The sequence below is a fragment of the Grampus griseus genome (assembly GCF_964374135.1).
Source record: "Grampus griseus genome assembly, chromosome: 20".
Taxonomy (NCBI): Eukaryota; Metazoa; Chordata; class Mammalia; order Artiodactyla; family Delphinidae; genus Grampus; species Grampus griseus.
The window spans coordinates 48,021,538-48,092,773 of NC_139014.1; the positions used below are offsets into that span (position 1 = coordinate 48,021,538).

General features: G+C 52.1%; 1 protein-coding gene across 1 annotated transcript; it reads left to right on the forward strand.

The window, feature by feature from the left end:
- Positions 1-5,991: 5,991 nt before the first annotated feature.
- Positions 5,992-37,155, forward strand: WSCD1 (WSC domain containing 1; the record flags this gene model as incomplete). Its single annotated transcript, XM_082680016.1, has 8 exons — positions 5,992-6,418; positions 12,824-12,938; positions 13,280-13,464; positions 17,641-17,762; positions 30,678-30,837; positions 31,546-31,710; positions 34,313-34,513; positions 35,925-37,155. The coding sequence occupies 8 exons, from the start codon at positions 5,992-5,994 to the stop codon at positions 36,275-36,277; spliced, it is 1,728 nt and encodes a 575-aa protein (XP_082536142.1). The 3' UTR covers positions 36,278-37,155.
- Positions 37,156-71,236: the final 34,081 nt, after the last annotated feature.

A 71,236-nucleotide genomic window follows, 5' to 3' on the forward strand; every position in this document is an offset into this window, starting at 1 on the left:
TGTGTCTAGGAGGGGCTCATAGGCTGGGAGGAGAAGTGGGCAGCGTAGCCGGGACTCAAGGCAGGACACGTCGCCCAGAGCATCCAGCCTCGCCGTCGAGTGCTGGGGAGTGGCTCTGCTCTGGGGATCAGGAAACCTTCTTGGAGGGGGTGGCATTAGAGCTGAGCCTTGGTAGCCACAAAGCCTTTCAGAGCCACAAGGTGGGGCCCACGTTGGCATCCCTGGCCGGCGGAAGAGTATGTGTAAGGGGGCATGAAGGATTGCACGCTGGCCAGTGGGGCGTCGAGTTCTGGAAGGAATACTGAAGGGAAGTTGCTGGGAGACTGAACCAGGAAGGGCCACTGAATGCCAGGCTGAGGCGCTTGAACTTGGCCGTCTGAGTCCTGGGGAGCCACTGCAGGCTATAGCATTGCTCGTTCTTGGTGTTAGAAAGATCTCTTTGTTAGGATGCTGGGAGGGGACAGCGTCTCGGAGAGGGGGCGGGGTCCAGAGGACAGGCACTGAGCCTGAGCAGGGCAGAGGCAGGGGTTGACGGTGGGAAGAGACAGGGGAGGGCTAATTCAGAGCGCTGAGCCCAGCTGGAAGCTCGCCGGTGTGGCTTTGCCGAGGTCCTGAGGCTGAGACAGCCGCCTGCCCCGACCCCAGCCGCCGGTCACGCAGGCTGGGGCTCCGAACTGCTAGAGCACAAATGCCCATCTCCTTGTCTGGGGAGCAACACGGCGGTCCCTGTCCCTTGAGCTTAGGGCAATCACCCTGCTAAGAGCGCACCGCTCTGGATCCCCAGAGGGTTGCAGCCCTCACCGCAGTGGCTGCAGTGGCCGAAATGCTTCTGGGGCAGCTGGAGTTGTTCTCCCCTCGCCTGCCTGTCCTCTCTGGCAGGGGGCGGTGAAGGGTGATGGAGTCACATGACTGAACCCCAGTGGCCACTGGTGAGGCCCAGGCCGTCTCTGACCTCTTTCTCTAGCCCCCAGGCCCGAGGGTCTGCCTCCTCTCCTCTCCCGGCTGTCGCCACCCCTCTCCTGTTCAGTCCCTTGGAAACCCCAGCCTGGAGTCATCTGCCCAACCCTCGTCCCTTCGGGCTGAGCCGCAGCTGCCACCTGGGGCCCAGATAACAACAGAGTAACAGCCAAGGGCTCAGTTGTCTAAGTCCCCAGCTGAGACCCCCAGAAGCCCCTCTGTCCCAATACTCTCCTCTCATTCCTGGGAAGAAGCTGAGGGGCTCCCTCCCCTGGGCCCTGGGCTCCTCTGGGGTGACACCTGGGCCTCTGGCAGGCCGCCAGGCAGGACAGCTGGCGTCCACCTGTCCAGCCTGAGGCTCGTGCCTCCCTGGTGCCTCCCCCCTCCCGACACGGCCGGAGCCTCGGGTAGGGGTGGGCCCCCTGCCCCCCATCGTCCCCCTGAAGCACTTTGCATGATTCCCAGGCAGGCGGTGTCACATGGGAAGCATGCCTGGGGGAAGAATGGTCCAGACCTGCAGCAGAGGGGAGGGGCCCAGGAGGCTGGGACGCTGACCACATGGCAGCATCTGGGAGGTCTGACAGGGGTGGGGCGAGGGGGGGGTGACACCGTGTGAGGCACCATGTCTGGGGGCTTCATCCTGGCATGTTTTCAAAAAGGTGGTGATGGAGACACGCTAACCCCCTTTCAGGATTCAATCTTGCCTCGTGTGAAGCTGGTGTGGGGAGAGAGGCGGGAAGCTTAGTGGGCGTGGGGTGGGCTCTGGGAGCAGGGAGCCGGGTCTGAATTCCGGTCCTGGTTTGTCTGGCCTCGGCCAAGGGGCTTCACCCAGCTGAGCTTTAGAGACCGGGGCTCTCAGATGGGGGTGATCAGGGCATCTGCCTCGGAGGGAGATGGGAGTAAACGACATGGTGCAGGTGAAATACACAACCCAGTCTAGTTGGATTATTCAACGCTGCCAAGTGCTTCATAAATGGTGGCATTGAAAAAGCAAGCAATCGCTAACAGCTGTCTTAGCATGGGGGCAGCTTCAAGTAAGCCTGGGCTAGTGCGCCCACCCCAGGGAGTTGGAGGCTGAGAGGAGGTGTGGGTGGCTGATTCCCCCCACAGCTCAGCTGCTGCAGGCCCCTCCTCCAGCGTCTCCATGTTTGCCTCTTTTGCGCTGGTAAGCTGAAGGCTGTAGGTAACGGAAGGCTTACTCCCTGATTCGATCCCAGGACAACGCGTACTTACCCCCATTTAACATGAGGAGCCTGAGGCTCTGCCCTGTGCGGTGACTTGATCAAGGTGGATTTGCTCTAATGGAGGGCCTCCCGGCCTTGGGGTACAGCAGGCACAGCTGACGGGCAGCGGCTACATACGCGCCCCAGGCGCTGGCCGCTCCCGCTGTGCAGCTGCCCTGTGGCTTGGCTGTGAGCCCTTGTGCAGATGCTGCAGTAGCCCAACCCCCCACCCCCACCCCAGGCCTCTTTCAGGTTCAGTCACTCAACAAACACTTTTACGGGCACTGCCCTGCCGGATGTGTGCTAGGATCTGGGGATGTGGCGAGAATGTGAGATCGGGTGTCATCTGTGCCCTGGGGGAGAGGTGAGCGTGGCAGAGAGTGGGGGACGACTGACAAACGTAGTATCAGTGGGAAGTGGGCTGGAAGTCTGGGCAGGGGGACGGGTTCCTGTTGTGGCAGGTGTTCTGGGCTGGGAATCGGCCTCGCGACGTTGCAAGTTCAGAGCGGCAGCCTGCCTTATAGGAGGCCAGGGTCGTAGAGCGCTGGCGTGAAAGTAGCTGCCCCCGGCCCCCACGTCCAGTGCCCACCTCCCCAGACCAGGGGAGGCCCCTCTGGGAAGGGGTGGCTCTAGAGAGGACTTGGTTGGGGGGGGGCTTGGGGAACCCGGGTGTGATCGCCCTGACAGTGCCGCATCCCACTGTGCCCTTTGCAGGGTGCTCCCAGAGCCTGTATACAAATGTGTATGGAGTTCTGGCCGGGTCTTGGCTTCAAAATTCTGAACTGCTGATCCATTGCCCACCTTGTGGCTCCAACTCATCAGAACCTTTCTCCCCACAGCAGGCGTCCTCTCTCCCCTTATATTTTAGTTCTATAGGATTTTTCACTGATGGAATCCCAATCTTGTAACCAGAAGCCTTTTGCAAGCAGATCCGGAAACCTCTCTTCGTAGAATGACGCAGGAAGGATAACATAAAGCTCAGGCACCCTTATTAATTTCCATGTATCTGTAAGACCTGAACTGGTGAAGCGGCGTCCTCTGCGCTTCCGTATTACTCCATCTCCCGTGTTTACAGTGAGGCTCCCGCAGCTCTGAATAACCGGAATTTGAGATTTCATTGCCCTGACACCCACAGGAGGAGGTTTCTGATATCATGATTCGCCTATTAACGTAGCTTCTCATTCATTTTTAAAAAATGTATTCAGAAACAGAGATGGCTGAGCATCTATGCTGCTGGGGCTCATGCTGGGGGCCAGGGTTACTAAAATGCATAGGGCAGGACCTCTAGGCTTGAGTCAGTCAGAGTCCTGCAGGGATGATTGACAAGTACGGGGACAATTAAAATTATCTCGGGGTGGTGAATGCTGGGATGGGGGTCAGCACGGGCTGTGGGAAGACAGAGAAATCTACACCAGTGGGTAGGTGGTAGTCAGGGAGAGCTTCTTGGAGGAAGTGGCACCTGGGCTGATTCTCGGAAGATACACAAGGATTCACCAGGCAAAGAGGGAGAAAAAGACATCAAATGCATTGTGTATAAAGGCACCAGGGCAGATGTGCTGTGTGGTCACTCTGCTGGACTCTGTGTGTGTGTGTGGGGTGTGTGTGTGTGTGTGTGTACACGCACATGTGCACACGTCATGGGGAAGCAGAAGGAAAGGGCCTGGCGAGAGGTGAGCTGGTTGGGCTGGATCAGGAAGGGGGCCTCGTGTGTCACGCTAAGGAGCTTGGAGTTCAGCCCAAGGCCATGGGGAGCTACTGAAAAGGGTTTTAAGCAGGGGAGTGCCATGATCAGATTTGTGTGTTAGTGGCATCACCCTGGCGGCCTTGCAGAGGATGGATTGGAGGGGCCAAAGCTAGAGGCAGGGAGATCAGTCAGGACTTCTTGGCATTTTCTCTGCAGTTCTACAAATCTGACGAGGCTGGCTGGGGTGGGCCTGGCACACACCAGCTTAGAGAGAAAATAAAAGCTCTGGAGACCCGTCTGGAAGGGCTCCCAGACTCAGGGTTTAATTCCACCTTCATTTGCTGATTCCCTAGCCTGCCACCCCTGCCCCAGCCTGAAGGACCCACCGGACCCCCATATTCCCAGATCCTGCCCTCCCCAGAAGCCTTAGAACCTGGCAGCTCTCAGCATTGAATCAAAAAGGGTCATGCTGGTCTGGGCCCCTCCCGGGACCCTGGAGTGCCAGGCCGCAAGAGCCCAAACATTGTCTTTCCTCTCACACCCAGCCGCCGTCCGTAGGGCACAGAGCAGCCATTGAGGGGCCGTGGGGCCCTGGCGGAGGTACCGGGCCCTGTTACAGGCAGCGGCTTAGTCACGCTCCTAGGAGTCTTTCTCCCCGGGACAAGCCTGTCCTTGTGTTAAGGGCCATCCTCACCCAGCAGCCCGGCTCACAGCAGCTGCGGGACCCTCTGCGAACCCGTGACAGTGCACTTCAGAGGCGCCGCCAAAGGAAACCAAAGCCCAGCGTGAGAGCTGAGTCCTGGGGAGCAGAGGGGCACCCCGGACGGCTGCTCTGAGAGCCCTCCCCCCTTCACCTCATCAGGTGTCCAGCCCCGTTGGCAGGTGCATGGCCTGGGGCACTCTCCTGCTCTGGCCTCCTGCCTTTAGGAGACTATGCAAGCCCACTCTCTCCCCGTGTGCCCTCTCCTGTGTTAAAACCGACCCACGTCTGCAGAAGCATTTCCAAAAGACAGTTTGCAGCCCCAAGGCACCCGGGGAGTCAGCACGCATGTATTGAGCTCCTGCTGTATACTCATGCCTTGGGCTGGGTGCACACGTAGGTGGTGGGGTCTCATTATAGGCTGGGCCACGTGTCAGTTCAGAGTCCAGGCTCTGAATACAGGCTGTTCCAAACCTCGGCCCCTCTGCTTACCAGCTGTGTGACTTTGGGAACGTTACGTTGCCTCCTTTTGCCCCAGTTTCCTCATCTGTAAAATGCGGATAGTACTGTACAGTATCTACCTCGCTGGGTTGGTGTGAGGATTAAATGAGATGATACATAAAGCGTTTAGCTCAGGGCCTGGCATGAAGTAACGATTCAGTACAAAGACACTGCTGTGGGGTTTTTGGGTTTTTTTTTTTTTTTTTTTTTTTGATGGGAGTGGAAGGTGTTTATTTCTTTCTTTTTTTCTCCCCCGACTCCCCTCCCATCCAGGCTGCCACATAACATTGAACAGAGTTCCCTGTGCTGTTCAGTAGACCCTTGTTGGTTATCCTTTTTAAACGTACTCTGCTACTGTTTTTCCTCCTTACCGCTATCGTTATTGGATCTTCCTGCCGCTCCGGGATAGAGTGTTAGCCCCCTTTTACAGGTGAGGAAGCTGAGGCCCAGTGAGGTGAAGTAACCCACCTGATGTCACACAGTCATGCAGTGGCAGAGCTGGGACTGGAATCCAGCTCTCTGTCATGTGCTCTTGCAACACGGCAGTTCCCTTTGGTAAACAGAGCCCCGGAGTGCAGGGTGCCTGACCCTGGGGCAGTGGGAGAAGTGGACCCTCCTATTGCATCTAAGTGCCCTTTCTCTTCTTTTCCAGATTTATAAGCTGGAGATGAGGGTCGCTAGAGCCCAGGGATGGCAGAGTTTGTGACACTTGGGCAGAAGCTGCAGCTGCAGGGTCCGGGCCGGAGTTAAGTGATGGTGTCACGTGAGCACCTGCTGAAAACCAGGCGGGAGGAACAGTAACCCCAGGAGAGCACAGGCTGCTGCCGGGATGCAGGGATGACGCCTCCGCAGGCCCCAGCCTCCCTCCCGCCTGGGTGCTAGGAGCCGTCCCTGGGCTCCAGCCGGGAGCCCTGCCGCCCAGGGGCATGGCCAAACCTTTCTTCCGACTCCAGAAGTTTCTCCGCCGGACGCAGTTCCTGCTCTTCTTCCTCACAGCCGCCTACCTGATGACCGGCAGCCTGCTGCTGCTGCAGCGGGCCCGCGTGGGCCTCCCGCCGGGCCCCCGGGCCCCCGGCCCCCTGCAGGCCCTGCCAGTGGCCGCCGTGGCGCTGGGCGTGGGCCTGCTGGACAGCCGAGCCCTGCACGACCCCCGGGTCAGCCCAGAGCTGCTGCTCGGCGTGGACGTGCTGCGGGGCCCCCTGGCCCGGCCCCGGCCCGGCCCCCGCTGGCTCCGCAGCCGCAACTCCGAGCTGCGCCAGCTGCGGCGCCGCTGGTTCCACCACTTCAAGGGGGACCCCCAGGGGCCGCCCGCCCTGGGCCCCGAGGCCCCCAGGCCAGCCGCCAGCAGCCAAGGTAGGTCCTCAGCCCCGGGTCTCCTTGCCTGTATGGGAGCTACTCCCAGGGGCCCCATTCGGGGGCACAGGACTGGGGTCCCCTCTCCCTGGCCCTGGCGGCAGCCCGAGAAGTAGGTGCCGAGAGCCCAGGGCCTTCCCACACCGCCCCTCCCCCGGCTCCGAGGCAGACAGGAGGGGCCTGGGAGGGGAAGCCCTCTGGAGTTTTGCTCGCTCCCCAGCTGGGCTCGCACGTGGCTGGAGGTTGAGATGTGTGAGCATCTTGGAGCTGAGACAGACCTCGACTTGAATCCTGGCTCAGCTCCAAGTTTATTGGGTGACCACGTCTCTTAATTTCTATGGGCTCCTCGGAAATGGAGGTTGAGATACCTGCCCCAGGGTTATGGTGAGGATTAAATGTGATCATATAGAGCAGCGGTGTGCAAAGCAGGGTCCCAGACCAGCAGCCTCAGCATCACCTGGGAGCTTGTTGCAAGTGCAGATTCTCAGACCTACCAAGTCCCAGACTCTGGGGCGGGGGCCGGCAGTCTGGAGCAGCAGGGTCTCCAGGTGGCCCTCGTGCACGCAAAAGCTGAGGGCCGCTGGGCTAGGCGTCCTGACGTATTCGCTGGCACTCAGGAACTGGCAGCTCTTATTATTTAAACTCCCCCAAGGTCATTCTCTTAGTCTGGGTTCCCCGGAAGCAAACCCTGAAATCGGGATTTAAATGGACTTGGTTAATTTGGGATGTGATCCAAGGAACACTGGTAGGGGAGTGGGAAGTGAGGCAGGGAAGAGAAGGTGGTCAGTAAAGGGTACGTTATGGAGCAAGTGGGGGCTTGGAGCGAGGCTAGAACATGCATCTTAGGGTGCAGCCTGGAGGCAGCAAGGCCGCGGGGACACGGGCGGGACGCTGATCAGACCGCCAGAGTCATGCAGCTGGGACTCCATCATGGGATCAGCCTGGTTCCAGGTCGGGACTCTTTACACCAAGTTATCCAGACTGTGCAGGGCCCAGTTAACTGAGCCTGTGTGACGTGAGCACCCACGGAGTGTCACAGCTATTGTTGGGTGGGGACTGATCTCAGTCAGTGTCCCAGCATCCCTGTCACCACCCCATTTGGTCCTGTACCACAAATCACAGGAGAACTGCTATCCTGAGTATAAGAAGTGGAGTTGGAGCTTAGAGTCCTCAGTGGCAGGATATAGAAGAAGATGAGGCAAGAGCCTTAGAGGATGAGTCTGGTGGCCCAGTACAGTGAAGACTGGAGGACTCTGCCTTCTACAAGAAAGAAACTTCCATGGAATGAAGTTTCATCTGAAATCCTCTAGGTCATAGCCCTTGCGTGGAATTCCTCAGCAAGGCTTCCATGTAAGAATGAGGGAGAATTGAGGAACTGGTTCTGTAGCTCATTTCATATAGATACAATTTCTGTAAACTCTGCCCAACACATCTAGAAGCTGGGTCTCTATGCAGGCTATACCAGTGTAACTCCTTTAGACTAAAGTGTAAGTGACTAAACAAAGTTGCCATGGATTTCTTGGAAAGAAGGCATGGAAAGAGCACAAGTTTTGAAAACAGACCTGGGTTTCTCTCTTGGTATTGCCAGTTATTGGCTCTATGACCTGGGGCAAATTAGCCATGATTCCTCTTTTTATTTCTCTCAGTCCACACTTACTGAGGACCTACGTATGAGTCTCCACGTGTGCTATTCACTGTGCACTTGAGAAGCTCAGTCTGGTGGTGGAATCAGATGTGCACCCAAATGATTACCCCACAGTGTGACTGAGGCATCATAGAGGCACGTGCCAAGGGCTTGGGGCTCATTAGACAGAAGTGACAAGTTCTTTGTAACCTGGCTTCAGGGTGACTGGGCAGCAGAGGAGAGGACTCAGGGTGACCTGGTTATAGCCCTGTGTATAGAATACGTATATCCAGGAGAACCAGTGGGTACCCCTTAAGTCATCATTTAGAGAGGCGATGGAAGAGGCTGCCGTGAACGCTGAGGAGATCGTGGTGAGATGCAAACAGGACCGATCGTCACCCGTTATACACCACCAGTTTCTGCCCTGAGCCCCTGAGTGCCCTCCACACTCTGATGCTCTGGCTGACCCTCCCTGGTGACCCCCAAACCTAGCAAGTGAAGGGTTAGTGCCTGGTACAGCGGGAACTGTCAGGTTCTGGTGTTGAATGGTGATAATTCTGACAGGTTGGTGCCCCGCCCCAATAGGTTATTCAGTATTTTGAATATCCCCCAGGATTGGAGGAAGAATTCGCCCTCTGGGAAAGGCTGTGGTATCCTGGCTGGAGATCTTCAGAGAAAGTGGGGAGAGGCAGGCACTGGCCTGAGGATCCTCTGGGAGCCCCCTTCCCTTCTTGGGGCTCTGTGGGCCCCGCACAGCCAGGGGGGCCTCCCTGGTGGAGGCTAGCTTGCAGGCCAGCCCTCGGGACAGCTGCTGGGGTTGCAGACAAAGAGAGCGTCTCTTTGCGGCCCAGGCAGCCTGCCATCCCCCTGTAAGGGGATCCGGCAGGCAAGCCTTGGAAGCTGCAGGAGGTCCCATCAATCACTGAGCATTTCATTATACCTTGGACAACATCCATAATGGAATAAAATGTCAGTAAGTTTACTAGGGGAAAAATAGTAACTTCTCCATAGCCAGTTTGTTTTTTATTGATAGTAATTTGCAAAGACATTGCAATATCTCCAAAGCCATCGTTAATAGCCTCACGGCATGTCCATTTTGATGTGCAAATGAGCAGATGCGGAGTCACAGACAATAATATATCGCCTCCGTTTCAGCCGAAAGTAATAAATCCGTCTCAGAATGTGTCCCAGTGCATCCCTGGGAAGTCCTTTCTTTTTGCACATTCTCTCTTTCTAACTCTGTCAGGGAGTTAGAAAAGCCATTCATTATTTTTCCAAGAGAAGGGGCTCCTCTCCTCCTCACAAGCAGAGGGGGAGGCGCCTGCGTCTCAGGCCTTTGCTACAAACTGAGATGGGACCAGCGGGGCATGGGCGTCCCCTCCAGACCGGTCAGTTCCACCCGATGGCCAGCTGGTAGCTGGTTAGCCTCTTCTTGTTTTTGAAGAACCCAAGCCTGACTGCTCAAAACCATTTCTTTCTCTCTTATTAATGTGTTCCGCTAATATTTACGGAGCCGGGACTTCCCTGGTGGCGCAGTGGTTAAGAATCCGCCTGCTAATGCAGGGGACACGGGTTCGAGCCCTGGTCCGGGAAGATCCCACATGCCGCGGAGCAACTATGTCCGTGAGCCACAACTACTGAGCCTGTGCTCTAGAGCCCGGGAGCCACAGCTACTGAAGCCCACATGCCTAGAGCCTGTGCTCTGCAGCAAGAGAAGCCACCGCAATAAGAAGCCCGTGCACCGCAATGAAGAGTAGCCCCCGCTCACCTCAACTAGAGAAAGCCCGCGTGCAGCAACAAAGACCCAACACAGCCAAAAATAAATAAATTAAAAAAAAAATTTACGGAGCCATTGTCACACTCGGCCCCCAGGTTAGAGTGTAGGATCAGAATAGTTATAGCTGTTACTTATCTGAGCATCTGTGACGTGCCTAGATGTACATCTGTTATTTCATTTAATGTAATCTTTGTACAGCCTTATGATGTCAGCGGTGCTGTCACCGTTTTAATGACGAAGGATTTTGCATTTCAGGGAAGTATAGTCATGTAAAAATATTTATTGTTAATAATGACATATAAACAATAAAAGCAGTCACCGCTGAGCCCGTACTACATGCCACGCCTGCGTTAGATACCTTCTGTGTTATCTCGTGGAATTCTCACAACCACCCCATGAATTCCATGAGACCATATCCCCATTTTACAGATGGGAAAGTGGAGGCTCAGGAAGGGGAAGCTGCACATGCCAGATCACGCAGTCAGATAGTAGTGGAACCTGGATTTGAATCTAAGGCAGCCCATTCCCTAGGGCTGTTTCCCCACTCTCCCCGCAAAATGTGTATGCGCCGGTTTCAGCCTTCAGGGGTCTTGAGCCCAGACACCTTTAGAACCTTCTGGTTAATTTCCCATCAACGGTGATAAATGTTTAGCAACCCCTGAGCTTGTTTTGGATGTTTACTTGAAAGCTATAATAGAATTTCTTCTTTGCTGAGCAACACACGTCAGAAATTTCTTAAATGCTAGTTTTTTTTTTTTTTTTTTTAACTAAGTAGGCAGGCTAAGGAGAGCGATTGATTCTCACTGACCTGGGTGAGAGCTTTCTGGTCTTGGTAGTCCTGAGATTTATATAAAGAGAGAGAAGCTTGTGGGGACTGGGTGTCTGGGGTCCCGAGTAGAGGAGTGGAGCCTGTGTCCATGGACAGACACTGGGTGTGGCCACGTGTGTGCCGCTGGGCATCCGCAATGAAGGTGACCTCAAGAGGTTCATAGCCTGGAAGCGGGGGGAGACCCTTTGGCAGACACTGAGAAGGTGACTGTTGCTGTCTCCTCAGCCCCAGGTCCTCTAACCTGAGGTCTCGGGGTCTTCAACCATTCCTGGCATGGCGGAGAGTCCCATCTTCCCCCATCTTGGTCATCTTCCTCTTGCCTTACCTTTCTTAACCTGGGGCCCTGGGAATCGCACATTGGTGCAGCCAATGGGACCAGCCCCTCCTTGCATCTGGGCTCTCTGCTCCCCCTCTCGCACCCTCGCAGGATGTCAGTGTGGGTTTTAGGAGCTCTGACCCACTGTTGGCATCGTGCCTGACCCTGTGTGGTGAGTCACCAGCTAAGGGGAAGGTGTGGTCCCTGCCCTCAATGAGCCTTAAGTCATGGTACAGAGACAGGATACACAGGTGTACACGATTTTTAACAACAACAGTTAACGATAAGGATTTGGGTGACAGCAAGGTTTTCAGACACTCAATTCAGAGAAAGGAGAGGCCGTAGTGGGCTGGAGTGGTCAGGGCTGTAAGTTGTCAAGGACAGGTAGGAAGTAAAGTGTGGACATGCGGGAGGGAGCAGGGACATGTCCAAATGTGGCAAGAGGGATGAGCTTGGGTGGGGTGGTGGGTTGCATTTATGCATTTGAAATTTGAGGAAACTGAGGCACAGAATGTTGAAGTGATTTAGTCAAGGTCAGAGATGGATTTAAGTGTGCTGTTCACACCCGGGAAAATCACTCCCTGATTTGGGCCCCAGGAATGAAGGCTGGCAGACCCACTCCTCCAAACTACTCAGCAGGCGGCCCTGAGCTGCTGCTCTGGGCCAGGTTCTTGGCAGCAGCAAAAGCCAGTCTGGCCTGAACAGGGAGCTCCTGGACTGGTGGATGAGATCGCTACTCCTCCCCGCAAAGCCGTCTGGGAGCTGGCAGGCTGTTGGGAGGCCTTGGGTGTGCGGCTTCCCAGAGACAGCCTAATTTCCGGAGGCTGCAGCGTACCGCTCAGGCGCCACCCGAGACATCCTGGAACTGAGTGTAGGCGTTGCCCTGGAGACGAGAAGCATCTTTATCACGGGTGCCTGGTCCAGATCTGGGCTCAGCTATTGAGGGTGTGCATTCACAGCTCGGACTACGTGATGGCGTGTTTGCAAACTCCCAATGCACAGTTCCTTCAGTGCGCTGCGATGCACATGACATTTACACACCTGACACACCTGCTTAGTGCTCGAGTTCTCCAGGCTTTGCTGTGCATTTCTGGGAGGCAGCTCCCTCTCTTGAGGTGACAGGTCAGGGCTGTTTCCCATTGACATGTGCACGGTTGGGTCAACACTGTCGCTGCTTTGTGGAGTCTTGTCCCCTAGTGTCCCTTTGCAGGAATGTGCCACAGATGCCCTCACTGGGGAGGGCTCAGCTGTCCCTTGGTCCTAATGATTCCCACACAGGGCAGCTCTCTTACATGTTAACAGGTGTGTAAGCAGCATCTGCTTACACACCTGCAGGGATGGGGGCTTACTTCCTCCTGGGGTGGCAGATTTTCTTCTTGATATAACTCTCCCTGTTTGCAAGATCTTTATGTTAGCTAAGATCAGACTTTCCATAACTCATTTCTTCCCTCTGGATCACGAGGAGGTGACAGGACCTGCCTATCGAGACATTTTTGGAGGCAGAGAGGCCTTTTGCAGCCTAGGAAGGGTAGGGATGGAGAGGAGAGGGGTCCAGGGGAAGAAATTAAACGAGCCAGACTCAGTGGGTGAGGGTCAGTGGAAGAAAGTTGTATTCTGTCTGATGCCAGGCTCCTGGCAGGGTGTCTGGAGGGACAGTGGGCCATTAACTAGGAAAAGGGGGAGGACGAGAACAATGTGGAAGTGTCCAGAGGCGCTTCAGGGAGGGTTGGACCACAGCCGCATCCCCTGGGCTTCTCTGAGAAGAGCCTTAGCCAGGAAGGGCAATGCCAAGGGTGGAGCCAGGTAATCTCCCCTCTATCCGGGGCCTCTGAGTCTCTGCTGTTCTTTCCCGCCTGCAGGCACATACATGGGATGCTTCAGTGATGACGGCCAGGAGAGAACTCTGAAGGGGGCTGTGTTTTTTGACTTGAGAAAGATGACCGTCTCCCACTGCCAGAATGCGTGCGCTGAGCGGTAAGTGTGGGACCCTGACCATCAGCTCCACTGGAAATAAGGTCCAGAAAGTGGAAGTGGTGTCCCTGAGGATATGCGTCGGCTTCCAGTCGGCTGTCATAGTGTAAGCAGAGCTCGACTGATCAGATCCCAGTTGTCCGGAACAAAGAAAGTTTACTGATGGGATGGCAGGGGGTTATGGAAAGAGCTCTGGGCTCAGTGTCAGGAGACCCGGGGTTCACTTCCTGCAATGCCAGGACTCACCCTTAGCCTGGCCCCAGACCCAGCTGCCATTCCTGGAACCAGACCTCAGTGCCCTGGGCCAAGGTCAGGACTCACCCCAGGCCCCGCTCTGCCTGCAGGTCCTACGTCTATGCCGGTTTGGAGGCCGGGGCCGAATGCTACTGTGGAAACCGGCTCCCAGCAATGAGCATGGGGCCAGAGGAGTGTAACCATGAATGCAAAGGGGAGAAGAGCTCCGTGTGCGGGGGTGTGGGCCGTCTCTCCGTGTACCGCGTGGAGCAGCTGCAGCCCGGCTCCAGGAAGCGTGAGTGTGCCAGTCTGTCCCTGAGTTCCGTCCGTCCCCTGCTCTGCCACCACCCCCGCATCTGCAGCCCCTCATCCAAACCACATGGGACCGAACCTGTGCTCCGCCTTCCTCACCACCTTCCCCAGCCAGGCTCGCGGCAGGGGTGTGGGGTTAGCCTAAGTTCGCTCGAGTTCATGACCGAGGCACATCTTTCCTTATCCTCTACAGGAGAGAGAAACTGATCAGGAGGCCCAGGGCCTAGGTCTAGGTGTGTCTCAGACATGCTGTGTGGCCTCAGGCAGTTTGCTTCCCCTCTCTGGTTTCCAGTCTAGTTTGTGAAGTGCAGAGGCAGACTTTGATTTCTAGCAATGGGGCAGACCAGGTAGTCTGAATGTTTCCTAGCTATGAAACACCTAGAAATGCTGGGTAAAATTGTCTTAAATGCACAGCTGAACTAACAAGAAAGTAAGGAAGTCCCTGGCTCCAGGAAAGAAGTGGGAAGTAGAAGTCACAGTGGTGAGATGAAGGTAATCAAGGACGCTGTGCAGCTCTGGGTCTCCGCCAGCGGAAGTTGCTCATCTTGGTGATCACACGGCTTAGGTTTTCATGTCCACAGAGGACAGAAAAGGAGGCTTTCTTTGAGCCTGTCAGGGTAGGGAGTTGGATTGAAACTTCTGTATAAAGTTGGATCCAATTTCACTGAAGTATGAATCAGTGAAATTTTACATTAAAAAAAAACAACCTGCCAGAAATAGAAAAACTTGTCTGTTTTGACCTGAGCTTTGGGTGAAAAACAATTTTCCTAAGAATTTATAACCTAAGAGTTTATAATTGCAGGCCTGCGTTTGTCTGCGTTTTAAGGTTCAGATTTGTGCCATCTGCCTGGTCCTGAAAGCTCCAACATGAAGTTTGGCTCTGGGCCATCTGGAGGTACCAACAGAGGCACGTGCAAAATTCTCTCTTGGGAGCTCTGCCACCAACCCAGGTGTAAAGGGTTCCCGTCGCTGAATTCCCACTGAAGATGAGTTTACAATTCAAAATTATAGAACTCAGGGGAAATAATCGACCACGAGGGAGAGTAAACTGGTGCATCAAACAGCAAGACTGAACCTCCCGGAATTTCACCTGAAAGTGCAGAGATGTCATCTCAACAGAGATGACCACTGAGGGGGCCCAGCTAGGCGTTGGTGAAACTCGGATCTGTCCTCATTGCAAGATGAGCTGCAGATCCACTTGCTGTAATTATAAAAGGCCCTTCTATAAATTAATATGGCTGTGTACATTTGCACATTTGGGGGGCCGTCCTCTTCCTGACGGGGAGGGGCCAGGCTGGGAAACAGTCAGAGCGTGGGAGACCTCCCCCCACCGCTGGCGAGTGTGAGACTGCAGGTGATGGAAGCACAGCCCAGCATCCAGGAGCATCAACTCATGAACTCAGCCACCTCTGGCCATGGACCAGGGCTCCGGGAGAGCTGATGGATTAGTTCGAGAACTGGACAGAGCTCAGAGAAAGGGGTCAGGTCAGACGCGAAGACTGCAGAGGGGTTTCTGGGAGAGCTTTCTGAGTGACGAAGGAGTTTGCTAAGCAGTCCAGAAGCCCAGCTCAGAGGAGCATGGGTGAGCTGCAAAGCCAACACTGGCTACCATCTATGGGGTCAGAGTGATGGGGAGAGTGGCTCAGTGCTCAGACCCGGCCAGCTAGGCTATTCCAGTGCTTTCTATATTCAGACAGGATTGTCGGGGAACCAGGGCTCCGGATGGGGGAATGGGGACAGGGGTGGAGACCCTGACAGTGCACTCTACGGATTCACCAATGAGCCATTAACTTAACAGATACTCATTGACACCTACTCTGTGGCAGGCCCTGTCCTGGCTCAGCAGTTTGCCATGGTACATGGATGTATCAAGTCCCGCCCTGTCATCTGGGCATCCACATGGGCTTCCTGAGGACCAAACTGCTCCAGGAGGGCTTCTTGGACCTTTGATTTTCCTGGGTTCAAACAACATTAGCCCCCCTGACTCCTCAGCCCTGCCCGCCAGGAGGATCAGGTCTGTACGTGGGCTCTGGGCTGCCCTGGCAGCTTGTCCTGCCTGCTCAGTCACTGACCCTCAGAGATCAGTACTTGGCTCTAGGTTGCCCACTGGTTAAGGGTCAGATGGTCCAGTCATTCGAGCCAGCCTCAGATCTCAAGCTGGCTAGACTTGTTGTCACAGTTAATGTTGAAACGGTGGGACAGCCACCCCTTCCGGCAGGCTGGGGAGCCTGCACGGCTGGCCTTTGCCGGCCTGCTCCCCTCTCAAGGGCATGAACCGACAGGATCTCTGTCAAGAGGTGACCAGGTGACCAGCCATCTGAAATTTCAGTTCTCACTGGCAAGGAGCTCTCACAGGAGTAAGAGCCGTGAAGGTGCCCCCCGGGTTGGGATCAGGGGGAGGTGCAGAGCAGGTCATCAGTGGCTCCATCTTGGAGGCGTCCTTCTGCCCCAGGCGCCCCTGGAACTGTCACCTGGGGAGCGGGAGGGAAGGGTGTGGAATGGACTGCCCTGGGTCACAGCCTCTTCCCCGACAGCCACAGCGGCGAAGTCTAGAGGCAGCTGATACTGCACTTGTAGCAGCATCCTGTATCACTGACCTGTTCCAGCTTGTGCCGCGCCCTCACCTGCCCTGTCGTGTCCAATTCCTTATTCTGTCGGCACATATTGGTCACCTGCTGTGTGTCAGGCCCTGGGCCGGGTGTGGGGAGCATTGGGGTGACCCAGATGCAGCCTCCTCCCAGGCAGCAGGGAGGTACTCACCGGAACACTGCTCACCCTCCCTTGCCATGTGGCCCGAAGCCTGTCTCCCTGGAGCCTGTCCCACCCCAGTGCAGCTGACCGAGGACCACAGCCCAGTCCGTCTAGATATTTTGTCCTTTGGGGGCCCAGTCACGCCACAGGGCAGGATGGAGTTCTGTGGGTCCTGCACAAGTCATCACCCCAGGCCCTTGCACCAAAATCCAGGGCAGGAAAGTGGCTCTGGGAGATGCAGCCCCATGGGGGCTGGCATGTGGGTGCGTGTCATCCCTCAGAACAACTCTAGCCGCCAGGCGTTCCTTAGGTGAGAAAATGGAGAGTCTCTGAGTCCATGACACGCCCAGATTGCTGACTGAGTCCCTGGCGGTCCCGGGGCTTGATCCCAGGCCGTCGTTAGGATGCTCTGCGTGGACTCTTTTCCCAGCACCAGGCTGCTTTCCTTCCTCTGTGCCCTGATAGGTCCGTGCCCTGACGCCCAGACCACTGGTGCCATGGTCGATAGGATGGGCTTCCAGACCCAGAGTTGGTCCTGCTTTGTCGTTTTGCATGGAGAGAGCCTCCCGCCATGGTGCCGGCGGGCTAGAGGGTTCCTGCTCTCTCCAAGAGGTGTGGCAGGCGGAGAGAACCGGGAGAGGTGCTGAGCCCCGGGAGATGTTGTGTTAAAAGGAGCATGGGATGAGAATCAGGACGCCATCCAGAGAAACTCTGAGGAGTCTGGAGGAAATAGGAACAGTTGGTGCCGGAACATTCCAGAAGGTTTGTCCCCACACCAAGGAAGCCAACTAGGGAGCTGAACTTCCCCACCAGAAGGTCTGTAGAACAACTTGGCAGCCTGTGTACCACGGGCTTGAGGAGTATTCCTAGAATTTGGCGGGAGTTCAAGACCAGAGAAAGCAAAGTAGTGGTGTGACTCGACGGCACAGCAAGAAGGAGTGTGGCAGGATTTCAGGTTTCCAAATCGACTTTTCTTTTCGCGCGTGCGTGGGTAGGACAGAGTTTTCCAGAGTGTCAATCTCTTGGGTCACCCAGTGCAGAATCTAGTACAGAATGGACGCACAGTCCCGATTTGTGGAAGGAAGGAAGGGAAGGAGGAGGAGAGGACGCACACTGTCCCCCGAGGGCTGGCAGGAGAAGCAAGACATGAGTTCAGAAGCTTCAGCAAATGGTCCCTTGTCGGTGACCCTGGCGACCAAGGCTAACGAAGGTTCTGGTGCCTGGTTTCTCTCAGGAGCTTGGCTTGACCACAGCCTCTACGGGCAGTTTGCCCTCTCTGATTGGAAATCTGCCTTTCCTGAGTGTGTTTCCACCTGTTTTGGCCTCTGAAGCCACTGTTTTCCTCTGTGACAGGCCCCAAGAATGGTGGGCACCATTTCTCACCGGAACCCCATTTCCTTCCCCGCAGGAAGGACCGTCACGTACCGGGGCTGCTTCCGACTGCTGGAGAACATCACCCACGCCTTCCCCGACTCCCTGGTACAGGCCAACGTGACCGTGGAGACGTGTTCAGGATTTTGCTCCCAGAAAGTAAGAGCAATTATGATCTCACAGCCCTGTCCTTTAACCGTCCAGCTTGAGTGGTGGTCTCAGGGAGGGGCAGGTGCCCGTGCGGGGCTGCGGCTGTCCGTCCTCGGAGCCTGGGTGGGAGCTGAGGAGGGAGGTCCGGGAGGGCGGGCGATGATGCAGCAGAGTCGCCGAGGATGCCGGCAGGAAGCCCGCTAACGAGGTGATCCGGGGCTGGGTGGGGAATTGTCACAGAAGGTTGTAAAGCTGAAAGAATCGTGCCTTTCCCGACGTGAGCTCTTGGCACAAGTGTCAGATGTTAAGTTGACTTGGTTTGGAAACAGGAAGATGCTGGCTTGGGACCTGGGGAGTGCAGATTTTCTGTTATTTGCGCTGACGGCGTTGGGCCATGAATCTGACTTCCGGGGGCTGTAGTCACTCATGTACCTTTGGTTCAGCCTGGGCTGAGGACTGGAGTGTGGCTCTGTGCAGGGGCTGGCTGGGCACCAGAGCCCACTGTCCCTGCATTGCATGCCAGCTCCAGGGTGGGAAACGTTGATCAAGGCCACGTGGGGCTTGCACAAAGCAGGACCGGGGACGGGGTGTGAAGCGAGGCTGGCGGGACCGGCGGGCCGCCCAAAGGGCTTTGAGAGCTGGGGCTGGAGACCCGTGGTCTCCAGATTGGGCTGGAGGCCGTGGCCCTGGAAATAGCCCCAGGTGGCAGGAGGCTGGGATTTGGGGCTGCTCCGATGTGCTGGGGTTCAGTAGCCTTGACGGGACTGTGATACGTGGCAGTGTAACAGAGTAGGGCTAGGAGAGAGGAGGGCCTTGGCAACGATGATGGTCTTTACCAACAGAAGCTAACAGGTATTGATCGTTTATTCCAGGTTCTGTTCCAACTTTGCACGTGTTAACCCATTGAATCCTCCTGACAACCGTAGGTGCTCTGATTAACTGCATTTTGCAGGTGAGGAAACAGAGAGCTCGGGCATCCTGCCCGAGGTCACACGGCCAGGAAGGGGGAGATCCAGGATTTGAACTCCGCCTAGCTCCGTAGCCTGCTGGTTGTTAGAAGGGTATAGGGCGTGGGCCTCAGCCAAAGCACATGTAGTTGGACACAAAGAAGCACTCCCTGCAGGGGGCCCCGACCCACAGGGAGCTGCCGCGCTCTCAGCCCTATTGAGATGCTTCCCTTGGAGGTGGGGGGAGACAAAGCCTTTTTCCTACTCGCTTCCCTCTTGCACAGTCGCGGCCTTTGAAGTGGCTCTCTGACATCTCCGGCATTTCCAAAGCCACTGCCAAAGATGTCTTAGGCATCAGGGCTCATGAGACACAATTCTGGGAGCCGAAAAGACTGTTTTTTGATTCACAGACATCTGGCCTGGGGACCCCTTCCGCCCCTCTCCCCCTGGTGGGATCAGAGCCAGTAGAGATGGCAGGGACACCTGCTCGCCCAGCAGGGGAGCACGCCGCCCTCTCTGGGCTTCCTTCACACCTGCAGTTCAGAGCGGCTCCCTGGAGAGCCGCGCACTGGAATCAGAGGAACTCAGCTGATCTGGGCCTGCTGAAGGCCAGCCTCCCGGTCAGCAGACATAGAGGCGTCTTCCTGTGTGCCGGGCGCTGGGTTGCAGCCTTCCCACTGGTGGTCGGCTCACGGCTCTCAGTGCTCCGTGAGCCGGGATAGTCTGACCCCTGCTTGCTGCGGAGCTAGTGCAGGTTTTCAGGAGTGAGAGCTCTCACACGCAGGCACAGAGCGACGGGGCTTTACATCCCACTCTCGACACCATGCCCCGTGCTTTTCACGCTGCTGCCGCCTCTCGGTGTGATATCGGCGGGGGAAGGGGACAGGCGAGTTAGCCGGAGGAGACAGGAGACAGGAAAAGAAACAAGAGGAAAGGGAGCGGGCAGCATCATGGCTCTGCCTCTTTGATGTTTTAAATTATTTTCAATAGATAACATGCTCACGTGGAACACAGTAAAAAGACACCAAAGGGGGTCGAGGGGAAAGTCTTCCTCTCACCCCTGTGTGTCGTCCACTCAGTGTCCTTCCTTGGACGCAGCTGACGGACCTGACCTCGGCCAGCCACTCTCGGAGAGATTCTATGAATATTCAAGTGGTTGTTCCTTTACAGAGTCACGATGCCTTTACAAACCCCACAGATGGTAACGAGCCACACACACTGCTCTGCCCCACGATCCCCTCCTCTCTCTTAGACATTGCTCCACGTTGGCACAGAAAGCGCTTTCCCACTCTTTTATTCAATTACATGGATGTCCTATAACTTATCTAACCAACGCCCCGCTATTAAGCATTTAGGTTGTTTCCAGTCTTTTGCTTTTACAAACAAGGCTCTGACGACTATCCTTGTAGGTGGGTCGTTTTGTGTCGGTGGTGGACCTGCCAGATGAAATTCTTAGGAGGTGCCAGGTCAAAGGCTGTCTGTCCTTGTCCTGTGGGTAAACTTTGCCATGCTGCCCTCGGCAAGGGTTGTGTTAATTTTACGCCCCACCAGCTCTGCATGAGAGGGAAGCAAGGCATCCTTGTGCCTCTTCTTTTGGAGAAGATAACTTCAGAGCAGCATCCCAGGTAGACGGCCCGGTATTCTGGGGATGCCTCCCCTGGGACAGCCCACAGGGGCCCAGAGAATTCTGCCTTGTGGTTACAGACACAGAACTTGAAGATTTTAAACTCTTCAACTCCCATTTCCAGCCATTCTTCATGTTTACTGACAGAAATCCAGGTCGCTGCACTCTCACATTGCGACGTGTGCCAAGATACCCGAGGGCTGTCGATCGCTTATGCCGTTTTGCACCTTTGCATTTTGTACGTCTCCCCTCGAGATGCGTTTCAAGGGCTGGTTACTTGCTTGGCTCTGGGCAGCGATGCTGCGAATTGTTGAGGTCAGAACAAGGATGACAGGGCGTCCAGGGTTCTCAGAAATGGCCTTTGCCCTACAGGCGTCAGAATCTGTGCTCACAGCTTGGCTCATATCCTGGCCTCCCCTGTATTGTCAGATGGGGCAGGGACAGTGGCTGTTTCCTTGAATCCCATTGTTTCGATCCACGGAATGTTTGCAGCTGTGAGGATCAGAGTCACCATTTCCAGCTTTCAAGTTGAAAGCAGGTCTTGGCAGGACATACCTGTGGGACAGGGGCCAAACACATACACTGACACTTATGGGGGGGATGCCAGCTGCCCCAGGAGATAGAGCTCACCCCTGAAGAAGGGCTAAGACGGGAACTGGGTGATTCTGACCTACAGCAGAGGAAGGTCAGTGCCTGCTGGGGATGAAGGAGGCTTCAGTAGGAGGGCTGCAGCTTTTTGGAAGGGTTAGAGCTGGAGGGTGTGGGGCGGCGTCAGTGGGCAGGGGAGGGGCGTGAGGAGTGCATCATAAAACCAGGCAGTGGCTGGGCAGGGGTGAGGTAGTGGGAAGGCAGCCAGCCCGCCCAGAGCGCAGGGCTCCACGGTGCCATGTGAAAGGTAGGACGGGGACAGGCTGCAATGCCCACCTCCAAGTCCAGATGTTTCTCGGTGGGTAGGAGGGAGCTACTGATGGTGTGGCAGGGAGGGGGCGGTGTGACTGGTGTGGGGCTTCGTAGCTGTGGGTAGGATGCTCCGGGGTGAGGGGTGTTCTCTGTGGATCCCTTTGGGAGACAGCAGTCCTCGGGGCCACCCCCAGAGATGCCTTGGCGAAACTGTGACTGAAGTCCACCTGTGACCTGGCTCTGGAATTAGGGATTCCAGGTAGGGCGAGGATGAGGCCCCAGATGTCATGCTTGTAAGTAAGACCACCATCTGCCTGACGGAGTGAGCCGCCGGTTCCCAGAAGGTCCGTTCCTCGCTTCTCCCTCCTTCTGCTCTGCGGTTGTCGATATGACTTGTACTCAGGCCTTCTGATGCTCCCCGTCAGCTCTCAGGTTCCCAGTGGGAGCTAGGCGGGGACCCTGACCTCACTCTGGGGCAGGGCTGCTCATCCTTGCAGCTGCTGACATTTCGAGCTGGATAATTGTTCAGGGATCTGTCTGTACATTGTAGGATGTTTAGCAGCGTCCCTGGCCTCTACCCACTACATACCACTTAGCTGTGACAACCCAGACTGTCTCCAGACACAGCCAGGGGTCCCCTGCAGGGGACCCACTGTCCCAGAGGGCCACCTGGCATGTGTTGTCTCAGCCATACCAGGCCCAGTTCACGTTCCCCACGCATCTGAATCCTGGTGATCGACTGTCTTTTACAACTATTTAGGGAGGATGAAGAAGCAAATTCCGCCTCCAGCGTTGAGGTCTGGTGGATACAGGATCAGTTGGAAGTTCAGCTGACCCAGGCCTGCAGAGGCCAGGGATCTATTTGCAGGAAGGGTCTTCCCTCTCCTCTCCTGGACGTTGAGGGTGAATGACAGAGGTGAATTTGGAGATTTCTGGCTGTACTTGCCTGACCGACGTGCCAAGCACTTCCTCTCCGGAAAGGCGGGTGGCACCGGGGCTGCAGAGACGTCCCAGTGGCAGCTTCATCTCATTCTAATTTGGCTGCAGGACAAGCTCGGATGTCCCACGATGTGGGAACGGTTACGTTATGCCACGGCCGTACAGTGGACTATAATACAGCCACTGAAAATGTTTTCAATGACTTTTATGATGGAAAATGCTCACAGCAGACTGTTAAATGGGGCGGAGCTAAACCTGAGGGTGGGGACAACAGGCTTAATTAGGGCTGGCTGGGCAGAGGGGCCGGGAGCGGCAGGTGCCAGAGGTGGGGCACGCAAGCAGGAGAAGACGGGGAGCCTTCTTGGTGCCGTGCCCCGATTTCGAGTACCACCTGAGATTTATTTGTGGCTCCCGATAAAAATCTCTACTGTTTTTTTGCTAGTTCGTTACAACGGATGTGGGGAGCTCCCAGAGTGTAGTTTGACAGGGAAAGAACATTGGGGGCCATGTCCACATCTTAATGATCTGACTCTCTGCCAGCAAGGGCGACTTGACCTGTGTAATGTGTTTTTAAACACAGTAAAATGATCTTGTCTAATTTTCTGCGATCGTGCTGGTGATGGAAGAAAACCTGCTCATTCTCTGGCCTCTAGATGTTATCACCTCCTTCATTTGAACAGAAGGTGAAAATGATCTTAGATGTTTGCACTGCTGCCCATTCGGATGCGGGGTCGTTAATTTTGAAGCCCCGTATTGCTGTTCAAGTAGATAGGCCGTTCGTGGGAGTGTGCCATTCCTGCGGTGGGACTGATGGGCAAAATTAGCTTACTACGTCTGCAATTAGCTTACTAACGTGTGAAGCTTCTGCTATTACACCTTGTGATCTGAGGTTTGCTCTCCCAGCGACTGCTAGTGGTCCTACTGAGAAAGGCATCGCAGGGAGAGAGGTGTTATCCTTTCTGCCTGCCCTCTATTAGCCTCTTTGGGGTGTATACGTTCTTCATACAGAATAGTTATCACCTGGATGTTTTCCCTTCGACGTTTCTTCTGAGGTTTTTCCTTTGTCCGTTTAAAGGAGGCGCTAACCCAGCTGCCTGTGCGCAGTAACGCGGAGCCGGCTTGTTCTCTGCTGGGCGGTGGCTCTGGCCACGTCCCCTTGCATCCCGATAGATGCAGTCCATCCTGCGTGGGTCTGGGGTTTGTGAATTACTACCTCTGTCTGCTGTCTGGGGCTCCAGTCTGCGGAGAGCCATCGCCCAAGGGGACATCCCCTAGGGGCCCCTGGAGACACTCTGACATTTAAGCTCAAAGTTATCCTGAGGCAGCACCTTTGAGGCTGGACACGTGGAAGAGGGCTGGTGCGTTAGCTCTTCCTGTGGAGAAGAGTGAATGCAGAGAGATGGCCTAATGCCCCCACCCTATGCCTTTGACCTCCTCCGGACTCGGACCAGCCAACTTGCTGAGGGTCTACTCTCTGAAAGGCCCCGTAATAGTATAGTTTGAACTGCACTTGTCCACTTATGTGTGGATTTTTTTCCAATAAATTCGCACCGCAGTATACATCATCAGCCATTGGTTGAATCCATGAACACGGAACCGCAGCCTTGAGGATGACCACGGATTTGGGTATGTGTGCCAGGTCCTGGAACCCATCCCCTGCAGATACCAAGAGATGAGAGTATTTCGTTGCATCCTAAAATCCCCCTTACAGCTGGAGAAATCAAGACTCAAGCCATCTAAATTTAAACTCACACCAGAGCCCTTCATCATTAAGCTGTACCCCTTTTACAGATGATAAAACCAAGGCTCACAGCTGCCCGGTAGCTTGTCGACAGTCACACAAATGAGATTCAAAGCCCGGGATTCCTGACGACAGGCCTCAATCTGGGTCCACCTCCTGTAGCTACCTGTCCAAACCACACAGCCCCACACCTGCAGTGAGATCAGAGGGAAACATGCTCTCAGTTACAGGATCAGCGGACGGGTTTGCATTCAAACTGACATTCGCTGGAAAGCAAGAGTCGGTCCTTTCATCCCCGTCCCCACATCCCCCTTCGTGGGCCTCTCCTCTCCTTTCTGTGTCTTGAATGTTCCCCAGTTCTGCCTCTGGAGGCAAGAAACTGGTCAGAGGCAACCTCCATGCCGGTTCCTGAATTTCGTCACAAACCCACCGCATTCACGTTTTTGCCTCCCAGGGGCTGAGTGCGGTGTGTGGCAAAGCCCCGGACTGGGAGTCCGGAAGGCTGGCTTCTGCTCCCACACACCCTGAGGTCGTGGGCTGCTTGCCGCCGGCCTCCAAGCCTCAGCTTCGCCTTCTGAAACCAGAAGTTCTCATCTCGGAAGTTTTGGTAATTCTGTGTAATCCTGGAGATCCTGAGAAAGGTGCCCAAGGAGGAGCGAGGATGGAGAAGAGGAGACCCCAGTGGGGGTACTTGTTGAGGCCCCGCTCCTTGCCTGTTGCAATGTCCGCTCCTTGACCCCTTGGCCACTGCCAAGCCTTGGCGTGTGGATCCCCGCCGCCCGGAGAGCCCAGCCTGGCTCCAGGCTGAATGCCCAGACACACTGCAGACCCAGTCCCCGCCTGAGCCCCCATCCTGGACACCCAGGCTCAGGCTGTAGAGAAAGTACTGGGATCAGGGTGTGCACCCACCCTGCCCTCGGAACTCCTCATCTGTTCGAAGCAGTATCACCTCTGTGTTCCTGTTCTGCCTAGTCTTGGTTCATTGTCTCCTCTTCTCTCTCTCTGTGCTTTCGCTCTTGCTTTTGTTCTCTCTCTCTCTCTCTCTCTCTCTCTCTCTCCCTCTCTCCCTGCAGCTTGACGTGGAGGTGCCGGGGAGCAGCAAGGTTGGCAGAGAGATAAGATTCATCAATATTTAATTTTTAAGGAAATCATGTCTTAGAAATCCCCAAGGGGCTGAAAATCGTTCTGTGTTTTCAGAATCCAATGATGTTGCTGAAGAGGTTATGTTGTAAATAAAACCACATTACTGTCTGCAGCTCTCCCGTGGCTCTGCAGACACCCGGGAACTTGACAGTTTAATCCACTCAGGGAAGCAAAAAGGTTCGGGTCACTGGTGGGGGCAGCCTGGCCCCACAGCCCTGGGTTACAGGATCGTGAGGCACCGACATCAGCCATTACCTCCGGGGAGGGAGACAGACCCAGCCTGCCCTGAGCAGACTTTTTTTTTTTAAACCGTGTTGGTGAAATGTTCTTGTCCGAACGGGAATCTCAGGGTGGCGGAGTCCCCTGGGGCTCCTGTTGTCAGGGAGGGTTTGCTCAGATGGAAAAGGCTTTGTTCTTTCCTCATGGCACGAGTGACCAACAGAAGGCTCACGTCCGAGTCTGTTGCCAACCACTCTGGGGGGAGTTGGGATCTGGAGAGGACATTCATTCGTTCGTTGGTTCATCCATCCAACATCCATTAGCATCCACCACATTCTAGACTTCGTTCTAGGTACTGAGAATGCAGCAAGGCACCCCAGACACACACAAATCCCGGCTTATATCCTTGCGGGCAAAGGCAGATAGTAACCAGGTAAGATATATAGTATGTTGAACGGTGACAGGCACCGTGGAGAACCTTACATATGTACCCGTTGGAAATGAAGACGTGTATCCACTGAAAGTCTTGCCCAAGAATGTGCATAGCAGCAGCATTCGTAACAGGTAAAAACTGAAAACAGCCCAGGGATTCACCAAGTGAAGGAGTCCACAGTTTGTTATGTCCACGCACGGAATGATACTCAGCGATGAAAAGCAACAGTCCACTGCCAGACAGAACAACATGGGTGGACTTCACAAATATTCTTCTGAAAGAAACCAGGCTCACAAAAACATGTGCTAAGTGATTCTATGTATAGGCCATTCTAGAACAGACAAAACTCATCTGTGATGATGGAAGTCAGACTAGGGGTTGCTTTGGGGGAGGGGGGTATGACTGGGAAGGGGCCGAGGAAACGGGGGGGAGGGAAATGCTGTGCATCCTGCTAGGCGTTCATCAAAACAGACTGGGTGGTACATTCAGGGTCCGAGTGTCCCATCGAGGTAAGTTATGCCACTGAAACAAAAGCAGAAAACACAGCAAGGGATTGGGTGTATCGGTGATAGCAGGAGGGATGTTGCAACTCGAAATGGGGTGGCCAGGGAAGGCCTCACAGAAGAGGTCTTGCAGAAGGTGAGGGAGAAAACCATGAGGGTATCTGGGGGGCTTCCCTGGTGGCACAGTGGTTAAGAATCCACCTGCCGATGCAGGGGACACGGGTTCGAGCCCTGGTCTGGGAAGATCCCACATGCTGCGGAGCAACTAAGCCCGTGCGCCACAACTGCTGAGCCTGTGTTCTAGAGCCCACGAGCCACAACTATGGAGCCCGTGTGCCTAGAGCCCGTGCTCCGCAACAAGAGAAGACACTGCAATGAGAAGCCCACACTCCGCAACGAAGAGTAGCCCCCGCTCGCCGCAACTAGAGAAAGCCCGTGTGCAGCAACGAAGACCCAATGCAGCCAAAAAAAAAATTAATTAATTAAAAAAAAGAAGCCGTGACGGTATCTGGGAAAGGACATTCCAGGCAGAGGGCACAGCAAGTGCAAAGGCCCTGAGGTGGGAGCGAGACTGCAGTGGCCAAGAACTGGTAAGAAAGCTAGTGTTAGTTTGCTCGGCCTGTCATATCAAATTCCCACAGACTGCTGGGTGGCTTCAATAATAGAAATTTATTTTCTCTCAGTTATGGAGGCTAGAAGTCCAAGATCAAAGTGTTGGCACGGTTGGTTTCTTCTGAGGCCTGTCTCTCTGGCTTGACAATGGCCTCCTCCTCCGTCTCTGTGTGTCTGGGTCCTAATCTCTTCTCATAACGACACCAGTCAGATTCGATGGGGGCCCATCCTAATGGCCCCAGTTTAACTTAATTGCCTCTTTAAAGGCCCTGGCTCCAAATACAGTCATATTCTGAAGCGCTGGGGGTTAAGGCATCAACATATGAATTTTAGGAGACACAATTCAGCCCGTAACAGCCAGCGTGGATAGAAGTGTGGGAGACACAGACGCAGATAGCTGCGTGCTCTCTGCTGCCGCCGTGGTACCCAGGCTGCTTGTTCCCTCTGCTCGCTGTGATGAAGGTATTGAGCTGGGACGAGACGGGATGAGGGCTTTTCGGGAGAGGATGGATAGCAGTGGGAGAGGCCAGAGGTTGCAGTTCTTGTGATGGCTTTTCACTAACTCACATCAGCAGGAGAACTTGCTTCCAGAAAGCCAACGACATTCTCATTGAGGGTCAGGACACAGATTCGCTTTCTGTTGAGAAATGACATGGGGGCCCCAGGGTGGGTGGAGTCTAGCCAGAGGTACTGATGGGGTTTGTCCAGCCTTTTGTCCCCTCACTCCAAGCCCAGCGGCCCCAGCTGCCTGTGCTGGACATCACCGCAGCTCTGACAGTGACGGCAGCTGTGGCTGAGTGGGTCCTGGTTCCAGGGTTAGGGCCCCATTGTGGCCACTGAGCCCCCAAAGCAATTCTTTTCTTTTTTTTAATATATTTTTAAAATGTATTTTTTGGCTGCATTGGGTCTTCGTTGCTGTGCACAGGCTTTCTCTAGTTGCAGTGAGCAGGGGCTACTCTGCGTTGCGGTGCACGGGCTTCTCATTGCGGTGGCTTCTCTTGTTGCAGTGCACAGGCTTTAGGCACACAGGCTTCAGTAGTTGTGGCTCGCAGGCTCAGTAGTTGTGGCGCATGGGCTTGGTTGCTCCGCGGCATGTGGGATCTTCCCAGACCAGGGATCAAACCCGTGTCCCCTGCATTGGCAGGCAGATTCTTAACCACTGAACCACGAGGGAAGTCCCAGCGATTCTTTTCTTTATGTGTCTGTTCGAGATTAAGGATCACAAGTGCTGCTTGGGGGAGGGACTTCCAAGCTTTGCTTGATCCTGAGCTTTTGGGGCCTTGGAGGGGGAGCCAAAAAGAGGAATTTTAGGAACCAAACTCTCAGGTACTCTGCGTGTCAGGAGGGTGGTCTGGGGCCCGCCTCTAGTACAATTAAAGGTCTTAAGAGTTAAGAGTAAGGGAGCCCTTACTATGTGCTGGGTCCTTTTCATGCATCATCCTCCCTTCACTCTCCCAGCACTCTAGGGTGTGAATATTATTGCCCCCAGATGACAGATGAGACAGCCAAGACTTGAGGGACAGGTAGTGATTGGTCCAAGGTCATACAGATATTCAACCGTGGCCCCGGGATTCGAGTCCAGGTCTGTTGGATTGTAAACCTGGTGCTTTTTCTCCTACCGGGTGCTTCCTCCCTGGTGCCTCTGGACATGAGCCCATGGACACCCAGAATGACTGCCTACCGCTAGCCCCCTGTCCTGGGAGAAATTTGCAACTCAAGCCTCGTCCAGGAAAGGCATGGGGGTAAATGTCCTAGTCTCACTGGCCCTCACGGTGGATCAGAGGGAGAGAAATGAGATCCTCCGACTCTTCCAGGCAGGACAACTCAAGGAATATGTCCATTTTACAGATGGAGAAACTAAGGCTCCAAAAGGGGAGGTGATTTGCTTATGGTCCCATAAAATGTTTAAGGGCATTTCTAATGCCAAAGTGAGCACTGAGCTCTGGAAGCAGATTTTGTGTGTGTGTGTGTAGGGGTGTGTAGTGTAAGAATAGTGAAAGCATCCTCTCCTGTCCCCACATGGCAGCTCAGCCCTGAGAGAGGGACATGGGGCTGGCAGAGGCAAAGCTGCCCTTGAGCCTTGATGAAGGAGGAGGGGGATGGGGAGAGGCCTTCGTGGGGGCTGTGAGGCCTCTGGGAGAGCATCCCACCTACGCTTAGGAGAACAGCCCTTCACTGGCGGCAGCCTCCCCTCCTACCTCCTAAGGGACCACCCGGCCCCAGGCTCTGCATCGCCCTCCCCTGGCTGGGACACCATCCACTGTCTTTTCTGAGTGCCGAGATCCTGGGCTCGCCAAGCCATGCTCAGAAGACACTATTGATTTTCCTTTATTTATTTATTTATGAGATTTTTTTTTTTTTGCTGTGGGCAAAAAATAAAGAGGTTTGTTCAGCGTTTCCCTTAGCGAGAAGTTTTCTCTGCCCACTGCTTCCCTCGCCCCCAAGCACACACCCGATTGACTCCTCTCCTCTCTCTGTGCTCCAGGGGGCCTTCATCTCCTGTTTGCAAGATGCAGGGAGAGGCAGAGTGGAAATGGGGCTGAGTGTCCTACCTGGTGCCTGGCACATAGTAGGTGCTCAAGTAAAATGTTTGGGAGAGGTGAGTGGAGGAATTGCCCACCAGGGAAAGGAGGCCGAGGATGGCCTGCTCCTCTGTGAAGAAAGCACCTACTGTGTGCTGGGCCCAGCGCTGGGCAATTTGGACCTTTCTCATCTAGTTTTCATAACCGATGTGCAAGGTGGGTTTTATTCCCTTTGTTCAATGGTGAAATTCAGAAAGGTTCAAGGTTACCCAGGCTGTGAACCTGAATTCACATTCAGGCCTTCCCAATGCCGGCGCCCCAGCTCTCGCTGCTGTGCGGTGGGCGCAGCCTCCTCCCCAGAGGAACCAAGAAAACATATGTAAAAAGCCTCCAGGAATTGGCTTGGCCTTCTAACCCTGGCAGGGCCCCTGCGATTTAAGGAAGCCCCCATCAGCCTGAGCACCTCGGGGTGGTCAAGGCCTGACCTTGCCCACCCCTCCTGTCCTGGAGAGATGCTGTGTGGGAATCTGTCACCGGCCCTGCACCCCACCCCGCAGCAGGACTGCAGAAGCAGGGGTTAGGTCTGTCTCTTTCCAGGGAGGGCTGGTGGGAATTCCAGACCCCACTGGGGGCTCACAGTCTGTTGGTTAAAGATGTTGAATGCTGAGCTGCCCTGGGTGGGCCTTTCTGTCCCATTCTAACCCAGACACATGTGGTTTCCCCACCTGGAACGCTGTTCCCTCCCTGGCACTCCTGATGACCCCCTAGATGTCTCCAAAATCCAGGTCCAGTCCCCCCAGTGGAGTCACCCCTCTGTAATAGCACCGGTGCTATTAACAGTGGACTTTTCTGGACTTCCCTGGTGGTCCAGTGATTAAGACTCCACTGCAGGGGGCACGGGTTTGATCCCTGGTCAGGGAAGTTCTGCATGTCGTGTGGTGTGACAAAAAAAAAAAATTTATACACACACACACACACACACACACATATAAAGAATGGGTAATAGAAGAAGGTAGTTATAAATACCAGCTATGACTATGTGACCAGTTACATAAATAAAGACTGTAATTATCATAAAAAACAAAACCAAACAGACAAACAAAAAACAGTGGACTCGTCACCGGCCAGGGATGAGCTGCTAGAGGGCAGAGGTCCTGTCTCATGGAGCTTTGTCTCCCCTGGGTTTGGGCCCAGAGCCCAGCGCTGGAAGGATGGACAGACACCCCTGTAGATCCCATGCAGCTGGCAGGACATCCCCCGTGCTCACCCTGGTCCCTGAGCAGCGGGGGCGTGGCCCCTGCATTCGCCCAAGATGCTTCTCTTTCTCTCCTTCCCTGGCAGGAGTTCCCCTTGGCCATCCTCAGGGGCTGGGAGTGCTACTGTGCTTACCCCACCCCCCAGTTCAACCTGCGGGATGCTGTGGACAGCTCGCTGTGTGGCCAGGAGTCTGAGGCCCAAAGGCTAGCGGAGTACTGTGAGGTCTACCAGACGCCCGTGCAGGGTGAGTTCTGCCCTTGGAGGTGTACAGGCGTGCAGGGCCCTCCTCCTGTGTCTGCCACTGGTTGTGGCACTTGGTCTGGGGGTTTGAACTGAGTATGCGGTCCTGGGGCGGGGAAGGTGTCTTGGTGGGTGGTCCTATCTTGGGATAATGGGAACAGGAGGCCTCCACCATCCCTGGAGGCAGGACACAGGATGCGGGGCTCGATTTGGAGAGCACCTGACCTTTATCTGAGTCTCTCTGGGGATGAAGGTGGTTTGAGGATGAGCAGAGAGGCAGGGTCTAGAGGGATAGCAGTGGCAGGGTGGTGGGGCTGGGTGACATGGCAGCCCAGTGGCCACGGGGGCCTCCCTGAGCCAGTCCAGGACCTGGGGACCAGTAAGTCCCCCAGGCTGTGTGCCCAGGCTCCAGCATCTTCCTTGTGTGAGAAGCAGGTCTGCCCCAGCTGACCTTGGGAGTCTGCAGGACGCTGATTCCCACCAGACTCTTACACTGGGAGGTCTCGTCATCCCTGGGGCTTTCTCTGGCCAGCCGTGGGCCTGTGTAGCCAAGGTCCAGGTGGCAAATCCCTTCCCCTCTTTGGGCCTCAGTTTTCCCATTCATCTCCCAGTGGGAGTCGTGGGTTGGCATTTCCTATCTAGGGAGGTCTGAGAGAGAGTCTGGGAGTCGCAGTGGAGGTGGGTAACCCGGAGACGACTTCTGGGCTTTCAGATACCCGGTGCACGGACCGGAGGTTCCTGCCCACCAAATCCAAAGTGTTCGTGGCTCTGTCGAGCTTCCCGGGAGCCGGGAACACATGGGCGCGGCACCTCATCGAGCACGCCACCGGCTTCTACACGGGCAGCTACTACTTCGATGGAACTCTCTACAACAAAGGTTAGTGCCGGCTGCAGGGCAGGGAGGAAGGCGGTTCCCAGCTCCCGGGCTGCAGCTTCTCCAGCCCGGGTCCTCCTTGGAGCATTGGAGCTGTGCTTCTCAAACTCGAACGCGCGTAAGTGTCACCTTGAGGGCTTATGAATTCAACATAGCTTCCTGGTTTGCATGCCCCCCTCCACCAAGAGAGTGTGACTTAGTCGATCTGAGATGGGGCCTAGGAATTGGCATTTCTAACAAGCTCCTAGGTGGTGCTGACACAGCCAGCCCTAGGACCACACTTTGAGAGAAAATTCACAAGATCTGTTCTGGATTCAAAGGGAAAGCCTAGTAGCTTAGATTCCCTCTCTGTAAACATTTCTTGAGTTTTCCTTAATGTTTAGAACCCTCAATAATTAGGGGAAACTGACTTCATGTGTTCATTTCTTTTTTCTTTTTTTTTTTGAGGCAAGTGTAGCTTATCAAAATACGATTTTTTAAAACGAGGTCCAAAAATCTTCAAGAGTTTAATGATTTCTAATATTTCTCTTGTAGAAATAAGAGGCCTCATTATGTCAAGTAAATGAACTTTAAAATGGCTCGAATCTGTGCACTGTTTAAGACTAAGAACCTCAGATAAGCCAAGTGGGATCTATATTTGGGGAAATATATTTCTCTGTTGTCAAGCGTTAACAACAGTTTCTCTGGGATTCTTAGAGTTTGGTTGAGGAAATGAGGATACTAACAGCCTGGAGAAAACGCAAACTTCCTGAGGTGGGCAGCGGGTTCTGGAATCACCCACAGCCATCTTGGTCTGGTCGGGAAAAAGCCAAGGGTGTGCGTGTAACCCAGTTTCATCACCCCCGGGAGGCTTGAGTGTTACGGCAGCTACAGGTGAAGTGACCAGGTGAAGCACATGGACCTGCCCACTCCGGCCTAGTCCCCTGGGAACTACCTAACGTGTACAGGCTGCAGCTACCCACCGTATTCATCTAGAAAGAAGGCCTTTCCCTTATTCAAACAGCTGGCTGTCTCAGTCTACAAATGGCTAAGTGGCCCAATGGCTCGATAGCTGGGCATAATAAGGATTGGGTCGACACTGCCTCAGAATGGCTTTAGAGATTCCCCAATGCATCTTTGAGCCTTACGAGACTGGTTAGATGTAGCCACTGGCCTCAGAGCACTGTCAGAGCAGTCACACACACACACATGTGCACACACGTGAAATTCGCAAAGAAGCTCCAATGCCAAAATGCCAGACCGTCACGGGCGAGCGCGGTCTGAGTTACGCGGAAAAGTGGTACCTGTTGAAATAGGCGAAGGCAGTACAAAAGGCACCCTGGGCCGCAGGGTGTCAAAGACCAGATCTCGTGTTTACTTGGCTCGTGGTTTGACTCATTCTTTCCTGGAACTTCCCAGCTGTTGGACAGAATGAATCAAAGCAAAGACTTTTGGTGTTTGGCCCGTGGCAGAGATGAATTTGAAACATGTGTTGAGTTTCAGCTGGTGACCCCAGATTTCCAGACTCAAAGGACACTTGCATTTTCCAGGCATCAAAGACTTGCTGTAGATACAAATACTTCGCAACCATTCGTGAAGGGGGTTGGGGGGGGGTGGGACTCATTTATGTTTCCAAGAGCCCGAGGCAAGCTCATGGGCAATTTTGGAGCTTGTCACCAGAGCTGGATGGCATGGGCTATGTTGAGATGTGGCCTGGAGACCAGGTTCAGGGAACGTCTTTCCAGGAAGCCTTCTGTGACATCCCACCACACTCCCAAACTAGTCCACCTTACTCTTTGTTCCCATGAGCCCCTATGCTCTGTATCACACTTGGGCTATCCCCCCACTAGACTGTCAGCTTAAAGACAGGGTCTGAGTGTTACCCCTTTGTCCCCAGTGTAAAGTCCAACACAGAAGGGGCACACGATGATATTTGTTGATAAATGTGTGACTCTGTGTAGGGATGGGTAGAGTCTCCACAGACGCAAGACTGGAGCCCAGTTATAGGACTGTGGCGTAAGGTCAGAGGGTAGGACTGTGGCGTAAGGTCAGAGGGTAGGACTGTGGCGTAAGGTCAGGGGGTGGGGCCACAGCTGCTGACTGCCCTTCGGCCTGATGATGGGGACCCTGCCCCTTCTGTGGGAAGGCCTCACAGGGACACACGGAGCCACGTGGAGAGAGCCCTGGCTCTGACGCTGTGGTGCTGTGTGATCTTGAGCCAGTCACACACCCACTCTGAGCCTCAGTCTCTTCATCTGGCTGTGCCTTCCGCTGTGGTCAACGCACAGGGTTATTTGCAGTGCTCGTGTGACATAGCCACGCAGATGCCCAGATGGATGCACTGCAGTGTCTAGAGAGGGCATGGTCGGGCTCTGCCTGCTGACTGCTGGGATCTACAGGAGGTGCCTTACCTTCTTTCTCTTGCAGACGCCGTCTTTCCCCACTTAGATGCCTCCTGCCCTCACTGTCTCTTGGGCAGGGTCAGGCCCTATCGGTCATCCACAGGCCATCCCAGTGCCCTCTGCCGTGCCCCCAATGTCGGCTCTCCCTCAGGGGTGCAGGTTAGCGTTCAGACCTGTCTGCTGCAGTGGCAGCGGGGGCTCCACGATGCCTTTCTCCCGGGCAGGGTTCAAGGGCGAGAAGGACCACTGGAGGAGCCGGCGCACCATCTGCGTGAAGACCCACGAGAGTGGCAGGAGGGAAATTGAGATGTTCGACTCGGCCATCCTGCTGATCCGGAACCCGTACAGGTCCCTGGTGGCCGAGTTCAACAGGAAATGTGCCGGGCACCTGGGCTACGCAGCTGACCGCAACTGGAAGAGCAAAGGTGAGCAGAAGGGGCCGGCGGGGTGGGGGGAACCGTTGCAACTTTATTCGTGGGGTCAGTCTGCTGATACACGCTTACTGAAGTCCTACTATGTGCCAGGCACTGGGCAAGGTGACAGGAGCCCAGGCTACAGGGGTCACAGTCTCTGCCCTCAAGGCACGAACAGTCTAGCCTTTGGGCAATGAATTAAAGAGACACAAGTCAGGATAGCGAGTGATATAAAATGAAGCCATCAGAAATACAGCTGTGTCCAGCAGTGTGGGTGGCATGATGAGACACGGGGCCTGAGGCTGGGCAGGCTTGTGCTTCCGTCCCTGTGTGACTCCGGATCACCTGAGGCTGGTGGGTGTCCCCGCCTTCCCTATCACCCTCCCTCTAGAGCAGCCCCCATCGGCCACCCCTGCCCTCCTGCTGACTCCCCTTGAGGATGCAGGCAGGCTGAGCTCTGATCCCTCCTGGGTCTCTTACCAGCCCAGTGACCCCAGGCAAGCTGCACACCTTGTCTTCTGAGCCTCGGTTTTCTCACCTTAAAAACAAGGGTGGTCCCATCTCATGGGGTCGTTGTGAAGGTTAGAGAAGGCAGATGCTTCCCACAGCATTTTAGTGTCTTAACAGCCCAGTTATGGAAGCGATTTTTGTTGGGGTGATTCTTGACCTTTGCACCCTTCTCCCCACTTAAAAAAAAAGACCCACCGAGTTTCTAAATTTGCTGAAAACAAACCTCACGGAGCAGATCACCTGCCAGAGACTGCAGCGGCCCCGCCTGTGGCCTCCTTGTGCGTCACTGGTTACACCGGCGATTGCACCCACAAGACACAAGAAGCGCCAGTTAGGCACCCCATTCACGCAGCTGTGTGGGAGGCCCTGGGACAGGAAATCCGGCCTGCACAGCGTCTTCATCTGACTAGGAGGCACAGAAGCTGCCCCACACACACTGCTCGGCCCCCATTACCCAGACTGGATGTGCAGAGCTGCCAGGGCAACATCAAGGTGAACCGAGGGTCATCTCGACAGAGAGGCCCTGCCTCGGTCATCTTTAACTCCACTGTGTCCCATAAGCCCGAGACCCCGGGCTCTCGCCACGCAGGGACAGTCCCAGAGGGCGAGGTCCACCAGAGAGAGAACCAGTTCTTGGAACGCACAGTCCCCGTTCGTCTTAACTTGGTGTGTTTCCAAGGAAACTGCTGGGGGAAGGTGGACCTGAGGTCACAGCTCCCAGGCGGGCTTGCAGCTCTTCAGAGCCTAGCCTGACAGTAACCCTCCCCTACACGAGGTCACCAAGAGGGCCTTCCTCCGTGGGAGATCGGGTGGGTCGCCCTGGGTGGTGGACGATGGCGCATCCTGGCCCCCAGGAGGCCAGCAGCCCCACCGGGCCCGGGCCCTGACACGGCGCCCCTTCTCTCCCACCCAGAGTGGCCGGACTTTGTCAACAGCTACGCGTCATGGTGGTCCTCGCACGTGCTGGACTGGCTCAAGTACGGCAAGCGGCTGCTGGTGGTGCACTACGAACAGCTGCGGCGCAGCCTGGTGCCCACGCTGCGGGAGATGGTGGCCTTCCTCAACGTGTCCGTGAGCGAGGAGCGCCTGCTCTGCGTGGAGAACAACAAGGAGGGGAGCTTCCGGCGGCGTGGCCGGCGCCCGCACGACCTCGAGCCCTTCACCCCCGCGATGAAGGACCTGATCAACGGCTACATCCGGACGGTGGACCGGGCCCTGCGTGACCACAACTGGGCCGGGCTGCCCCGGGAGTACGTGCCCAGATGATAGGCCCCGGCCCGCTCTGCCCACCCTGCTGGGAGCCGGCCGCCCCTGCGGGGCTACGCACGTGCTCCAACGCTCGGGTGCCCCCCTGGGATGCTCGGGTGCCGGTGCCACCTGCAGGGAGGTTCCCCACCCGCCCCCAGGGCTGCCTGCCTCCCGCACGGGGAGACTGGACGTGAGCCCCGGCCAGGCGGACCCGATGTCACAGGATGGACGCGAGGGGACACGCACTCCTAGCCAGACCCGCTTAGACCTGCCACTCGCTGCTCACGGTGCCCCAACGCGCCTACGCCACCACCCCGGCTGTGCCAGACACTCCCAGACTTGCAGACGTGAACGTTGATGCAGGCGTGTGGCGTCTGCACGTTCCTAGGGGCTGCCTGTCCGTCTCTCCCACACACTGACACACACGTGCACCCTGGGCTCTCGGAGTCCCTGGGCTTCCTGTTTCCAGCCCAGTGCAGGCTTGCTGCTCAGGGGCTTTGACTGGGGGATACTGGGCTGGGCGAGCTTAGTGCTCTGAGGACCCGGGAGCCCGGCCTGGAGATGGGCTCACAGCCTGTGCCTGCCGGGCCGGGCAGCCCTGACCGTGCATCTGCGTCCCACAGTGTGTGTGGTGCGATGACCGGGCCCCGCCAGCTCTGCGGCCCTGCCTCTCCCTTCGCTGGGGGTGGGCTGGTGGCACCATGGGTGGAGTGGAGCTGCCCACACAAACCCCGCACCTCAGGACCGGCCACAAGTTCTGTGCACCCCCGACCCCCCGTCCAAAATCAGCACTCCCTGGAGTGGGCGCCTCCTTGCCTGGCTTCTTTCTCCGACTGTCCCCATAACGCTGGGGACTCGGGCCATGTCCCAGAAGCAGGGTGTGGGGGTGAGGAGACAGCAGGGCAGGGAAGGGGCTGGGCCTCCAGGGGAGCCCGAGACCTGGGGGCCCCGTACACCAGCAATGCCAGCAGAAGGGGGCTTGGGGTGGGCATGGGCAGACCCGGGAGGGATGAGTCTTGGGTGCCACTGGGGCTGGTTGTCCCCCCTATGTTGACGGGCCCCTGCTCTCCACGGGGTCGCCCCTGGGTTCATGAGGAAGGGGGGTGGCATGGCCTGTCAACCAGGCTGCAGCTCCTGTCTGACCCCACTGGCCCAGCCCTCTCTGTCTCTCTGTTATTCACCCACCACGTCCTGTCACTGGGCCTCTTTGTCACCCCCTCTGTCTCTGTTTTCTGTGAAGCTATCTTTCCCACTCGTTCATCCAAGAAGGGGAAGGGAACTCCTGGGCACTGATGCCTGCTGCTGTGTACAAGCCTACAGGCCTCCTGAGAAGGTGGATTCATAAGGTCCCCTCCCCTCACTGTCTAGTGGGGATTGGGGAGGGGTTGTCACAAATGGGAGTGAGAAACCCGGTGACAGAGGAGTGTGTGTGCTGTGCGGGCTCCCAGGGGGTCAGGGAATGCATCACAGTGGCTTTGAACTGGTCTTGAGGAACCTGTAGGAATTATTCCAGCCACGCAGAGGGGAAGGGTAATTGAGGCAGAGGGAACAGCATGTACAAAGGCTCAGAGGCTTAGAAAACCCTTGTATGTTTTGCAGAAGAGGTGAGTGGGTGTGGGGCGTGTGTCTGTCTGAGTCTGTGCAGCAGGAGGACGGGAGTGGGTGGGCGAGGACAGAGGAGGGGACACAGAAAGGGACCCTCCTTGCAGCCACTTAGTGCTCAGCCTGGCCTCTCCCGTTGCGGAGCACAGGCTCCGGACGCACAGGCTCAGCGGCCATGGCTCACGGGCCCAGCCGCTCCGCGGCATGTGGGATCTTCCCGGACCGGGGCACGAACCCGTGTCCCCTGCGTCGGCAGGCGGACTCTCAACCACTGCGCCACCAGGGAAGCCCGCTAATTACCTTCTTGGGTCGCCCTTTGCTACATGTCTTGGGCTCAGAAATGAGGCTGCGGAGACCAGGGGGCTCAGGTCTGGAGGGTGGGGTCGAGCCCAGGAGCACAGCCCAGGACAGCTGAGACCCAAGGCGGGTTGTGGAGAGCTCAGCTGCACACTGACCCCTGTGAGGGAGGAATGTGGGCGGCCCCGAACTTGGGCAGCCCCTGAGCCCCTCTGCAGCTTCTCCAGGGCTGCGCTGGGCCTGCTGGTCTGACCTCTGCATCAGCAGGAGAAAAGGGGGTAAGGGGTTTGGGAAAGCTGGGCATGGGTATGTCGGACCCTCTGCTCCCTGGCTGGTAGTGGGAGCTGAGGGCCACTCCCAGTGGGGAAGGCAGGGCCCGGAGGCCTGGCGGACCTGCCCTTCTTCAGAGGGAAGCCTCCCACGCCTTCGGTTTTGCCGGTGAATGGCCTAGAGTATCTGTTCCTGGTGGCCTCCAGGTTCTTCCTGAGGCTCCCCCAAACCCACACCGATGCCGACGCTGTTCTAGATCCTTCTAAAGCATCACTCGGCTCAGCTCAAAGCTGGAAACACCAGGGTCTTTGTAAACAGTTATTGATACAGCATGGCTCCGTGGCCAAGTCTGCGACGGCCCCTCATGAGTCCAGTTCTCCTGAGTTGTAGGTGTAACTGAAACCCACCAGGAGCTTCCACACTGCCTTGGAAGGGGGGCCAGGGGATACCTGCATCCCAGAGCAAACCTAAAGTCTCATAGGAGACCGTAGCACTGAGTGATGGAGACTAGGGAAGCTGGCCTCCTCTGGAGACTGGCGTCCTGGCCACCCAGACGACCTCCAGGGAGGAGGCTCATATGCCGAGGAGTCTGTGAAGGGCAGTGGAGTAGCTGGAGGACCGACCAGGACTGCAGCCAGGGCCTGGCCCCCTGGGCTTCCTGCATCACCCCAGGGGGTCAGGAGAACAGCGGCACCGGCTCGTTCTTCCTGGAAGATGCGTGAGTCCGTTCCCTGCTGCCAGGTACCCAGAAACCTCCTCTCCTCCCAGGTGGAGGGCCACCTGCTCAAACGGCCTTGTAGTTTCCTTTGCACCTTAGCCAGGCACGCAGATGGATGGAATGATGGGATCAGGGTGCATCCAGGTCGTGTTGAGTCAGTCCACCCAGCAAGGCACCTGACCCCTGGCACGTGCTCCCAGACACTGGGTGAGGAGGTGCTAAGGTCCTGTGTGTACACGGTTCTCAGCAGCTGTCGCCCAGCTCCTGAGAAACCCAGGAAAGGAATTTGTCCTTTTGGGAAAGTCCACTTGTCTCTCTCCATGTTAGGTCTCATCTATAGCTCTTAGCTTCTCCATAAAGAGGATACTGTCCCAACTAGCCGCAGAGTAAAAGAGGCTCTGTATTTAGAAGCGTGACAAATGCATCAGGAACCAGACCAGAATAGGGAAACCCCGACTGTCCACAGATTCCAACTTTAATAGTAAGGCTGTGGAGTTACACAAACCTGTGTTAAAACATGGAATTCTCATGGGTTTCACCTCCCCTTGTGGATCAATTTGGAAAAACCAAAATATATAATTTTAAAAAACTAAAACTCATTCTGATAATCCCAGCGATGTATAAATGAGAGAGAAGAATAGACAGGCTTCCAATCCCTGGTTAGAAAGTTGCTTAATTACGTGCGCATCTTATAATGAAGTCTCTTACAGCTACAATTAGATTTTGAGTGCGTGCATATGCGATAATGTTTGCAAACCAGAATGCATTTTTTTCCCTTAAAAGTAGCAGGGGCTACTTGGTTCTTAGGGGGTCCCAAGAGGGGAGATGGAAGTGTTGGGATTGATCTTTGTGGGTGCAAGAATTCTTGGGGCTGAAGTTTGATTTCTTTTGGCTGGAAACTTGGAGGTGTTTAAAATGTGATGCCTCCGAAGTGGTTCATTAGCCTTTAGGGAGAAATTGATTGGTCTGAACCCACGTTGATGACCACTCAGTATTTGCCGAGTTGGCCTGAACAAGGTTGTTGGTTGCATCCTCAATGTTCATTCCCCCATTTCCTTTCCCAGCAGACCCTGATGTCCGTTGGCAGGGGCGGGTTATGATGTGCTGGAGCTGTCTCTACCGTCACTTCTGGGGTGGGACGCGTGACCTAGACTGAGCCCACAGCACCCCCCATCTCTCTGGCTACAGTGATGTGTTCAGGTATGGTCATATGAGCTAAGGCAATGGAACCAGATGGAATTTCAAGACTTTTTCTGGGAATGTTTTCATGCACTCTGCTGGATGTGAACGAGGAAGTAGGTAATCCTGGGTCTTGATGGTACCTGTCTTGCGATCCTGGGGCAGGAACCGCTCCCAGCATGAAGCTGATAACTGAAGGGAGAGTCGGGAGGGAAGGAAACCAGGTCCTTGGTGACACTGTTAAGTACAGGATCTAGCTTTGCCTGTGACTGGCCCTGCCCGTGGATGGTTCTGTTACATGAGCCAATATAGTCCCTTTATTGTTTAAGTTGGGTTGAGTCTGGTTTCTGTTACTTACAACCCAGAGCTGTGTACAAAGGGCTTGGGTTGAGAGGCCCTGGGGTTCTGACATTCTCTGTCTCTGTGGCTGAAGCAGATGAAGACGGAGGCTCGGACAAGAATGAGCTGTCCGATTAGGAAGTTGCTTTTTACGGGAATGGGGGGTGGGTGTGAAATCCTCAGGAGGAAGCTGTGCTCTGTCAGCCAGGACAAGTAGCATCTTGAAGTCAGTACAGTATGAGGTCACCTGCATATCCTGAGAAAATCATTCCTCTTGGTCGCCCAGCCCACACTAGAAGCTGTCTCCTTTAATCCTTAACCAATGCTATGTGATTATCTCCACTTGACAGATGAGAGGACTGGGATAGTAATCTGTGATGATTATAAAACCGTGGTCCTGTTCTATTTACCGTAACTCCTTTCATGGAGAATATGATGCCGTGTTGGAAGGAATGCTTTGACAAGTTACTTGGATTGAGCGTGAGACCCCCTCTGAGGGACATGTTCAGGTAACAGCTGACGGGCAGTAAACTGGAGGCAGTAAACTGGAGGAGGGTAGGTCTGCGTAGCCCTGCCGCTTCGGTTTTGCTGAGTTGGACACACAAGCTTGGGGCAAAGCAGAACCGCTGCCGTTGGCGGAGAGGTGGGATGATGCCACTGAGAGGTCCCCTCCTCTGTTTTAACCTCTTTAACCCTACTGTATGCTAAAAATTGGAGGGACAAAGGGAGTTATGTGTGGCCCTTATCTTCAAACTCTCCGTGGAAAGTCTGACCATAATACAGTGTGCAGGACAGAGGTCCAGAAAATATGTAGAGGGAGTCAGGAGTCCCAGGAAGTCGATGTGAGTACATTTGTCCCCAGTACTCCCTTTTGTGACTGAAGATAGATTTGGGGCCCGCCTGAGAACTTCTACTATGCAGAAGCATTGCAGAAATCTGGGTCCCTGCCGTGGGAAACACGAGCATATCTACCCAGATGACAAACATAATTGCTTCTATAAAAGGAGGAATCTTGATAACAAAAATGAAAACAATTCCAGTTGATGCTGGATGCGTAAGCATGAGCTGAATGAATGAACTTTCCAAGGTGTCTTCGGTACCTGCGATATTCTTTTCAGGTTGAGACAGATCCATGGCTTGATGATGTAGCCAGTGATGATCAATTACAGTAAATAGTGTTCTTACAGGTCAGAAAGTGTCACAGATGTCACCCCACATGTGCCTCAGTGAGGTGGACATTATTTCTGTTTGCGGGGAAGAAAAATTTAGTTTCTGCGACTGAGTTGCCCAAAGTTCAAATCCTTTATTTTACAGATAAGAAAAAATGAGACTGGGAATGGAAACGGGTTTCCTACGAGGTTCGGCTGTGAGAATGGGTGGGGGAACTAGGACCGGAATGTGGGCTCCCTCCCCAGAACCACCTGACTGCCCCTGTACGGCGTCCCCGTCACTGTTCAACAAGTTGCTGAACATGAGGCACGTGTGCACGTCCAGCTCGTTTGGAAGCGACTCCATTCGCTTCACTGCTAATTCTTTGCCAAGATACTTTTCGGTGGGCACCTGAGTTCAATGTTAAGGGCCATTTATCAAGCATCCCCAGTACTTGAAAACCTGCTCAGAGCAGCACTTTTCAAAGGACCGGGGTTAAAGAGAGGCACCGTAATTGGCACAAGATAGGAGCCCAGAGTTTTCATCCTAAGTTACCAGCACCCGAGGCAACAGAAAGGCCCTGCTCCTCCAAGATGTTAATAGATAGGCATCTTTGGTGGACCGGAGCCCAGCAGTCTGTGTGTTTATGTATATGTGTTTGTGCAGGTGTGCGCTCCAGTTGCTGACAAACAGCTGCCCCTTTGAATCACATGCCAGCATCCTGACCACTACAGGTGACAAGAGCCTGGATGCCTGAGAAGCCAGTCTTCGTCAGGTCTCCTCCAAAATGGAAAAGAGGAGAAATAAAATCCTCTTAACATCAAATGATTTTTGTTTATTCCTTCCATTCTTTTTTTTTAATTTGATGATCAATTCACCAACATTTTTTCGTTCACTTGAAAGGCTATATTTATGTATTTTTTCACTGCCTTTTAAACCAGTGAAGACAGGAACAGTATCTATCTTTGTAACCTCAGCCCTTAGCCCATGACCTGATATGCAAGAGGCACAGGAAACATTAGTGGAAGGAAGGAGGACGCATGAAAATCTTAAATCGCCTGGCTTGTAAAGTTTCCAGGAAAGTAACATCTTCCTGGAAAATAATACCTTTTTCTTCGTATTTGTGAGCTGAGGAGATGTTGCTGAGACACTTGGTGAATTTTTCCATCCCCTGTTTGTTGAGACGCTTGGGGACTGGGTTGATCTATAAGCATTCACTGCCAGAGGTAAAAAAAAGTGAAGAAATATGGCAGCCCCCAAATGCCACTGGAGAGTTGTTTTGAACTGTTACATAAGTTCTCAGTCACCCATCTGCTCCTGACTCATAGAGAAGAACAGGAGACAAATTGGCAGGATTCTTGTCAAAAGCTCTTCCCTGGATGTTCAGGTAAATGGTCTAATGGTGTCATCCCCACCTCTGCTCCCCATGGGAGCCTCCACTGCCGATGGACGCCATTCTTGTTTGCCTTGGGACAGGTAGCTTCTCTACCTCCTCCAGATCTGCAGCTCATTCCTTAAAGTTAATCATTAAACCTCTAGCAAAACTTTTTTCTTCTAAATAAAAACCTCCTTTCTATTGGAGGCTCCGAGGTGTAGCACACAGAACACCCCCTTCACCCTTCCTTTTTCTCCCGAGAGCAATAGAAGAGGAAGAGTGTGTTGGGATGGGTGGCAAGAGAGGGAAGGATGGAGGGGATATCCTCCCTGGACCGACTCCCATGCCCTGGCTCAGGCAGGAAACGAGGAAGGTTTCTCTCCCAGCCCCACTTCCCAAGTTAGGTGAGGTAGAGCCTTTCTCTCTATGCGATGGCGCAAGGGTGAGAAATGCAGAGACAGAGCAAGGAGAGTCTGCCTCCTAGGCAGCCTGGAGCTCCTTGACCCAGCAGCCTCACAGAGTCTAAAGCTCACTGTATCCATTATCTATCAGCAGGTGACAAATTACCACCAAATTTAGGCATAGCTTAGAGCCACAACTTTAAAGAAACATTCATTAACTAAGAGTTCCTCTGGGTCAGGAATCCGGGCACCGCTTAACGGGGTCCTCCCACTCAAGGACTCTCATGAGGCTGTACCCAAGAAGTTGGCTGGGCTGCAGTCTCATCTGAGGGTTCAGCTGGGACAGGACTCAGTTCCAAGCTCCTTCATGTTGTCATTGGCAGAATTCAGTTTCCCACGGGCTGTTGGACCGAGGACCTCCGTTTCTCACTGGCTGTTGGCCAGAGGCCACACTTGGCTCCTTGCCATGTGAGCTTCTCCGTAAGGCTTGATTCATCAGAGTAAGAATGTGAGAAGACCTAAAGAGAGTGTGAACAAGATAGAAGCCACAGTTTTTTTGTAACCTAATCTTGGAAATCACATCCCATCACTTTTACTGTATTGTATTTGTTAGAAGCAAGTCAGAAGGTTCAGCCTACACCCAGGGGAGGGGAGTATATAGGGGCATGAATACCGAAAGGTGAGATCATTTGGGAGCCGTTTCGTAGCTGCCCGCCAACTCCAGCGGAGGACCTTCGACCGTTGAGTCAGTCCCTTCACAGTCTGCCCCGCGGCTGCTTCCGCTGGGTGTCTCCCCAGCACAGAGCCACACCACCGCCCTCAGCACCCTCAGCAATGCTTCCCCAGACCCACAGGCTGGCGGGGCTCCTGCCTACATCACTGTTAACGGTGAGGGCTCGTTTCCTGCCGTCTCCTCCCTTATAATCACAGGCATCACTTCTTGATACCAAGGAGAACTGTCCTGGTCCCCACATTCAGCCTGGCAGGGAACCAACAAGTCAGGAAAACTCTGGCCAGACATCCTAACGGGATGGCCCACTCCTTGGGCTCACCCGTGAAACCAGCTCTTGGCATAATCCGTTACTCCCTGTTCCGCCCAGGCCTCCCCTGCTCCACGGCCACATTAACCTCCATCAGATAATTAAGGGCTTGGCTTTCCATGAGAGGCCTTAAATGTCACCTTTCTGCCACCCAATACGTCTTTGAATGACACAGACGCTAATGAGATGTTCAAATATAGAAAACTGAATGACTCCTTGCCTTCACTGTGACATTTGTTCAGCCGGAGTGATCTGACTACCCCACTACATTACTTATAATTTCTCCCTGACCTTGGGTGGTGGAGTGTAATCTTTAAGGAAACTACCCATTTATTTTCCCTCACCTTATTAGCATTTAATTACTATGACACATTTTCAGATGTACCAAGCATGTTAGGATTATAATTGAATTTTCCCTTCCAACGGCCCAGTAGCCAAGGACAGTGGGACCATCTCGGGCACCACTGAGTTCTGACTGAGGAAGCCTCCTGGACCTGACTTCGTCTCCTGCCCCTCAGAGCACCAAGCAGGGCTTATCCAACCATGGCTGCCCCGTCCAAGGACCCTCTGCCCAGACCTTCTCTCTCTGTCTTTCTCATCACTGGGCTGAGGTTGTTTTGCTGCTCAGGGTCAGGCCAAGTCATGGGGCCAGGAAGAGGATGTTGGGTGCAAAGGATGCCAGCAAACCCTCAGATCTGACAGCTGCGCTGGGCAGTGGATTCCAAAAGTGAAACGTTTTATGCAGACTTTTGATTGCAGAACAACAGATGGAAATAATCCAGAGACACGCTCAGCTATTCTCACTCCTTTAAACACCCACATGCTGTTTCTGTGAATTACTCTGCCATTTTCCCACAGAAATGCCCTGTTTGATACCTCTTGCATGTCCTAACCCCATAGATCACTGAGCTAGTCCTCGGATGTGGAGAATAAGACAACTCTGAGGAGAGGAAAGCTCACCAGACCTGGGATCTGCAGAATTTGGGCTCCAGAACTGTCTGGGCCACTAACCATCCATGCATCTGTGGAAGATTCCTTCCCCTTCTCTATCACTCACACATGGCGGTGGAGGTGACATCTGGGTTTAACCTCACGACCTTGTCTTCCCAGCCACAGTTCATTGGGACTCTCTAACCTGAGCTGGGGTGATCCGATTCTCTCTTTTGGTCACTTGGACTTGGGCCTGAGAGACACAAGCCTGTCTGCCAGGTGTGTGAAACGAAACCACGGGAGCGTGGGGTCCATGGAGCATGGGCACCAGTATGCACAAGGTCTTTGCAGAGAGAACAATGGGTGATGTCATTGTCCTGGGAGAAGGAGAACCTAGGAGTAAATACCCCAGAGGGAGACGAGACGGTAGCTGTTAATATTAAGGTTAAATGAAAACCAAAACACAAGACAAAAGTTATGCACCTAATCCAATCACTACCCTCATTTGTCCATATAGTTTTCTAGTCCCTTATCATATGCTAATTTAATTTTTTACCTATGTGAACTAATGTAGACTTTTACTTTCCTCTTTATTTAGCATGATGTTATGAACATTTTCCCATTTTGCTATAGTCTTTTTTGTATCTTCCCCCCCACCAATTTCCTTTCTTTTCAAACCTTCCTGTCCTGTCCCCAGTATAGTCCCAATAGTGACAGCCTGGTGTAATCCATTCAGACCCTTCTCTATATTCCTATGAATATGTAAAAGCATGTGTGTGTGTGTCTCTATGACTATATCCATATATCTACATCCATGAACATAGTGCATCATTTAGTGGAAGCTAAAAAGGAAGAACAATCTGCATTGTATAATCACATTTTTGCAAAATCAAATGATGGCCCCCAAAATTCAATTTCACTCTTTTAGGAAGGTAGCATAATATTCTCTAGTAAGGATCTCCAAAAGAGGGTGCATACACCCCATTGGCACAAGGAAAAACTATTCAAAGTTTTATCTCTCTTTATTTTTATCTCACCTTTTTAAAATTTCTATTTTGTATGTGTTTATCCTACAGTTAAGATAATATCCATATTTGGGAGGTGCATGCTATCACTAAATGAGCAATCCAAAAAAAGCCCCTTAGAGGGCTTCCCTGGTGGCGCAGTGGTTGAGGGTCCGCCTGCCGATGCAGGCGACGCGGGTTCGTGCCCCGGTCCGGGAAGATCTCACATGCCACGGAGCGGCTGGGCCCGTGAGCCATGGCCGCTGAGCCTGCGCGTCGGAGCCTGTGCTCCGCAACAGGAGAGGCCACAACAGTGAGAGGCCCGCATACCGCAAAAAAAAACAAAACAAAAACAAAAACAAAAAAAATACTTAGAGACCACCAGTCTACAGAATCAGAGAACACTTTATTCACACATTGCCTTTTGATGGATATCCAGGCAATTTCTAGTTAGGGCCACTACAAACTATGCTGAAAAAAGCATCACTCCACATATGCATTTCTATACGAGTGCTTTTAGAGCTACGGGACAGATTCCCAAAAGTTAAACTGCTGGTTCAAAGGGGGTGTGTACTTATAATTTTAATCAATACTGGTGGCCTGCTCTCAGAAAAGTCTGGAACGATTCATATTCCCATCAGCAACGTATAAAATGCTTATTCCCCTGCGTCTTCATGGGCTTTGGGAATTATCAGTCTTTCTCGTGTTTGCCAGTCCAGTGGATGGGTTGAGAAATGGCATCCAATCTTTAAGGGCCCATTATGTATAGGTGTCGGCATTGGACGAGATGACCTCTAGGCTCCTTCCAGCTCAAGTGTCCATGCTTCTCTAATTATCTGTTTTCAGAGCTTACCTGCTCCAGGTGTGTCTCTAGTCCCCACTGACTAGCCGTTTGTGAATCCCAGAGACACCTATGGAACAGTTGCTAGAAACCAACGAATCCAGGACTAGAAGGAAAGCTAGCTGAATGCCGTCCAGAGGGTCATCTTGACAATACTGTTCAGCTTGTGAAAACCAACTAGGCTAAATTCCTGCAATTTCATCCAGAACAAATACTAAAAAGCAGTGTGTGATATTTCTAGGATGAGCATATTCATAGTAAATATTTTAAGATCAATGGCTGCACAAAATGGTTTTCCTTTGAGTTTCACTTTTCAAATGGCTTTGTATTAAAAGTGAAATTTCAATAAATATTCATGGGGAAATTCATTGATGTGTTTTACCATTTACAGCTAAAATGTGTAAGGTTCTGGGGGAAAAAAAGACGTATGGCGTGTATTTTACCCTCTTAAGAGAAAAGTGGTGAAAAAATGCATGATATGCCTTTGTTTTCTCTGACCATAAACCCTCCAGGGCAGACAGCTGTGCTTTCCCACTCATGCTACTCTCCAGCCAGTCCTGGGGCAGTTTGCAGCCTGGGCAGAGAGGAACTGCAAGAAGACCTGACAGAGGAAGGGGTGCTGGGAAGTGGAGAAGGCCTGTGTGCTGAGTCTTTTCAAAGTTCCCCAAAGCCCCTTTTAACATCTACCATTTGATGAGCCCTTACTGCATACCTGGCGTGTGCTTAAAACTTCCCATACATTCTCCCACTGAGTTCTCACCATGACCTTGTGAAATGGTCACCATGATTCCCACTTTACAGATGAGGAAACTGAGCCTTGGCAAAGTTAAGCAATTGGTCCCCACGGTCACACAGCTAGTTAAGTGGCAGAATGAGGATTCAGACTCAGGTCCATCTGGCTCTAATGTGCTTTGCCCCTCGGTGTCCCATCTATAATTTCCCCAGATTGCCAGGGGCCCACTGGGGCCGCAGGGATTGGAGGAAGCTAGGCGTCGCGCTAAATGCCTTCCTGTTTACCTCCCCTGCCTCACGGTGCCTGGTAGGCGTCATTTGGCTGCCGGCTCTGAACACGAGGCATCCCACAGCCTCCGTGACATCATTCTTCTTGGCCCCCTTGCCTGTGGCAGGAAGCTAACTCACACAGGCAAAGCGCTGAAAATCTGGCTGCTTATTCCTGCCAGTTTTCTCAGAGTCTCAGGTGAACGTATTTATTTTTATAATGGCAAGTTGTACCCTTGGCCCAGATCAGATCCCATTGTTCCTTTGCTTAAGATGCTGGAATCACTTCCCATGGCCAACAGAATAAACCCCAAATGCCCCCAGCCCCTGCCTTGGCTTGGCATTCAAAGCTTTCTGTAACCTGGCCACATGACCATCCTCTTCCTCGTCCTAGGATGCTCACCTACCCTAGATGGTTAGCTGTCCTTTGCCCATGTTCGTGGTCTTCCATTTGCCTGGAATGTCATTCGTTCACCTCTGTTAGCATCTTAAATACTCTTCAAGGCCCACTTGAACGGACTAGCGTCCTCCGAGTGGCCTTCTCTGTGTCCCTAGGCAGAGTTCACAGGTCTCTCCTCTGCAGTCCCCACAGTCCCCTTCAATCATTCTGCCACTGACCCTCACTGGCACTTTTCATATCGGCCTTTGCAGCTGGGCTGTGAGCTTTTGAGGGGCAGGGGCCATGCTACTTATCTCTGTTTCCACAGCATCCCACTCGACATTTGGCTAAAAGTAATAGTGACAATGACAACATCAATGACAGTAATAGTAGCTAACATTTATGGAGGATTTAAAACGTGATCTTACTGAATCCCTGAGAACAACCTCATGACGCCGATACTATATTTACTCCTAGTTAGCAGATAAAGAATTGGGGGTTTGAAAAACTGTGTGGAAATGAGGGAGCTGGCATTTGAACCTAGGGTGCCCAGTTCCCGTGCTAACTTCTCTGACCCATTGGCTTCATTAGGTGTTTGTGAAATGTTTGTTGAATGAATAATCAAACACATCAATGAGCAAATGAGTAATGAGGGGAAAAATCACACAAATACAGAAAAATTATCCACTCCACTGACTAAAGCAAGGCATTTCCTAGCATCTAAGTAAGATCATAAACATTTTCCTTCATCATCCAATGGTGGCCCCCCTGCCACTCGGAAAAATTCCATCAACACACTTATTATAGAAGCCACACCAGTGGGTGTCATTCCAGACATATTCCTAAGGGATATAGAGAAGAATGTCTCATCTTTTGGGGTAGAGGACAATGCTGTGATGATCCCAGGAGGACAGGAACTTAGAGCTGCAACCAGGACAGGAGGGGTGGGTGACTCTGGCTCATTCACAGCCCCTCCCATGATCCTCCGGGGACAAACAGTGGTTCGAAGACTGCTACATGGTGTCAGAGAGTGGTACAGGCAGAAAGTGTTTGCAGAGCCCAAGAAAGCCAAATGGGATGTAGGAAATAAAAGGGCGGGCAGATGGAGAGCCGCCAGGGCAGAGCAGACACCAGGCTGCAGCTGGGGCTTTGCTTGTGGGGAACCACAGGTGCTAGCAAAATGGAGGTCATGGTGCAGGAATGTGGGAAGGATACCCTGTGCCTTGGTCTCAGAGACACCTTGAGTGCTGGGTGGGCACACGACAGAAAAGCTTAGCTCGGGGGGAGCCATATTCACCTGGGGTTCAGCCGGGAGCAAACACACGGACTGGGGTGTGGCCCACTGGCCTGCTGGCGGCCACCCAGCCCTGCCTGATGCTCAGAAGTAGGGGGGCAAGCCCTAGAGCATTCTCCATCCTCCCTTCTCCCACCTTCCCCCCCACAGGAAGAATTCTGGAGACATGGGAGCACACAGACTTTCACTCACACACACAAACACACATGCTGGGAAGGCTGGTCAGGCTTCCAGCACTTCACAGCATGAGTCGGTGGATCTTGTTTCTGGAGAGAAACCAGTACGTCCGGAAGGTCTCTGAGCTTCCTCCCTCTGAGAGGCCGCCAATTGGATTTTCAGTCTCCATTTTCATCCATGGCGATTTTCTGGCCTTGCACATGATAGGAAAGTGAACCTAGAGGCCAAGGATCCGACAGGGGCCGGAAAACAAAGGTGCACAGCCCAAAGGACCAAGGAGGAAAAGAAAACACATTTCATGCAGAGGACTGAATTTCTACTTAGGAAGACGGACACAACGTCCTAAGGTGGTTTTGGAAACACACGAAAGCGTTTTCCTTTCTGAACCTGGGAGATGGATCCAGAGGCTGTAACTAGCTCCCTGGGAGCTCAAGATTCTGGTTCTCTTTCCGTAAGAGCTGGGAACCAACGGCAGTGAGTTACATATATAGTCTCTGCAAGAACCACAAGGAATGAGATATGGGAAGTCCCATCCAGTTCAGTGGAATCCATCCATCCATCCATCCAGCCAGCCGGCCAGCCTAGGGTCATTCGCTCATACAGTTAACATTTATTATCACCTGTTTCGGGTCTACCTTTGGCCTGGCCCTGGAGTCCAGTTACCCTGAAGGGACCTGGAGTCCCCTCTTGATTATATACGGAAAGGAAGGGATACTAGTGACAAGGACTCTTCTCGGTCTAATTCAAAGGCAAAACAGAGGATAAACGCTCTCAGGTGTGAAGTCTCTTGGCTTGAGGACAATGCAGTAGTTCATCTGGGGCCTGGCCCGAGCCAGATTCTCGGGAAAGACCTGTTCATTCAGGGTAACTTGGACCACTTGTTTAATGCCCTTGCTGAACTCTACACTTTCCATCTTTGAAAATCCTTCATTAAGGTTTCATAATGGGAGAAGGCTGAACGATTATGTAAGAGTGGGAGTTTTTTGGCAACAAATTTATGTATATATTTTGAAGGAAGCAAACATATGCCTATTAAACAGGGGGAGAATTATCAGTGAATGTTTTTAAATGACCAATAAAAATGAAATTATCATTGCTCATTGTTTTTTATGGAACATAATGTGTTTTTTTTTTTTTCTGATGGAAATATCCAAGAAACTCCCCTCCTAGACGCCGGCCGCTAATTACACAGTTAGCACACAGTAATCCAAGCAAGTGGGTTCTCGCCTGTCGTAATTCATCTTCATAAAGATAATTGGCCCAGTGAATGAGACCACAAAATAATTCTGCAAACAGGAGACAGATTCAATAAAAACGGATTTTAGTCTTCTCTCTTCCAAAACGACAAGCTTGAGAGAGGAGTTTTCAAGAATATATCAGATTTCTCCCCAGATTGCCACCCCCATCCCCATTTGTTTATTACCGAAAGATTTACTGAGGACCCACTCTTTTCGAATCATTAGCTTAATACTGGGGAAAAGCAAAACTTGGACCAAATTCCCCATGACAAGGAATGTGCAATCAGGTAAGGGAATACATAAGCAGCAGACAGAAGTAACATTACACAGGGTGGACAGTCAAAAAAATGCTCCAGAAGAGATGCAGAGAGAGGGCTACTGGAGTTCAGAGGCAAAGCGCTTGCTTCCGGCTGGAAAATCAGCAAAGGCTTCGTGGAAGAAGCGGCGTTTGAGCTGAATGCTGAAGGGGTGGGAGGGGGTGGGGAGGTGAACGGCCATTCGGACAAACACGCGAGCAATTTCAGTGGCGCACAGACAGGTGACGGGAGGAGAGATGGAGTGGAAAGATAGGTTGAAGGTTGTCGTGAAGTGGGAGAAGCAGATTTTTAACTTTTTAACTCATGGCTGTGCCCCTTCCCCTCTGCACGTGTGATAGGTATTAACTTGACACAATCGGTAGAACACACCCGCTACGTGCCAGACCCCGCGCTAGGGCTGTGTGGGAGACCCAGACGATTTAGCTACAAAACGTCCCCTCGGAAACTCAGAAGGGGGTCAGACATGTTGATGTGGCCAATACTGGCTGAGCTCGCGCCTGAATTTATTATTGGAGGTGGCGGGAGGTGTGGGTGGGGGTCACTGTTCAAATGAGGCAGGACGCCCCAGATGAGCCTACCATCCGTCCAGCTCCACAGCACAGCAGGCATTGGTAGCGTCAGGCTCTAGTTGCTTCCAAGGCAAAAAATTTTTGGACTATTTACTGCCAAATGCTTCTTTTCTCTATCTCTGTCGCCAAAATTTCCCTCCTTGAAAATTTGAAAGAGCCAGGAAAAGACAGTGAGGAAAAAAATTGTTCAGGGAGATAGGAGAGCAATGCAGATGAGAATCACAAAGCAGAATCCCAGGGAATGGGAATTTCGGGAAGGGAATTGTTGACAGTGTCACATGGTGTAGAGAATTAAAAGGAGAGCTGGCAGGTGTCTGTTGGACTTAGCATGGAGAAAATCACTGATGAGCTGGTGAGAGTCACATCAGAAAAGTGGGGCCTGGGGAGCAGAAGCCAGGTGGCAGGGGCGTGAGGAGTGAGCTGGCTGGTGTGGGGAAGGAGTCACACGGCTGATACAGGGTGGGCTATTGACCTGACCACCATCTTACCTCCACTTTGCTTTTTGGTCTCTACTCTCATCAATAGACCTAATAACTCTTAGGAAATTCCAATTTTACAGAATAAGTTATGTGGCACTATGACATTTTTACATCGGAAGGTCTTTGAGATGCCTTAGGAAGTGTGCCGAGCTAGGGAATGCCCAGTCTACCGTAGTGGTTCTTACCCTTTCATGGTACTAAAATCTTGACTCAGTAACCTAGATGTATCACAGACTTTCCCCCTGCTCTCCCCACTTACATCCCATTTGCTCCCAACTTCTGTTTATTCTTTCTGCCTATCACCTCATGTACCCGTTCTCTCCTCCTTACTCCTATAGCTTCCATTGTGGTAGACTGAATTTTTGGTTCTAACTCTTCACTGCTCTGTAATAAATTTTACTTGCACGCCCTTTCCATGGCCTCGTGTTCTTCCTCACTCCTTGACCTTTGGGTGGACCATATGACTTGTCAATAAGATGTTAGTAATGTGACACAATCAGAGGCCTGAAATGTTCTTGTGTAATTGAGTTTGCTTTTTTGTACTCCAGTGATACACCTGAGAAGATTATGTGCCAAGTAGATGCTGCCACTTCTGACTGGGCCCCAGAAGAATCACAGGTGAAAAAGACCTGAGTCTACCCTGTAGCCTGGAGCTGAGCCCACCCTAGATCAGCCATACTATAATCAATCTGCAGATCCAAGATTGTGAAAATAAATACTTACTGTTTTAAACCACTGAGTTTTGGGGTGGTTTGTTATGCAGCATTACTATACCATTAGCTCACTGATACAACCTCACTAGTTCAAGTCCTCTACTCTCACTCCTTAAGTCCAACTGCCATATAGACTGTTAGACAACCTCAAACACTACAAGCAATAAAATCTTCCCCTTCAGGGTTTTCAGTTTTTCTTCCAGAAGGTTTATTCCTTTATTCATTTTGTTCATACACTCAATAAATGGAGACTTGTGCTAAGCCTTAGCAAGGGCAATGGGGGGCAAGTAAGGGGAGGTTATAAATTGGAATGAGATGCATTCCATTTCTTTAAGTGAGAGAGACAGACATGAAAGCAAATAATTACATCCCAAGGTGTCGGCCATATTTATCCTAAAACAAACCAAGTGGGGATAAAGTAATCATTGTTGCAAATGCCCTTGCTTATACTTAAAAGCAATTATCTGTGGGTATTTAAAAAAATAAAATCGATAGTAATTATGAGTTTGCCTTTTTGTTTTTCACATTTCACATGAGCCAGTGAGGGAGTGGAATGCAAGACAGTCTGACCATATGTCAATACCAAATACATTCCCTTTAACGTTTGCTTTGCACATCTGTTCTGGAAGACGGGGAATGAAATGTACTTGTAGACAGACACAAATGATTCACAGGATCATGATCGCTTTCCATCAGCTGCATCAATTATATACAGCAATGGGACTTGGTGAAATACATTTACAACTTGTTAAAAACACTCCTCGAAACAATTCAGACCTCGTTAAGTCCTGGTGTGGTCAGCCAAGCATGGGCTGGCAGCCGGCAGACCTTAGTCCTTGTACCAAATCTGAGCTGACCTTGGCCAAGAGGAAAGCATGTCAGGATGGAGTTTCTTTCTGATCTCTCTTTGCATTGTCATGAGATGGAAGACAGGGAAGCCAGCTATGAAATGAGTACAGACTTTTATGAGGTTGCCAATAAATCACCGTCAGTCATCAAACCAATTAATACTCTGTCAGGTGATGGGGATAAAGTAATGCAAGTAAAAGAATAAATACATGGTCCTGTCCTCGGGTCACTTACAGTCTCATAGGAGTTTACCACTTCCAGCTCCTCCTACTAACAATGTAATCTTAAAAAAATTCACTCAACTTCCCAGTCCCTCAACTTCCTCATCCATAAAATTACAAAAATAATAATTAAAAATAATAAAATTACAAAAAGTACATCATGGGATTATTGTGAGAATTAAAGAAATTAGTACATGGTATGGCCGACACAGCCAGTTGCCTACCCAATATTCATGATCCCCTTCTTTTTTTGCTAAGAGAACCCTGATTTTGTTGGAATGACAAGGCATCCTGCCAAAATACTCAACTTTCCAGCCTCCCTTGCAGCTATGGTAGCATGTGGCTCAGTTCTAGCCAGTGGGAAGTAGACAGAAGTCTTGGCAAGGGCATTCCTTCCTGAATAATTAGGACAAAGTTTCATGAGAGACACTTTTCATTCATCTTCTTGTTAGAAACACATATATGGAACATCCAACCACTTTGAGACTCTGAGGATGAAACTACATGCTTGGGATGGTGGAGCAGAAAACGGGAAGGAACTTGACTTCCAAATGATATCCTTGGACACCTGCATCAACTCGATTCCATTTCCTTTCAGACTCGTCATAGGAGGAATAGTTCTTGCTTAGGCCACTTGCTTGCTGAAGTCACTCTTTGTGTGTGTGTGTGTGTGTGTGTGTGTGTGTGTGTGTGTGTGTGTGTGTGTGAAGGGGTTCTGTTCTACACAGGTGAACAAATTCCTAACTGCAAACAAGTAAAATGCCTGGCATGTGGGAAGCACTCAATAAATGCCATTAGTCTTGTTAATGTTATGACCACACCGTGTGATGGTGGCATGGTGAGAACACAGGGAACTGTCAGACCACTTAGGAGGGCTTCTAATCCAGACCAGATGGAAAATTCTTGGAGAAAGAGACATCCAAGCCAGACCTGAAAGTCTGGATAGGAGTGCTGTCAGCTCTAAGTCTGAAAGGTCTTTTCAGGTGGACCCCTCTTCTCATTCCCACTGTCCTCCTACTTCACGAAGCCTCTACTTTGGACATTCCAGCAGGCTCTCAATAGGACTCCTGCTTTCGATCTTGCCCAGACCATCTTCCCCAGTTGTTTCCAGAGAAATCTTTCTAAATGGGTCTGGCTATATCACACCCCCAGATGAAAACCTCTTGAGAGCAACCCCTCTCCTACACAGGGCTTCTCAAAGTTTCCATCAAAGGGCCCCTAAGCAGCCTGTAACCTCCCTGGAGGCTTCAGCAAGACCTGAAAAGGTATGAAATTTATTTGAACTTTTCTAATTCAATCCTTAAAAAAATCATGTAGCTTTTGCATTTTTAGTTTGTAATATATTCTTGTTGGTTTTAATATGAAAACGTTTTAACTTACTTCCTAATCGGCTTAATTCATATTCTAGGAAGATGCACTATATTTAACCAGTGGTTCCGAGTAGCCCCTCGTATACTGCTCTACACCTCAGAGGGCATGCTGGAGCTACCCATCCTGGCATCAAGACAGCACCTGTTTGGCCTCCTGTGATGCCTCCTTGCCTTTCCACATGCCATCCCTTCCTCACTGAATGGCCTTCCTCCCTGACCATCTGGCAAACTCCGATGTGTGCTCCTGTGTTAAAGCACCCACCATGTCATAGTTTGGGCTGTGATTACAGAGTCCACAGTCTCTAATGAACTTGTGAAGCTGTCAAGCACAGGGCTGAGTTTTATCCATCCTTGAAGGTTTTCCACTGACCATTGCATAATGAATTATTCCCAAACCTAGAGGCTCACAACAATCGTTTGATTTTGCCCCCAGTTTTATGGGTCAAAAATTCCAGAAGGGCTCAGCTGGGCAGTTCTTGCTTGGAGTCTCTCAGGCAGTTTGCAGTCACATAGCAGCTGGGGCCGCAGTCATCTATCTGAAGGCTTGACTGGGCTGGAAAGTCCAAGGTGGGCCCCTCCTGTGGCTGGCAGCTCACGTTGGCTGTTCGCTGGGTGCTCAGATGGTGCTGTTGACTGGAGGGTCTGTGTGTAGCCTCTTTAGTCCGACGTCCTAAGGTGGTGGCCTTCCCCAGAGCAAGTGTCCCAAGAGACCAGGAGTAAGCTGTATACGACCTCACAAATCATGCAATGTTCATGTCCAACCACATCATACTGGTTACAAGTGAGTCACAGGCCAGCAGAGATTCAAAGAGGGGACTTAGACTACACCTCTTGATGAGGTCCCATTATAGAAGAAAGAGTGGGAAGGAAGCTATTGGAGCAGCTGTCTTTGGGAAACACCGTCTAGCATAATAAGCATCTCAGCTCTGAGCCCAATTTATGGCGAATGAATGAATGAATGGATTTTAAGTATTCTGTGAACTGCCACCATTCCCAGGATAAGATTTTGACACAGAGGGGAAGTGACATCTCTCTCTACTTTCCTGTTCAAACCTTCTTTTCTCCAGGACCCCCTGTGCCTCTCCCTACCTGAGGATGAGCGTTGAGGCCAGGAGATGTAGAAAGAGGAAGAGACAGAGGAAGAAAGGGGGGGGGGCGGGGAAGGGAGGGGAGAGAGAGGGAGAAAAGAAGGGAGGGAAGGAAGGAGGTGAGAGATTTCCAACTCTTGGGAAGGTGAGAAATAAATTCCCCTCCCTTGGTATTTCCTGCTCCCATAGCTTCCATTTTTCTTGCCCTCCCTAAATAGGAAATGGAGTGATTGGGATTCATCCTGAACATAAATCAGCGGTTGGGAAAAGCTTGAAAATAAATCAGACTTGATATTCCATTCGTCCCCATTGGAATCATTTCTGCCCTTCTCCCTCCGGGCCTCAGCTTCCTCGCCTTCCCATTAGAACAAGGAGGGCTTTGGACCAGCTCATCTCCTAAAATTCCTGCTGCTTAAACCCTGTGATTTCACATCAACCACCCACACCCATCCTAGCAGGGTATCAGCCTCCCGGGGAGAGGCAGCCTGTCATTCAGAGAACTCTCCTTCTCCAAAATCTAATAGCCCCTCATCTCCCACTACGAGCTCAGTTATGGGAGCCTTCATAGCAGCATAGCAGGTGTCATTAAATAGACATTAAGACCCAACAGGGCATGTTTTATGGGACCATTAACACATGCCTGATGTTTGCTGTGACAAATGGAGATCCAGCCAACCACACCATGTGAATGGGCAGGAAACACCCCCTGGGGTGAGGTAATGTGACTAGGAGATGATGCACTCATTGTTTAATGCCACACATCCCATCGGAAGAGGGCTGCTTCCTCTCGGCTGACTCGGTCTGGAAGTCAGGCTTCACCACTGTCTTCCTGGGTCCATCAGGCACTTGGGCCAGGAGAGATGGAGCCCACCATCGGGCCGGCATGGCCAGCCTGAACACGTTCCAAGGAGATCTGCCTCCTGATTTAAAGACAAAGGGCTACCCTGCCTCAGTTTTCCCCAAGCTGATTGGTCTTTGGAAACCAGGGGCCCAACAGTAAAAGTGAGATGAGCTAATTGATCCTTCTGCCCATCGGAACCGGAAGTCAAGCCTGTTGGGGCACGGAGAACTCACGTCGATCTAAACGTCACCTCATTACAGGTGACTGGATGCTCCTACCGTGCTCTCTTCGCTGGAGCCCTTTGTGTCCTGGAGGCAGCACAGTGTGGGGAGTGCACGTGAGCTTTGGATTCTGACCTCCCTGGGCTTGAACTCAGCCCTGCCGTTTGGTCTCATAAAGACTCCCCTTTCCCATCTCCTGTGCAGAGATGTGATGAGGATAACTTGGGAAGACTCACGGAAGTATTCAGGGCCTCATTTAGCAAACGTAGTTTTCCTAACCCTGCACGTTTCTTCTTACCGTGGCTATCCCATTCTTGGTCTTTCAGAGAATTAAAGGCCTGGGATCCCAGGGTCTAAGACCTGCTTGTGCCTGCTGCCCCCTGGGGAGTGGAGGTACCCAAAGCCAGACGCCCTCAGCTGCTGACTTACAACCTCATATCCCACGCTCTGCAGACTCTCCGCTGCCTGCCCGCTCTGGATCACACCTCAGTGACACAGCTTTGCTGGGGACAGTCCGCAAACCTACCAACCCGCTGACTGAGCAGGCCTCTCACTCCCCCCACCAACATGTCCACCTCCCGGCCAGAGCCTGGGGAGCGATCTTTGCAGTGATCTTTGCAGTTACTATTACAAAAAGATTATGACTCGCTGAAGGCTTAGATGACGTTCAGCATATTTTAGCAATGAAGTATTTTTAAAATTAAGGTATATACATTGTTTTCTTAAAGACATAATGCTATTGCATACATCATAGATTATGGTATAGTATAAATATAACTTTTACATGCACTGGGAAACCAAAAAATTCATGACTTGCAATATTCGCTTTATTGCTGTGGTCTGGAACCGAACGTGCAATACCTAGAAGGTCTGTCTGTATTTAACATACAGGGTTGTTCGTATAATCAGCTGATATATGTATTGATGGTACTAAGCCTCATGAACTGTTTGTAAATTTTGGAGACGAATCCCTTGTCGGTCACATCATTGGCAAATATTTTCTCCCAATCTGTTGGTCATCTTTTAGTTTTGTTTATGGTTTCCTTTGCTGTGCAAAAGCTTTTGAGTTTACTTGGGTCCCATTTGTTTATTTTTGTTTTTATTTCCATTATTCTGGAAGACACATCAAAAAAGATATTGTTGCGATTTATGTCAGAGAATGTTCTGCCTATGTTTTCCTCTAGGAGTTTTATAGTGTCCAGTCTCACACTTAGGTCTCTAATCCATTTTGAGTTTATTTTTGTGTATGGTGTTAGGGAGTGTTCTAATTTCATTCTCTTACACGTAGCTGTCCAGTCGTCCCAGCACCACTTATTGAAGAGACTGTCTTTTCTCCATTGTATATCCTTGCCTCCTTTGTCATAGATTAGTTGACCACAGGTGCGTGGGAGCTGATACGTGTAAAGAGCCTAATGCCATGGCTGGTGTGTGGTGACTGTAGTCATTATTATTATTACCGCTACTATTTTTCTCTCTCTGTGACAAGAACTAACAGACATGCAGATAGGACTTGCTGGGAGTGTAGAGGAGCCAGGAGGAGGCGGTTTGGGAGCGCTTCTGGACCAAGGCTTAGGAGTGGATATGGAGAGAGGGAGGGAGGACGTGGTACTTGGGAGAACACGCCAAAGAAGGTGAGGGAAAAGACGGAAGTTTGGAGCTATCCTTAAGTCTGAGGCTTTATACAGATCCCAAACACCTATGGTGTTAATTACTGCTCTATTATTGTTTTCCTCCCTATGAGTTTTTTTTTTAATTGAGGCAAAAAATTCATATAACATAAAATTAACCATTTTAGAGTACAATTCACTGGCATTTAGTACATTTCCCAGTATTGCACAACCAACGCCTCTATCTAGTTCTAAGACATTTTCACTATTCCCAAAAGAATCAATTAAGCAGCAAGAGATTATTTTCACAATGTTTATTTGGGTGTAATTTTAGATTTACGTAAGAGCTGCAAAGACGGCACAGAGAGTTCCCTTCACTCAGCTTCCCTGATGTTAAAAGCTCCTTGTGTAATCTGGGTACATTTATCAAAACTGAGACATTAACATTGGTACAAAACTGAACTACACACATTTACTTGGATCTCTCCAGGGTCTCCACGAATGCCCTTTTTCTGTTTCACGATCAAACGCAGGATAGCAGCACACTGCATTTGGAGAGATTGTTTTTGAAACCCAAAATCAAGTCCACGACTCCTTGGGTTTGGAATCGTTCCTTAGTGGCGGTTTGCATCATTCCCTCCCTGAGGGCCCCTGAGACTCACCTTGATCCAAAGGACAGGTTTCCATGGGGCCCATGGGCTATGAGCCCATCCCATACCACCAAGGGTCGGCAGGGGAGCAGAGCGCAGTGTGTCCTCTAAGAACCACATCTCATTCAGGGTCCCTAATATGGTCAGCGTTTCCCCTGCACTGCTTCCTGGGCACCTTCCAGCCCACACTCTCTCCCTTCCTCAGGGTGTCACTCTGGGGAGAGGCCAGGTCGTGCTGCAGCTACAAACAACCTGGGAATCTCAATGGCTTAGGCCACCAAGGCACATATCTCACCTGCACGTCCTGTACGTCAGGACCATCTAGACACTGTGCTCGACACCCTCCTCCTCGAGACCTAAGCTGATGGGTAAGCACTTTCTGGAGCTTTGCATGTACGAAAAGGACCCCTCGTGGGTCTTGCACCAGCATTTAAAGGTCCCATCCCCAAACTGAGACACATCACACCCATTCAAACTCATTGGTTGGAACTAGTCACACAGCTGCATCCAACCAAAGGGAGCCCAGCAGTGTGACCCCACCACATGCCTGGAAGCGTGGAGGGTGGGCTGGTGAGCAAACAGCACCAAAACCCATCACTCCCAAAGATGGCATTGAAAGGCGGGTCTGCAAACCTGCCTCCCCAAATTCAGGGTGACTCTGGGGTCTGGGGAGTCTGTGTGCCTCCTTTGGGGTCTTGGAACCACTCACAGCGTGGGTGGGGGACCGGGCTGAGGTGGACACGAGTAGGCAGAAAGAAGGAGGCAGGGCTACGGCAAAGATGAAGAAACCGTACTTCTAACCTCAGACCCTCAGCCTGATGCAAGAGACCACGAACAGAATCAAATAATCGGGGTGCAAAGCACTGCATAAACTAGGAGGATTCCTGCCACTCCCTTAGGACAGGGTGTAACGATACCATTCGTGCAATTTCTTCCGCAGATAATTACCAAGTCCCGACCACACGCCAAGCCCCATGCCTCCCAGAGTCATCTAAGATTTACCAACTATCTGCAGGGCTTGGTGCTCTTACATGTACAATCCATTTCAATGAGGTAGGCATCAGACCGGTAGTGAGTTGACTAGTGGCCCCCAAAAGATGTGTTTACGTCCTAACCTCCAGAACCTGTGAATGTAACCTTACTTGGGTGAGGGAAGGGTCTTGGCAGATGTAATTAAATTAAGAATCTCAACATGAGATCATCCTGGATTATCCCTAAATCCAATGACAAGTGTCCTTATAAGAGACAGAAGAGGAGACACAGACACACAAAGGACAAGTCCATGGAAGACAGAGGCAGAGACTGGAGCGATGCGGCCATAAGCCAAGGAAGCCTAGAGACACCGGAAGCTGAGAGAGACAAAGGGGGATGCTAAAAATAACCCTTTCCTCCCAGAGTTGTTTTGAGAGTGAAAGGAGTGGGTGAGCGGGGCTATGAAAAGTACTCAGAGTCCTGCCTGGAACCCAGTGAGCACGAGGAAAGCACCTGTTATGACTGTGTGTCTGCCCCTGTTCTCCTAATCACACATTCTGTCTCCATCCCTGCGCCATCCCTGCAAGCCTCCCCAACAGCAACACTACTGACATTCTGGAATCTATGATTCCTTGCTGTGAGGGCTGCCCTGTGCCCTGTAGGACCTGAGCACCTTCCCTGGCCTCTACCCACCAGATGCCATGGCACCACCCCCCTCCAAGCCCAAGATATAAACAACAAAATTGTCTCCCTCTTACCAAATTTGGGAGACAAAATCATCCCTGGTGGAGAACCACTGCCTTTCGACTTGGGTCTCTTGATGGGCACCCACTGCTTGCAGCCGGGTTTCAGATACAGGTCTGGGTTTCGGATACAGGTCTGGTCTGTGGGTCTGTCAGGCAGGTGACCCTCAGTGAAGGGCTCTGAGACCCTCAATCCTCAGGGCAAAAGAGGCAGCATATTAAACAAATGGACATTTGGTGTTGGAGAGACAACCCCGGAGCCCCGGCTCTATCACTGAACTTTTCTGAGCTTCTATTTCCACACCTATAAAATGGGAATAATAATAATATCAGCCTCACATAGTGATTATAGGCATGAAATGAAATATTAGATATAAAGAGATTAGCAGCGTGCTGGGCACGGAGTTGGCCTTTGGTCGATATCAGTTATTACTATTTTCGCTATTAATATTATCCCAGTCTGGGAGCTGACCCATAAAGGGATAAAAGAGGAAAGCCTCTAAGCTTAATGGCTGCAAAGGCCCCAAATCAAATCAGAGCCTTTGGTGCCCGCTGTCAAATAAAATATGCATGCCCAGGATGAGGGCGGGAGCTGGGTGTGTAATGTAATTTAAAGCGATGTCTTTCCAGGGCAGAAGGAAACTGTGAGAGATGTACACTGATGTGACAAAGGTTCCCAAAAGCAGCAGTTCTCCCACGGCCTGAGATGATGATATCTGCTGCTAGCAGATGTAGCTGAATTGGGAAAAGAGAGACTGCGCCCGCCGATTGTCGCTTCATTTTATTCTCCCATTGCTGTTGTCCAAAGAGCTGAAGTGGGAGACCCTCCATGGGGGCGCCTCCCAGGATCTTTCCCCACCTGCTTTTCCCTTATAAATTGTGATTTATAACAAATATATATTTGGGGACTTCCCTGGTGGCGCAGTGGTTAAGAATCTGCCTGCCAATGCAGGGGACACGGGTTCGAGCCCTGGTCCGGGAAGATCTCACATGCCACGGAGCAACAAAGCCCCGTGCGCCACAACTACTGAAGACTGCGCGCCTAGAGCCCTTGCTCCGCAACAAGAGAAGGCACCGCAATGAGAAGCCTGCGCACTGCAACGAAGAATAGCCCCCCGGTCGCTGCAACTAGAGAGAAAGGCTGCACGCAGCAATGAAGACCCAACACAGCCAAAAATAAAAACTAATTAATTAATGAATGGGAAAAAAAAGAAATACGTATTTGGTTTCTTCGATGTCTAAAGTGAATTTCTCATTTATATTTGGTCTTCAGCCACAGTTCCTGGCTCACAGCTCCAGAGCCCTTGGAATTTCCTAAGTGAGGAGAGTGATCAAGGTTTCTTTTGTTATGTTGATGAATGGCTTTTGGAAGCCAAGGGAGCCAACCAGCTATTTACAGTCTCACCTCTTGACCTCCTGGGAGGGGAGACAGGCTGGAGGTCGAATCAGTCACCAATGGCCAATGATTTAATCAATCCTGCCCCTGTAATGGAGCCTCTGTAAAAATTTGAGAGCTTCTGGATTGGTGAACATGTGGCGATCTGGAAAGAGTGGTGCCTGTTCCCCATGGCTTGCCCTGTGCCTCTCTTCCGTCTGGCTGTGCCTGAGTTATAGCCTTTTATCATAAACTGGTGATCTAGTGAGTAAAATGTTTCTCTGAGTTCTGTGAACTGCTCTAGCAAATCAGTCAAACCCAGGGAGTAGGTCATGGGAGCCTCGGATTTATAGCCAGTCCGTCAGAAGCACAGGTAACAGCCTGGACTTGCGTGTCAGAAGCTGGGGGTGGGGGTGGGGGGTGGGGATGGGGGCCAGCAGTCTTGCAGGAATAAGCTCTTAACCTCAGGAGCCCTTAACCTGTGGGATCTGATTCCACCTCCAGGTACGTAGTGTCTGAATTGAGTTGAATTCTCGGACACCAGTGGGGTGCTAATGGCCGTCCCCCACATTGGAAGTTGGGTCTCAGAAAACCGAAAGACCTCCTCTTCTGCATAAAAACCTACGGAAGATGTGCAGGAAAGGGCTCAGGAGTCAAGAGGTCTGAGTGTGAACAGTGGCTCTGCACCTTGCCAGCTGTGTGATGACGGCTCAGAAAATGCCGTTCGCCATCTGGTTCTACGAGAATAAAGTCACTAGCCATGCAGTCGCTGACCTTTCACACACCCTGAAAGAAGGACAAGGAGGACACCAGGAATGAGGCCCTCTGTGCTCTGGGAAAACTGGCAGAACAGGCCTTCAGAGAGTTAGATGTTTTCAGGAGGCATTTTTATGAACCTGGATTCTTGCATCTTCTCATACTTGGAAAAGCGCTACAACCATTACCTCAGACGCCGGTTCCTCATGAGTAGCAGCAACTCTCTACTGAGGGGCTGCTTGCAACCAAGATGTGAGCTCGGTTCCAAGTAGCCCCTTCACCAAAAGCACAAATACACTGCCCTCCCCGCTGTGAAGCAGTTCCTCGGAGCTATCTGAGAGGCTGTCTCCTGGGCTAGAGTCCTCAGTAAGTCCCCAGGTAAAACTGAAACTCACAGCTCTCACATTGTGCAGTTTGTTTTGTTTTTTCAGTCGACAGTGACCTCGGGCAAGCCTCTTCCCTCGTCTGTTGAAAAGGCAGTAAACTCATGCCGCTTACCTAATTCTGCTCTTAGTTGCCTGGGCTTCTAACCCCGCTTCCCAAAGCCTGCCTGCTGCCCGCTACCCCCGCCCTGGTCCCCAGGGTTGATTGCCATCAGGTCCACCCTGTACAGTTGTTCAGGTTGTGTACTGCATAAGGGAGCTACACTTAAGAGGATGACATTTACATTGCAGACAAATACTCACTTGCATGACAGCATATAGTGGGCACTAGGTGTCCATGCTTCCCAGGTACATCCTAGAATGACCAGTCATTCATATACCCACCCACACCCACCACCAGGTCTCCACTCAGGAGCACAGGCACTCACACATTCACTGGTGCAGGGGTATAGCTGCACCAGGTCCTGACTGTGCCCCAAGCATCCCCCTGAGGTTGCTTCTCCCACTGCCCTGGCTCTCAGTGGCTCGATTCCTGTCCCGTAGCAGACTCTGAGTCAGCTACGATTGCCTTGTTGAGGGGATGCGGCAGGTGCAGAACAGTATCTATGAACTGTGAGCCTGAGAGAGCGGGGCTGTGTGTGTACATAAAGCTGGGGCCTGATTCCTAATCGGATGACGTCTTGCCCGGGGTTCCTAAGGAGAGGCTTACGTGCGAGCACGTTTTTGGGGAACGGGACGACAGCACAGCGAGGGATCGTTCGGCAGCTGTAACAAACTACCGCGAACTTGGTGGCTGAAGATAAGACACATTTCTTCTCCTACAGTCCTGGAAGTTGGAAGTCTGAAGTCAGTTTCACGGGCCAAGATCCAGGTGTCGGCAGGGCCACACTCCCTCCGGTGTACCCTCTTTCCCATCCTGCTCTGTCTCCTTTATCCCTGATTCTATCTATCTTGGGACCTTCTATCTACCTTCAGACCTTCAGCCTGCATCTCACTCCGCCACAGCGAGGATCTCTGGGTACTTTCAGCAAGTTCTACCTAGACAAGATTCTAAATCTTTCAGGACGGGCTGAGCCTTCACCCCACCAGTCTCAGGCCCAACCCTGACCCTGGCCTTGATCTTCACCTTGACCTGTGAGTCTCAGTCTTGCTTCAGACTTAGCCCAACACTCATCCCAGGCTAAACCCTCGACTCTGCCGCAAATGTGCCTTCACCCCAGACCGAGTTCCATCCCCTATCAGACCGAGTTCCATCCCCTATCAGACCGAGTTCCATCCCCTATCAGACCGAGTTCCATCCCCTATCAGACCAAGTTCCGAGCCCAGACATGATCCCAAATGGTCTCCCAACCTAATCCAGCCCATAAATGTAAATTACTGGTTTAAAGAGGAAAACTGCCAGAGAAAGTGAATAGCGCAGATCAGCCCCTTCACTTGGGGAGTTCAGCTTCCATGTCATGTGCTTGGTGGGTCAGCTTATCAAAAGCATCAGGGTCACAGTAGAAAGGCCACCTTGCTTGGGTCTGAGTCCAAGTTTTCTCACCAGCTAAGTCACCTTAGGCAAAGTTCTAGGAGGCCATTTTCTGGCCTCTGTTTCCTCTTCTCCTCATGAAGGGATATTGAAAGGTCTCCGCACCCTCGTGCCTGGGTGTCTTTTGTAAATTGCAGAGGAACACTGGGATTTGCATTTTCTTTGTCCCAGATTCAGGAGTTCTCCGGAACGGATATTTACACCCCTCCCCAGCCAGAAAGACCAGTCCTCCTCCCAGCAGGGCAGGCAGGCACGCTGGGCCTTCCACCAACCCCCCGACCTGCCGGCAGTATGTTTAAACAAGGCTCCTACAAGCCCTGGCCCTGCTGCCAGCAGCCGACCTAGTTTCATTTCACCTCCCTTAAAAGAAAGTGTTATCCCAGCTCACCCTGTGTAGTCTGACAAACGTGTCTCTTTATGAGGGTGAACCGGGCCCTTGGAAGCATCGGAGCAGGTCACGTGCTGGCAAGGTTGCCATGGAAATTATTCACTTTTATTGAATTATTCATTTGTGCAGTTCACCTAGAATGTCCCCCCAGGCTCATCGCTGTGACAGACAGACACCTAGACATAGAGGTGGGTGCCCCCCCGAGCCCCTCCACATGTTGTCACTGCCCGAGAGCTGCCTAATGACAGGACAAAGCAGAAAACTGGGGTCGGAGACCCTGGCTTCCCTCCCCGCTCAGTTCCAGGTGACAGCCATCCTACAGTGATTTCACGGGCAGACTCTCCCTCCGGACTGCCAGGGTTCAAGTCCCCTTTCTCCTCTCCCCCTGTTTTTGCAACGGGAAAAATGGGACTAGAAAAATGCCTACCTTCCAGGGTTGTTGTTAGATTTTAGACTTAAGATACATATAAAATTCTAAGAATAACTTTAGCTTTTATTATTTTCTTCCAAATTGCGTGATCATGGGCCTCCATTTTCCCATCTGTAAAATGAAGACAGACCAAATACACTTTAAGGAGCCTTCCAGCTCTGATATTCCCTGCAGTTGGCAATGGAAACCAAATGGTGATTTCTTGCCTGAATTGATAAGTTTCTCAGGGAAACAGAAGCTATTTCCCCCAGTAGACTTTATCCTCTTCTCAGAGGTAGCCACAGGTCAGAGTTGTGAAGGGAGAGTGTGCTAAAGACCCAGATGGGCCCAATTCCAATGTCAAAATCAGAGGAAGGGGCTTCCCTGGTGGCGCAGTGGTTGAGAGTCCACCTGCCGATGCAGGGGATGCGGGTTCCTGACCCGGTCCGGGAAGATCCCACATGCCGTGGAGCGGCTGGGTCCGTGAGCCATGGCCGCTGAGCCTGTGCGTCCGGAGCCTGTGCTCCGCAACGGGAGAGGCCACAACAAAGGCCTGCGTACCACAAAAAAAAAAAAAAAAAAATCAGGGGAAGAAGAGTTAGTTCTGCATCCCTTTGACTCTCCCAAGCTAAGCAGTGTTGTCTACAAGGCTGTTACACCATCACCAGCTTAATGAACCAGGTCATTTTTTCTAACATCACCACCACCTTCTGCAACCTGCAGAGATCATCTGGGCATGTTAGTAATGCCTTCAAATAACCGATTCTCACTAGACTGAAAAAAAAAAACCCTCAACAACGTGATATTTGTGTTTTGGTATTCTAAACTGAGACCATTTTTTATAGCAGCCACTGCAACGTATGCGTAAAGATGAAAATTGAGGAATGTTATCACAGAAGTATTGGAAATCACCTAAATGCTGATCAATAAGAGAATGGCTACATACACTGCTGGTTTCTCTCCAATAATTTGCCACCTAGACATTAAAAAGAGTGAGTTAGATACTTACTTACTGGCAAGCCGTGATGTGTGAGACACAGGACTGAGTTTGAAAAAAGATATAAAACAGCAGGTGCAAAAATAATCCCATTTAAATAAAACCTATAAGCATAAATATGTATCCCAGATGTCTAGGGCCAGCCTACAGCTTCATATCTAGAGAACGTTGGCTGGAACCCCCATCCACAAACTGGAGAAGCCCTGATCCCCATATTTCTGTGAATCCCTGAAGGACTTTTGTTCACATGGTCACACAGGGATTCTCCATCACTCCCTTCCCCCTCCCACCCTCATCCTTCTGCTGAATTAGCTCAAGGTTGGGGTTGTCTTACTGTCCCATGTCCCAGTTTTGGTTCCACACCATGACAACTCAGATGTGGATTCAACCCCCTCCTTAATGCCCCTCCCTCCCCCGGCCAATCAATCACACTAGAACCGTGTCTGTACCTAAGGCTTGTGGAAGCTCCTTGAAGGCTTTTCATAGCAACAAAGCAAGCAACTGAAATTCAGTAATTAGGTGTCCCTGTTTTTCAAAAGTACCTTGACTACTCCCAGACTCAGGGCTCCAGCCTCCTGCTGGGTTGGGCTTTGCTCCTTTTTTTTCTATTTTCAGCTGTACTGCTCTCTCTAACTTTTGATTGGCCCTGGGAGTGCCAAGCTCTTCTCACTTTAGGAAGCGGAGCAGTTCAGTCCTTTGCTGCCCCCCCAGATTCAGATCTAGGCCACCCTTGCATGTATCCAAACCCATAAAGAGGCTCAGGGTCAACTCACAGCGGACCTTTCACTAAACAAAACCCACCATCCTTAGAAAGCAGTTGGGGCTGTAGACAGCAAAGTTTTACACACACACACACACACACACACACACACACACACACGAATAAAGATCAGCCTGGAGCCACGTTCACCCAAACGTTAACAGTGGTCATTTTGGGGTAATTTTACTGGCCGCCTATTCTTCTATACATATTTTTGTATTATTTTAATTTCCTAAAATGAGCATATATGAGTTTCATAGTCTGAGCAGGGAACAGGAAAGGAAATTTTCCTTTGGGGGAAAACCATGTCCTCTGTGACACAGAAGGCCTGTCCACCAGTCCCCCGTACATTCCTTTAGCATCTCACCGCCCAAAGCCCTGGGCGTTATCTAACCGCTGCCCAGACCTCACTCCCGACTCCTGATCACACTCCTCTCAGCCCCTTCCTCCTGTCCCAGCCTGTGGCACCACGGCATCAGCCAGCCAACCCCAGACCTGCCAGGAGGCCAGGAGTTCAGTTGAAACTGCCTCCCTGCCCCCGGAAGCATTTCCAGGAACAACCATAGCAAGGGCCCCGGTGTGCCAGCGACAGCACCGGCCCCTCCATTTCTGCAGAAACTCTTGAACTGAGCCACGCACAGAGCATCTGAATTTCCCAGAAGCAGGGCTCATCGTGGGACACCTCAGGAGCAGAGCCCCAGGCCGCAGGGAAGGGCTACCCCAGCAGGAAAGGGGAGGGGCATCTGGGAGGTCTGGAGAGCACGCTGGGTCTCCAATATCATACCCCTGATGATACATGTGGAATTGCCGCTGTTACCAGGGTCCTATAGATGAAATGTCACAACTGCTCTCTTGCTGAAGCCACAGGAGATTGGGAAAGTCGCCAAGAGACTCAAGAAAGGAAAAGTCAACCCGTGGTCAAGAAAGGAAGATGTGGGTTTGATGATTAAGTGTGAAGTTTGAGATCTAGAGGAAGAGGTTTCAGACTCCTCTCTGCCCCAACCCTAACCTGGCCAGGATTTCTGCCCAAAGACCTATCTGAGACTGGATGCATCATGTAAGAAAAATAGGATTTAAAACTCCATCCCCCATGATGCCCAGCCCTGAGCCATCAGCAGTGTGCACTCAATACCCTTTGGTTGAACCAAGCTCTTATGGAATGACCCTTCCCTCTTTTGAAAATCACCATTTATCCAGAGCCTTCTATGGATCAGGCACTATGCCATGTGCTTTACCTACGTCAAAACCCAGTAAAACATCACACAAAGCAAGTGTTATTGCTGTTTTTTTTTTATAGACGAGGACACGGCATCCCACAGAAATCAGCGTAACTAGCCAAAGGTCCCATAGCCCATTAGTCAGCTATTATGGCAATAATGCTACATAACAAATAATCCCCAAACTCAATCAACAAGCATTTACTTCTCCCTGACAGATGTGGCTCTGCTGGGCTTGGCTCCAGCTTGTGGGTTGGTCTGTTTCTGGAGTCTTCTCATTCTCCTGGGATCCGTAGTTACCCACAACACATGCCCGTCATGGCAGATGGTAGCAAAGTGACATGCCAGGACAAGACATACAAATACCTAACAGCCTGTTGGCAAAACAAAGCCTCATGGCCAAGCCCCACATCGATGGGAAAGGGAAATGTATTTCACCTCTTCTGCTGGGAGCTAGTGCAAGGTCTCATTGCAAAGGGTGTGGATACATAGTTTTAGTGGCAAGAATAAAGGAATGGAAACAATAATAAAATCTACCTACATAGCTAGTTGAGAGGTGACGCCAGGCTCAAACCCAGATCCTTCTGAGGCCCAAATCCATAGTCACCCCACTTCTGTCCTCTGTCCCTCCACAGATGCGGGCGCTACAGAGGGAGGAGCCTGAACGCGTTAGCAGCCCTCAGGAGGAACGTGAGCGCAGTGCCTGCTGCATCTTGCTGTGCAATCACTTGCCCTGGAGGAACAGGGTGCTGGACCTTGGACTTGACCAGCCGGGGAGCCAGGGAGTGGGAAGCAGTGCCCCACACCAGGGTCAGGTTCAGCAGCACCACTTGTTCCCTGCCCACCAGGGGCCACTGAAACTGCTCACTCATCCCCAGCTTCTGGGTAAGAGTGTACCCCGATATCTGGGACAGTGCCCCTTCTACATTTGGAGGCAACATCCCCCATAATACTTCATGCAATATTCCAACATCTGGAACATTACTGGGGGGACAACACCACTTATATCTGGAGCAATTAACTTCCAACATCTAGAGCTCAAGATACCCTCAAATGGACATGACAGTCATAGGGAATAGCCAGGGTCCTGGGTGTGGGGTCTGATGTCTTGGGTTCCAGTCTCAGCCCTGATGCTGATTTGCGCATCTCTGGGCCTCCAATTTCTTATTTGTAAAAAGGGCGAGAGGTAGGTTACTGTGTGTGTCTGAGAACCTTCCCAGGCCGCAACTTTCTGGGTCCCGAGAGGCCAGTGTACTGGTGGTGGTATTCCAGACTCTGTGTTTGACTAT